A 68,068-nucleotide genomic window follows, 5' to 3' on the forward strand; every position below is an offset into this window, starting at 1 on the left:
CGGGAACGCATAGCCTGCACTGTTCCTCTCGAGTCCATAATTGATGAATTTCACATCGGATTGCATGAGCTTGCTCTTTATCCCCTCTTTGATAAAACGGTCGATTAATGATTGATTGCAGTTGAGAATGCAAATGAGAGATACGCTGGTGACTGTTGCTGAACCTTTTTCTCGCTCCGGCTAGATAATCGGAGAGCAATCGCCCGTAACTTCGGAAGCAATGAGGTACTACCATTGTCCCATGTCTTTGAAACTATGTCGTGACACTCATGATTGAGGTTCCAGAAAGCTTCGTAGTGAAACATTTTTGTACGTCTGACAGATGGGGGACGCGCTTGCAACAGCAAAGGGCAGTGATCCGAGCCCACAGGAGGTAAAGCATAAACTTCTGCAGAAGGGAAAGACGTCAGCCAATCCAGAGAACAAAACGCCCGATCTAACTTCTCCTTTACAAGATCATCCCCTTCACGGTGATTGGACCAGGTAAATTCACAGCCTTTACTGTGTAGTTCTAGAAGGGCACAATCATTAATTAGGTTCCGAAAAGAGGTCATTCTCGAAGTGGATGCAGGTCTCTTACCCATCTTCTCCCAGGGAGAAAGGAAATCATTAAAGTCACCAAGACAGATCCAAGGTAAATGATTGGCAGCATGTATAATTCTGATAGTATCCCAGAACTCTTGACGGAGTTGATATGATGGGGGAGCATGCAAGCAAGTGATATGCATAGAGACAGAAGTTCGAGGATCACAGGCAATGAAATCAACAAACTGATCATCCAAATGAACAAGAGAAACTTCAAAAGTGTCATTCCAAAACAGAGCGAGGCCTCCTTGAAGCCGACGGGGTCCTTCACATAAGAGTGAGTGAAATGTAACTTCCGCTGTATCCTATTCACAAAATTCTGATTATGCTTCGTTTCCATTAAGAACAAAATATCGGGCTTATCACAGCTATCATCGCCTTTAAGGCTTGAATTGTCGGGATTGCCCAATCCCGACAATTCCAAGAGAGAAGATTCATTTGGAACCGGTGGGTTGAGGGCCAGCCGCCAAAGCCCGAAGATCGGAAAAGTTGCCTCAAAATCGGGGCATCCAAAAGAAGGGACTCATCCATACCGTAGATGAAGGAAAGGTCACATCATAAGGTGCATAGCGTTTAGATTTTTTACTAGAGCCCCCAAGAGACAGAGGACGAGTGATCTTAGATCGCTTCGTTGTCTGTTTATCCATTGTACAGGCTGAGTAGCTTTCATCTTGTCTCGCTGTGGACGAGATCCGTAGTAATAACGAGAGAGGGATTGACAACATTCAAGCGCCCGGAAGGTTCGTGTTGTATACCAGATTCAAAGTTACATCCACCTTGGCAGGAATAGATGGAAGAGCGAGGAGTGCAGACTGAAATGGAGGAGGAGTTTCAGGTACTGCTTCGTCCATTGTCTCACTAGGGGATTTAGGTTGATAAAAAGCATCCCAGTATGGACTAAATTGTTTAAGCTCTGCTCTCAGCCAAGGTCCATAGATCATCGTGTCACGACCGTCAAATTGGGATTCATCATAAGGAACCTCGGACATTAGCGACATAATGCCCGAGACGTCCACAAGAGTAATGATAATGTGACAACCGCTCATACCGAAAATCCAACCAGAGAGTTTTTCCTTCAATACTTATGAGTTTGCCATTTTTCAAAGGTGCTTTCAAATCTAATTCAATCCGTATTCTTGCAGAGTTATCAGTTTTCACATCCTGAACTTTGCCTAACCGAGAGACTCTACGCAGAATATGAGGAGAAGTCCACTCCAAAGGTAATCCAACAACATGCACCCAAAACATACACTTACTAAAATCATAATGTTGCAAAGGAGTGATGGGTTGCCATGGGCGAAGATTAACCAAGTGGCCAGAAAACAGCCAAGGGCTCCCATCCAGACACGCCTTCGCTCTAATTCATTTCGAAATTTGATTAAATACAGCTCAGATCTCGGAGTAATCTCTACATGTTCGATTCTCCAGGCTTTCTTCATTGCAACTTGAAATGCTGATATGTTGACAGAAGGATTAGTAAAAACATTACCCACCAAGATAAGACGACAATCGTGCAGTTTGGCCGAGGAAGGAAAATCATCCCACCTCCGGCTCTGACATTCGAGCATAGTTGACCCAGCGACGCATAGAGAAGCAATTCTGAGGTATCGTCCCTTTCATCCATTGATGTAAGAACCGAAGAACACTAGGATAGATTATTTGTAGAAAGTAGGACTGAAACTAAGGATTGCAAGGGTTGCATGTTACAGATCGGCTACATGCAAAGCTGGAAAAATCAGAAGTGAAGAGATAATGAGGAAAAACTCCAGAACGAGAATAAGGTGAGGACTGGAAGTATAGGAAGAAGATGTGCATGCAGAAGAGTGAAAGAAGAACGGATACAATTAAGGTAGAAGTAGCGACGAGCTCCGAAAGTGCAAAAGGAAAGCACAGATCAGACGAAGAACGGTTGAAGATGAAGACATGGCGAATATCTCGACCTAGACGCGAGAGAAAACTCTAACATGGGCGAGAGAAAAAATACATTGCTAGGGTTTAGTGCTTTTTTAATATGATGACTTTGAATTAATCGAGTTTCAACGATCAACTCGAGCTTTATAGTGAGAGATCAAATCAAGCGGGACAATCATAAAACTTGCCCCAAATTGATTTCACTCCGCAACACAGCACAGAGAGAGGAGGGAAGGAGGGAGGAAGAGAGAGGGAGGGAGGGAGGGAGGACACCGCAACTTTGAACAAATCAAAGCTTCAGCAACCGAATCGAGCAAGAACCATATAATTTGCCCCTAAGTTCGCCAGCTCAAACCAAGAACAAAGATCTCAACTGCACCTCTTGGTAATTCATTTATAGAAACCGACATAAAATTGTCTGAAAAAAAGCACAAAGAGCTCATATAATATAAATTCATTTTATACATCCTTGACCTTATAATACACAGCATAATACTTTTTGAAGGTCCTAGGCATATACACCGCAACAAGAAGGCGAACAGATCCGATGATACATGTGATAATTAATCGATCTTCACCAACCTGACACTTTCATTGCGCTTGCATTTTTATTCATGCCCCTACTTCTTATTAGCCCCCGACCTTATTTTATTTAAATAATTATTCCTGGGCCTCGCAAGCGACATATTAAATTTGTGCGGGCCCATGTAATCTACAATCTTACTTGTGCCCGTGCACATATTAGAATATAATGGACTCCTCACTCATCAGCAAAAAATCAATCCCTGACATGGATAATTATGCTGCAATGGAAATGGGCGTGTTCCCCACCCATTAAGACCTAGATGTAGTTAAGCATAAATTTTGTCGTAAACTGTTTTAACAATCTGATAATCAACTTAAAGCATGAAATGGACTTGGTATCATAGCTGCAACCCTTAGTAAACACATGAACATCTGGACAAAAACTGATTTGGACGTGCATCACGCTTCCTTTCTCAGGTCTCCTGATGAAGTTCTGAAATTGGAAAAGCAGTAAATGTCAGCTAACAGTGCAGTGAATCATTTGAAAACACTTTATGGGATGCTAGATGTTCAACTACATCAACTGTTTCTAACATCATACTCAAACAGGAGAGAATCTTATTATATGCTAGAATCAGCACCGATGATTTCACATCCGAATTTGCACTTTACATGTAAAATACAATGAGTCACAAAACTATAGGCCAAAAGTTATTTTGAGATGAGTTCACCTGAAGAATAAAAACTACCTTGAACAGCCAGTTTGACTAATGGTCAATTGAAGAGATTAACTAACGGGAATAAGAACAATGAACAATATAATCAGAACAAAGTAAGAATCAGGACTGAATAGAAAGGATGTTGTCTAACGTCATCTTGAAGACCTTTTCTGGTGTCCTCATTGTGATTGACTTACCATCATACAAGGAAATCTATAGCCATAGGTATATTCATTCTCAGCATGAGCATCATATCATACTGCCACAATGCCCTAGTCTGTCCCATTCCGTTGTTAACAGGCTATAATATTCATATGCAAGGGTCGCACCATGAGTTATATGCAAAAGTAACTCATAATCATTCAATATGTAGTAGAGGTGCATCAAAAGTACGCTTGATGTTCAGAAAAAGCAAGGAATCATATATTCAAAGGTCTTACCTAGTTGTGTAAAGCTATGAGAGGATTCAACAGGAAGAATCAACATGATGATCCAATGAGAAGCTTGAGTAACCCGTGACCTGTGAGGCTTTGGAGCTGAAAACCAAATATCAGCATTCAGTGTATATATAACAGTCGAACAATTCATAGTTTCCACAATGTCATCAACAATAAATGAATGGAAAAGGAAGGGGACAAAAAGGCAAAGAGAAATGATATGCATGTACCCGGGTTCTACAAAAATGGAGAAGCAACATGAACAAAGTTGATTTTATCATTGCGAAGACAAATTATTTTACGGCCATGTTTGAACATAATGAGTTTCCAAAGAGTGCCAATTTGTCTCAGGCTTAAAAACTATGGTCTAATCAGTCTCTTGATATATTTGCTACTGAAGAGCTCAACTTGGAGAATTGCTCGACCCAAAACCATATATGTTTAGTAATTCATGATAGGGATCAAGCAAAAAGATATGTCTCTCTAACTAGTCTAACCAATGGATTATCAATTACTAAGATATTGCACTACATCTATTTCCTTAACCAAGGACATGACATCCCATTTCTCAAATGGCAATCAGTCTAGAGTAAAGCTACATATGATAAAACAGGGCAGCTGAAAAATTTGCCAAAAAAAGGAGTGGGCATCAAAAACTCTACTTTTGGCTTACTAAGTAAATTCTGCACCTTGCTATTAAGAACATGACATCCCATTTGTTGAATGGCAATCTGGCTAAAAATACCCAGTCTAGAGGAAAGCCACAAATGACAGACAGGGCATCCGAAAATTGGCCAATAAATAAAGACTGGGCATCTGAAACTCTAGTTTTTGTTTACAGGGCAAACTCTACGCCCATTCAAAGCAACCATTATATGGCTGATCACCGCTCCACTCAAGCAACTACACTTTTTGTCAGTCCGGATAAGTGTCCTCAGCATCTAAAAATAAGCACCTTATCCTTGATGGAGAAAACTTCTGAATGGATTCTAAACTTCTAAATGGGTTCTTATCCTACCAATAACCCATAGTTCTATGCTTGCAATCATTACAGAACATTCCACTGGGCCAGCTTTATTTACCTGGGATGCACAGATAATTCCCCAGATCAGAGATACAACAACTATTTGAACTCCAGCAAATGTTTTACATATGGACAAGTGTGTGTGTGCGGACGTGCGCGCGCGCGCGAGAGAGAGATTTGTTCAGCAAGATATGCAATCACTGGAAGCGCCAGCAATAGCACTTCCTATAGCTTGTTGAGAGAATTGACTGGAAAGTAGAAAGAGAAAGAGTCTTCCTAAATTCTTCTTAATCGATATGGAAGGGCATGAGTTCTAGGAAAACCATAATATTACATTTTAAAGGAGAGCTTTTTCTAGAAGGTTCTTTCAGGGAGATTGTCACGCCCCGATCCTCGGACGCGCGCACATCCTTCTACTTGGTCGATTTTAGAATGCGATATCCCAGGACTATGTATCGCCGACCCTTTCATTTATATATGCACATGCGGAAGCAATTATAAATCCCCAGACAATAAAGCAATGGGATAGAAAAGCAGGCCATACATTTTTCATACTGAAAATTCACAACTACAACTTTTACATGCAAACAAGGTCGACAATACGGACGGGATCTTAGTCCTCATCCGGGTCGTACTCGGGGTCCTCCTCCACGTACTCCTCTTCGGTTTCCTCATCGGGACCTCCTCATCAGATTCATGCTCCTTAGGCTCCTCATCCAGGTCCCGAAATGGTTATTCAATAACCACCGAGACCACGTCTCAGCAAGTTCTACCCCTAAGACCCGATTAGTAAACTAATACACCTTAGGGCTGCCTACGCACAACATGAATTAGAAGACTTACCTTAGCCTCAGATTCCACCTGCATATTAGTACAGATCGAATAAGCACGCAAGCAATCACATCACAGATCGAAGCATCGATCTAATCGACTTAGTCGATTTCACATCAGGGAGACCACTCACGATCATCTCCCTTTAATCATTCAATTCACGACATCAAACCAAGACAATGAATCACATCAGAACATTCTCAGATCGAATCATCGATCAATCAACCTAGTCGAATCATTTCTAGGTCATTCATCCAACACCAAGCAATTCCTTGGATTTAGTGGCTTTACGGTCCCACCCGACCCTCTCGAGAACTAGTGGCTTTACGGTCCCACCCGACCCTCTCGAGAACTAGTGGCTTTTCGGTCCCACCCGACCCTCTCAAGAACTAGTGGCTTTACGGTCCCACCCGACCCTCTCAAGAACTAGTGGCTTTACGGTCCCACCCGACCCTCTCAAGATGTCATACTATGTCACCGAGCCACGTGCATTCTCCAGGAAGACATACCGAGTCTCCGAGCCACGTGCATTCTCTAAGGCTATCTTTTCGCCAAGATGACATATCAAATCACCGAGCCACATGTCTTTCCCAAGTGATATTCCAATTCACTGGGCCACGTGCATCCTCAAGGTGATTTACCAACTCACTTTCGATACTAACAAACGATATCCGACCAATTCTCAATCACAAGGCCAAAATTGCATTATTTAATAACATACTTAAAAATGCACCATTAAATCAATTCGACACGAATGAAAGCTCAAATAAATAAACGGACTGCTCCACGACAATCAGCACGAAATTCCGATCACCGGCCATCCCAGTTGAATTTTCGGAAAATAAATAATTAAATAATTAATTTCGAAAATTAAATAAATAAATACAATAAATTCAATTTAGCACAATATAAAGCTCAATTAAATAAACGGACTGCGCCACGATCATCAGCATAAAATCCCGGTCACCGGCCATCCCAGTTGAATTTCCGAGAAATAAATAATTAAATAATTAATTTGAAAATTAATATTTAATTCCTAAAAATACCACCTAGGCCCGAATCGCTTAATTAACACCCGATAAGGGACGGGAAAAATCCCAAGAAGCATCCAATAAATACTACAAGCAGTTCTCTATCTAATTACACTAATTACATCACTAATATACAAAGCAATTAACTAATAATCCCTAATCCATTCTAATCTAACAACCTAATTACACTTAATTAACACTAATCAACCTTTAAGTATAATTAGCAAACTAAGAAAGCATTAGTGAGTAAAACTCACTCAAAACGACGGGCTCGACGCGAGGATCGACTTTCCTCAAAGCGGGCCGAGCATCCGGGCTCGGGAAGGCGGCCAAAACGGGCCAAACAGTTGCTGCAAACCCATTTTCTGACTTCTCTGATCGCTGCTGGAAGGGGCAGATCCGGGGCTGATTCGAGCTAGCCAAGGCCGGTGGAGGGCGAGGGACTCGACGGGTCGAAGTGGCGGCGCACGGTGGCAAGAGGCGATGACGGCACTCGCTTCGCTTTCTCTCGGTCTTCCGCTCCCATGGAGGTTTGGAGAAAAGGAAGAAGAAGATGGGGATGGATCCGTCGACGGAGGAGAGAGGGGAGGAAGAAAAATTCAATTTCCCCTCTTCCTCTCACACACTCTCTCTCTTAGGTCATCACACACTTGGCCCACCATGACATCATGTGATGTCACCTTCCACTCACAATTTCTTGTCAATTCTATCCCTTCTAGAAGCCTTTAGATAGGCCAAAATGTGGGGGTATGTGTGGCATACGAATTTGCTAGGTTTTCTTTCCAATTGGGCCTTAATTCCACTTGATTCAATTTAAATTGACTCCCATAATTTCATTTAACACCTCGTCATTCCAATTGGTATTTTTCCTTATCAATATAGCCCACTTGCATTCCAATTTCACAATCCCGGCTTCAATCGAACGAAAATGGCTCTATTTATCCAGTCGAATTAAAACCCGAAAATATGGATGTCACAACTCTTCCCCTCTTATAAAAATTTCGTCCTCGAAATTTAAACTTTTACCAATCCTTATACAAAAGGTGAGGAAATTGTCGTCTCATCGAGTCTCACTTTTTCCCATGCTAATCCTTCGGGCTTGTGATGCTGTCCGACCATTTTGATTAAGGAGATCATCTTGGTACACAAACTCTGCTCTTTCTGAACCAACAACTGAACTGTGTTTCTCATATATGACACTCCATCATTCACATCTGATCTCTTCTTCTCGACTCCCTAATGAACCTTCGAACCTCAACGATTCAAGCTTTCTGACAGTTCTGAGCAGTCTTTACTCGACATTGATCGACAACCGTAAACACCGATTTCTGAGCTGACTTTGGACTTGCGACTTTCTGATTTCTGATCTCCTCCCAACCGACTGAAATCCTGCACACTTTGCTCAGCACTGATTAAAAGGAAACTATCTGACTAATCTGCTGAAACTGGGAACCTCTGGTCAAGATCTAATATAACTCTAGCACTGATCTTGGCAACTGCAATCACTGACTACTGTACTGACTTTGGCCTGTAATCTTTATTCACTTTCTTTTCACCACTGAAATTCTGTACCCTCTTCTATAACACTGCTTAAGAAAGAACCCTCTGAAAACTCTGCCAAACTTGTAATCTCTGATCTAGATTTGAAATATAATTCATCCCCGGCACTCCATGCCTGCGAATCATCTTATGCACATACACTTCGATATATCCACTCTGTGACAAGATAGAATCTTCAATTTCTGAAATCGAACTTAGATTGGCGGTTAATTTCATTCCGACACGCTTTTAGTGTGACCTAGGCTACTGGGTAGTGTTCAGAGCTTTTTAGGACAAATGACCCGTGGTCGATTTTCTTCGAACCACAATGAACCCACTCGACCCATTAGCGACTCTCGATTGTCGTGAAAATCTCAAAGATTCAAATACGGACACAGGGCGCCAAAACGATAGAAACGTCAAATTAGTGTCGGTCGATGAGAATTTTCCAATTTAGTGGAGTCACCCACGATCGGTCATTCATCTCAGTCGAACCGATCTATCTTTGATTTCAAATCGGGTTTTATACTGTGCCGCAATGATCTCTAAAGATGAGCACGGTCGAGAAGTCGACCCATGGTCGAATTCTCAAGTCTATTTGCCTTAAGGTCCTTAATAACTCATGACTAGTCTAGTTATCTCATGAGTGGCCAACTCAGAGAAAAATACTATAATCACGTCGATGAAATGCCCAATTTATCTAATCGAAATCGAGCCCGAAATCTGAATGTTACCCACTCAAAACAAGGTCTATTCGTACTGTACCAAAGTGGACCAACTCCATCTATCGATCAACCACTATTCTCAAATGGTATCAGTAATCCCCTGAATCCTTAGTAAGCCCATCACAATGTTCCATTGTGATATATTTCCATTCCCACTTGGGACTCTCAAGTGATGATAAAAATTCTCCCGGTTCGCATTACCGAGCTTCCACTTACTGATACTTCTGACACTTGCAACCTGCTCAGCGATATCTATCTTCATATCGCCTTACTAATCTAGCCGATGCCGATTTCGATTTACTTGCACCATCTGGTCAAAAGCGCAATACTATAGTGAACTTCGACAAGATCTTTTCCCCGAGTGCTACACTTTGTCAAGTGTATTCAATCACTCATGGAAGCTGAACTTTCCATCCTCGAAATCTTAAAGTCGGGTTCTTTCTTACAGTATCCTCTTATAAGATCTTCTTAACATCTTTGTACGCCAACTAGGCGCCGACTCTAACTTGAACATTTGGTTCAATCTTGAGGGAGGCTATAAAATTCAAAAGGTAGCCTACCTCAAATTTGAAAACCAAACTTCGAAGTCTTTTCAAGTAAAGTCTACACTTTAGCCAGTCTATGCACAACTGAAGACTCTCGGCTCAACACCTTAATGACTCATTTCGTTCCTCCAAGGTGATATCCAATATCACTATTATAGTTCTACCAAAATTCTAGTTCACGACACCGCTTCATATTCCACTTATTGGTCTCAATTGGCGGAACGGTGATACAACAATCTTCTCATGTTGTATCAATGCATACCCATCCTCTACAAGACACATCACTAAAGATTCCATGCTTTCTAGAGTCAAACGAAAAGTTTAGCACAAGTACGATAGTCAGTTCTTATTTAAGCTTTGGAAACTATCCTCGTACTTGTCTATGCTGATGAATTTCTCTTCTTTCTTAAGAGATCAACCTCACGATGATGTTGATGCTGAAAATTCTCTCACGAACATTCTGTTGTAATCTGTCCAATCCACACGGCTTCTGATCTCTGACCTTATTGCCAATCCCGATCCACTAACAACTGATTCGATCTTGATTGGGTCCATGAAGATTCATTTACCTGTAATCACATGACCATTCTTAGGGGCTCTCGTGATCTTCAACACTTAATGAACACCCTAGAATGTCGTTACACCACACGATCACCATTGATCTAGATATTCTTTGAACACTCAGTCTGTCAAATCCATGACAGCGACTGGAGCATTCGTCAAATCAAATGGCTTTACATTATTCTCACAAGGGCTAAATCAAGTGCGAAGTGTTGTCTTCAGTATAACCTCTTTCTTGGTTCTCAACTGAAGATAACCTGTCCTCAAGTCGATCATTAAAGACATCAACACTCTTTATAACAAGTCACCCAATTAAGTTGACAATGGTTGATGCATGATTGCAATGAACCATTTTCATTTCTCTTTCCACAAAACCGATGTTCCTTAAAGCGATGCACTAATATGCATGAATTCCTCATTCATCAATCTTCACATCCGTACCTTCGGTTCTATTAATCCAAAGAACAATAACTGGTGATTCCCCTTTCTTCCACTTATTTCAATAAACTGAAGTTCCCCAAACTTCATCCAAACTCTGCTACGATACTCTGATAGAATTTTCCCCCAAAACATTCTTCCTCCGTCTAATGCCGAGTCGGTTTCATTTCGGGTCTTCTCATCATACCGGATACCGAATTCATCCAGGTTTTCTTCTACAATTTCGACACCTATCCGGTGAGTCTTCTACCTCTTGTCAAGTGCTAGGATGCACTATTTCTTGTACCAAAGACCTATCCGGAATTTCCACAGTGCGTTCTATGGCGCACTTCTCCTGAACTGTTCTACCAACAGTGACAGCAGTAACTGTTGTCAAGATTCCATCTTCTTATGCGGATACACCATAAATCACTGTCCGTACTGGCGACACTTACCACAATTTCCTGTCCTCAAAATACACGAGACTGATTCATACCATCTTCCATAGAACAACACGTTCCATTAATCTGAATGCTGACCTGACTATGCCACATTTCCTATTGGGTGGAATAGAATATCATTCTCTCAACATCAGTCTTTACCCTGACCAAATTCCCAATCTGCTTGCACTGAATCTTGACTCAGATATCGAAAGATATTCTCTGATCAACCTTCCAAGTTGGACCTCAACAAAGGTAGCAACAACAACAACTTGATCCCGATCTTACCGGCTCATTCAGATCCCAAGAAACACTTGCATCAAATCAATCTTATCGGGCTTAGGATCAATCAACGATGCTACACTAGTGCCAACTGCGGTGGCACTCTTACGCTCAAGGGCGAGTCAACACTCGCCTTCCGAATCCACAACGATTAAAAGCAATCGATTCACACATGACAAACAATTCTACCAATCAACTATCAAACACATGCACCAGTCATGAATTTAAAGGCCTTTCCTACTACTATCCCATAGGTCATCGCACCTTATCACTCCAATACCTAACCATTGCTCTGATACCACAAAAAGGGGATGTCACGCCCCGATCCTCGGACGCGCGCACATCCTTCTACTTGGTCGATTTTAGAATGCGATATCCCAGGACTATGTATCGCCGACCCTTTCATTTATATATGCACATGCGGAAGCAATTATAAATCCCCAGACAATAAAGCAATGGGATAGAAAAGCAGGCCATACATTTTTCATACTGAAAATTCACAACTACAACTTTTTACATGCAAACAAGGTCGACAATCTTGGACGGGATCTTAGTCCTCATCCGGGTCGTACTCGGGGTCCTCCTCCACGTACTCCTCTTCGGTTTCCTCATCGGGACCTCCTCATCGATTCATGCTCCTTAGGCTCCTCATCCAGGTCCTGAAATGGTTATTCAATAACCACTGAGACCACGTCTCAGCAAGTTCTACCCCCTAAGACCCGATTAGTAAACTAATACACCTTAGGGCTGCCTACGCACAACATGAATTAGAAGACTTACCTTAGCCTCGAGATTCCACCCGCATATTAGTACGAGATCGAATAAGCACGCAAGCAATCACATCACGATCGAAGCATCGATCTAATCGACTTAGTCGATTTCACATCGGTGAGACCACTCACGATCATCTCCCTTTAATCATTCAATTCACGACATCAAACCAAGACAATGAATCACATCAGAACATTCTCAGATCGAATCATCGATCAATCAACCTAGTCGAATCATTTCTAGGTCATTCATCCAACACCAAGCAATTCCTTGGATTTAGTGGCTTTACGGTCCCACCCGACCCTCTCGAGAACTAGTGGCTTTACGGTCCCACCCGACCCTCTCGAGAACTAGTGGCTTTTCGGTCCCACCCGACCCTCTCAAGAACTAGTGGCTTTACGGTCCCACCCGACCCTCTCAAGAACTAGTGGCTTTACGGTCCCACCCGACCCTCTCAAGATGTCATACTATGTCACCGAGCCACGTGCATTCTCCGGGAAGACATACCGAGTCTCCGAGCCACGTGCATTCTCTAAGGCTATCTTTTCGCCAAGATGACATATCAAATCACCGAGCCACATGTCTTTCCCAAGTGATATTCCAATTCATCGGGCCACGTGCATCCTCAAGGTGATTTACCAACTCACTTTCGATACTAACAAACGATATCCGACCAATTCTCAATCACAAGGCCAAAATTGCATTATTTAATAACATACTTAAAAATGCACCATTAAATCAATTCGACACGAATGAAAGCTCAAATAAATAAACGGACTGCTCCACGACAATCAGCACGAAATTCCGATCACCGGCCATCCCAGTTGAATTTTCGGAAAATAAATAATTAAATAATTAATTTCGAAAATTAAATAAATAAATACAATAAATTCAATTTAGCACAATATAAAGCTCAATTAAATAAACGGACTGCGCCACGATCATCAGCATAAAATCCCGGTCTTTGGCCATCCCGGTTGAATTTCCGAGAAATAAATAATTAAATAATTAATTTCGAAAATTAATATTTAATTCCTAAAAATACCACCTAGGCCCGAATCGCTTAATTAACACCCGATAAGGGACGGGAAAAATCCCAAGAAGCATCCAATAAATACTACAAGCAGTTCTCTATCTAATTACACTAATTACATCACTAATATACAAAGCAATTAACTAATAATCCCTAATCCATTCTAATCTAACAACCTAATTACACTTAATTAACACTAATCAACCTTTAAGTATAATTAGCAAACTAAGAAAGCATTAGTGAGTAAAACTCACTCAAAACGACGGGCTCGACGCGAGGATCGACTTTCCTCAAAGCGGGCCGAGCATCCGGCTCGGGAAGGCGGCCAAAACGGGCCAAACATTCTTTGCAAACCCATTTTCGACTTCTCCGATCGCTGCTGGAAGGGGCGGATCCGTGGCTGATTCGAGCTAGCCAAGGCCGGTGGAGGGCGAGGGGACTCCGACGGGTCGAAGTGGCGGCGCACGGTGGCAAGAGGCGATGACGGCAGCTGCTTCTGCTTCTCTGGTCTTCCGCTCCCATGGAGGTTTGGAGAAAAGGAAGAAGAAGATGGGGATGGATCCGTCGACGGAGGAGAGAGGGAGGAAGAAAATTCAATTTCCCCTCTTCCTCTCACACTTTCTCTCTCTTAGGTCATCACACACTTGGCCCACCACTACCTCATGTGATGTCACCTTCCACTCACAATTTCTTGTCAATTCTATCCCTTCTAGAAGCCTTTAGATAGGCCAAAATGTGGGGGTATGTGTGGCATACGAATTTGCTAGGTTTTCTTTCCAATTGGGCCTTAATTCCACTTGATTCAATTTAAATTGACTCCCATAATTTCATTTAACACCTCGTCATTCCAATTGGTATTTTTCCTTATCAATATAGCCCACTTGCATTCCAATTTCACAATCCCTGGCTTCAACTGAACGAAAATGGCTCTATTTATCCAGTCGAATTAAAACCCGAAAATATGGATGTCACAGAGATGTTGCTAGAAGGCACAATGCTCAACTTCATTAATTGGTAAACTTTGGTTCAAAAAGTAGAATTAGTCTATTATGCTCATGAAAGCCTCTTAAAAAGTGTATTTAAGCGTGGGTCGATTGAAATAAGAACTATCATTTCCCTCATGTTATCTAATGTAAAAAAGGTGCTAACGTAGTATTGTAACATTCTTTCTAAATGCAGTTCAACTGCTTGAAGTGGTTGATTGCTGTTCATACCATTAGGGTCTCCTCTTTCATAAGAATCTCACAGAAGAGGAATTGCTTGTGATGCCGATATACTTCCACAACATCTGAAACCCTTTAATCCAGAATCCTCATTACTTGAAAGAGAAATAAGAAAACAGTTGGAACAGTCATCAATCGACACACACTTGATAGGGGAAACAGAGATGGAATTTCTGTGGAAACCAGCCAATATTTCCAATGATCCTACATTTTTACCCAGTTCATAAGCTTAAAACCAGAGACAGATTATATTTGCAAACAATGTCCAAATATCATGCGAGCAATATTTATCAGACCAATTGACAAAGCACTTTGCAAAAGAAGGTACTATCTATGCAAAAACAAGTTCCCCAATAAAAGAATATGTTTAGTTGAGAAAGCTTACATTTTGGTCCAAAGACATCAATTTGCAGAAATGTCTCGTACTCCAGGAAATAGGTTTTCACGGAAGCAAATTATCTCTAAAGTGCACCATTTGATTCAATTGACACTAACTAGTCTCTATTAAGTGACATTCACCTTGGCAATATTCTTGCATCAAATTTAAGAGGAATGTGTTTGGGGTAACAATGGCTTAAATTTTTTTACTTTAACAATGCCTTTGGTCATTCTATTTTCTCTTTGGCATAAAACCTAATGTCATTCGAGAAAAAACAACATTCTGTAACCGGATGATTCTTAGAGGCTCTTAATTCAGACAGGCAACTTCGCTTCAGAGAGATCTTGGCACCAGCAATCTGATTGAGAGAAGATTTGTGGATGACTTGTATACTAGTATTGTCTAGGATGGGTTTCAATCAGCTACATCTTCCAAACGTTGCATAGGAACCATGCTCACCGTTAGGACAAAAGTCTCATTCTCGCTATCATAAATCTATGCAATACCAAGGGCTAGTTTCTAAGCTCCGAGCAAGGAAATGAGCAAGGTGGTCCTTTATCAGCGAGACATGTCCTCTTGCTTGATGTTGTACTCAGAAAGGCAATGAGCTAGTTCATGTTTCCCACAATACTTTTGACTCATAAGCAGATTAATAAGCGAAGCATAAATATAAATCTTAAGCTCTAAAAGTCAAAGTTTTCATGGTTTGTTTCTTAACCTAAATTTTTTTGTTTAGGTGCATTTTTCATACATCTCTCTTGATTCTTCTCACTATAAGCTCGTTCTTTAAAACTAATATGTAAACAGAAAGACAATGTCCATAATCTAGATTAGCTGCTTCATGTACTGCTCAAATCGCAATGAAACAGATCCTTTTTAAACTTTTTGTCAACAGCATTTGAGCAAAAAATTGAGGAGTTTGAACAAGCTTAGGAAACATAAAATGTTAGATCATGGCAGCATCAGACAGATGAAAAATCATATTAAAAACACAAGCAATATGCCACGATTTAGCAAGAAGATGCTCTCATTTATGCAAGAAGAGACAATTGCAACTAATAAACAAGAAAAGACATTTCTTTATCAGGTACAGTGCCCAGGGCATATCAGAAAGCATTACTTCCTCATAGATAAAATAGCATTTTTCACTGAATATGATAACATTAAAGACATCAAATAATCTCACAGCAGTGAAAAAAAGAAGAAGAGATGAAGAAACAGTGGGGAAAGGGATAAGGATAAAACAAACCAATGTTAGCTTAACTTGTAGCACTTCCAGGACTGTAAATTTCTTTAGGGCAAATAAAAAGAATATGAAAATGTCTATTAAGTCACAAAGAATTTAAGAAAAAGGAAACAAAGTGGTAAAATAAAGAATAATTATAAACTTGACTTCTTGATGCTTCTAGAAACACCACTTTCTTCCATTTAGACGAAGGAAACCACTGAAAATATGGAAAATTAGTTCCATAAACCTCCATTTATTTTAATGGTTATATGTTACAATATTCAACACGTGACAACATACACAATCGCTATGAACCCACATCCATCAATTATCAACATAAGGAATCAGAAACCTCTAGTAAGCTTTATTTGTCAATTGTCATATGGCACAATTTCAAAGTAAAGCTATGTAGATACAACACCAGCAGCAAAAGCAAGTTCAGGAACTGACCTAACACATGCCTCGAGCTACTTGAATGCAAAGACAATGTTGAGCCACAGCCTCCAACTTTATCATTTGCACAAACATAATATACTTCCTTTATACCTAAAAAGGGCAAGAGTCATCCAATCATTTATAAATAATTTTTTTTGGCAGAGTTCAGTTTTATTTCAGTATGATCAAGATATATACCAATGATCGATAATGCTGCTGCACACATTATGCACGGTTCACGTGTCATGTAAAGGGAGCATGCTGAAAACTTCTCTGCAACTTCTGCAGCCGTAAATCTAGTCCTCTGCCACTGTACAAGAAGAACATCAAGAGCTTCCATCTCTGCATGTCTGGTTGCCTATGAAAGCACAAGGAGAAAAACAAAGCAAGCATATAAAAACTTAGGAGCTTTGTCAGAGAGACAGTTGCTCATAGGGTAGTTTCAACATAAATCTTGGAAATGCAATTCTTGAGAAATGTGTTTTCTCCATTAAGTTAACTGATTAAGAGTACATATAAGATTGATCAAGGCATAAGAGGCTTCTCATTGAATCAGCCACCTCCAACTTTTCTGACAGTATTTTTAACTATAACCCTGTAGCAAGGTGCCTTTGTTTTTTTATTAAGCTCCACAAGATACTAACGGGTCTTTGGTTTTTGGCATCAACTATCCATTACTATCCATATATTCATCTACAGTGATGTCACCTCATGACTATAAATGATTACAGAAATATTTGATTAGATAAGAGATGATCTCAACCAGAACTAGGCTTAAACTAGTTGTGTAAATGGCCATTGTATGAAGAACCCTGCCCAAGGCGCAGATTCTGACATCTTAAAAGGCAATAAAATGGTTGCAATGCATTTTTACACCATATAACTATAACAAAAGTCTAGCTACATACGGCCTAACAATGTTAGGAACTTCACACTAGCATATAAAGACCGCAATATGGTTACGAGACATAGCACAACGGCAAATGAAAAAAATAAAACATTGTGCATAATAAAGCAAGATTATTGTTATTGTTAGATGTAGCCATACTTTATGAAGGGTAATGGGAACAAAAGCCCTTACAACCTAACAATGCATGGAATATTCGACTTATTAACAGATTTGCTCAGATATATTATTTTATTATCTAATAAATACATATTAAGGGAGAAACAAAAAATGATTGACAATCAACTACAAGTGGATAATTTGAGGGTATCAATTTGGAACAATAACAAAGTGCTGTTGGCCAAAATCTATATAAAAGGGTGGAGAAGTAATGATAAACATACATTCTGTGTCTTGTTAGTCTGGTTTCTTCCTGCCGCAATAACATTCCCATCCTCAACAATCACACAGCTGCTCAATCAAAGAGTCCAATCTGAAATAATTAAGACTGAAGTACTAATCATCTTAATTAGAAAAAAAAAAAAAAGTAACATATATGCGATGCACCTGGTTACTGAAAACTAGTATCTTACCCAACTGGAACCTCAAGGCTGTCCAATGCAAGCTTTGCCTTATATAAGAAAAGAAATAGATCTTGTTACTTGTTAGGAGAAAAAAAATATGAGAATGAGAGTCAAAATTCTCTCATGCATGCTTGCATACATAAAAGGCAAATTCAAGAGGAAATTGGCATCACGTTCTTTGGCAGTAAAAAGGTTCTAGTATCATTATGCAGCTACCAATGGAATAAATGCATGTCTCACCACATACTCATCCTGTAATACAGATGCAAATCCCACCTAACAGTTAAACTGATACGGCTCAAACAACAGCACAGCAAAAATGAGAACTAATTGAGAAACTACATGTTGCTCAGTTCAGTGTGTCTTATCATGGGTACCTCAGAGGCTTTTCTTTCGTTAATGAGGTTTCACTCAAACATTCAAGAAGCTTCCTGGAGTTTTAGCTTCTGGGTCATTTTCCTTTACAAATGCTATGGCATATGGGGATAAAGAGAGATCCCTAAAACTATTGTGAAGCCCTCACAAATCAGAATTGACAATCAGCATCTTGGGATTTTGTCTCTATTCCACTGAATAACTTATTTAAACTCTTGTGTTTCTCGAGATTTTTTTCTTTTTCCATATCCACACCACAGTGCCAAATAAAATAACCACCCAACCAGTTATCCATGGGTACAACCGATGTTCACATTATTGTCGCGCTCCAAGGAAATTTGGTTTTAAATTCTCCCTAGGTGCTAAAGTCAAAAGGTGGTAAAAGGATTCCACGGTCAAGCAAACACCTTTCCCAGTGGCTTGCCATCTCATTGCATCTTCTTCATTCCTCTCTGGTTTTGTCTCTTCAAAAGCCTTATGAAACTTAACACAGAGTCCTATCCCAGTGATTGGAGCTTCTGACAATTTAATTGTCCTGGCAAACCTATCACCCACTGCACATCTTTATAATAGGCACATACTACACATCCACATTTACTAGACAACTCAAAAGCACCCAAATCCATCCCTCCCTCCCTCTCAACCTACAGCACACATATTGACTCTGTTTTTTGCCTGAAAAGGGGACTAAACCACCCCATGTACACCCAACTTCCCTTTGTTGCACTCTGCCTTGCTTGTTTTTCCTTTAAACCTAGACTTCACCCACTTATTTCAATAAATTACCACCTATGAAAAGAGAGAAAGAAAACCTATACCTTCTAGGGATTGTTGCTGATTTTGCTACGTGAAATGTCGATTACCAATGGATGCACTACCAAGCATCCACAGACAAAAATTGATCTGGACAAGAATCGAGCTTTTCTCTCAGGCACCTTGAGGAAATTCTGTGATTAGAAAGCAGTAAATAGCACACATATTGTCAGCCAGAGTGCACAGAATCTTTAAAGCCACTTTATGGAATGCTAGATATTTATCTACATTTTCTTACAACAAAATGGAATGCCGACCATCGTAAGTAACATTCACATAGATCTCTATACTAAAGGGCTGTTTGAACATGCTATGATTATGAAATGCTTTAACATCTTGTGACAAAATAATTAATTATTTCTGACATCACACATAAATAGGAGAGTGTCGTATTGTGCTAATCAGTACTAGTGGTGTCATATCCAGATTTGTGCTACACATGTAGAATCCAAAGGGTTGGAACATTATAGATCAAGCTTTATTTTGCAATGAGTTCACCTCAAGAATGGGAACTACCTTGAACTGCAAGTTTGACTTAGGTTATAGTCAAATGAAGAAAATCTTTAAAGCCACTTTATGGCATGCTAGATATTTATCTACATTTTCTTACCACAAAATGGAATGCCGACCGTCATAAGTAACATTCACATAGATCTCTATACTAAAGGACTGATTGAACATACTATGACCATTGTACGAAGAAATGTGCTTAAAGAATTGGTTCTTACATCTTAAAAGGCAATACGATGCTCACAATACATTTTTATACCAAGAAAAGAAATACCAAAGTTAGCTAAATACGTCCTAAGAAAACAGTGTCAGGAACTTCACAAAAGCAGATAAATACCATAATATGGCTCTAGACAGAGCAAGATGGTAAATGAAAAATGCAACACATTGTGTATAATAAATCAAGAACATTGCTATTGTTGGCTTTAGTCATATCTTATGAAAGAATAATGTGAAAAAAAAAAAAACCCCTTTACAGCCTAAGTATGCATGGAAAATTCCACTATTAACAGATTTGTTAAGATATTCTACTGTATGATCTATTGAATAAATAATTAAGGGAGAAACATAAAATGATTAGCAATGATCTACTGAGCGTATAAATGAAGGGTATCAATTTAGAACACTAACAATGTACTTTGACCAAAATTTATGGAAGGAGGTGGAGAAGCAATGACAAACACATACATTTCATGGCTTATAAATCTGGTTTCTTCCTGTCGCAATAACACTCCCATCCTCAAAAATCACACAGCTGATCAATCAAAATATACTATAAATAAGTAAAGTAGACTGTAAAACCATTCACTAATTTAGACTAAAATACTAATCATCTTAATTAGAAAACAAGGTAACATATCTGAAATCACCTAGTAACTGAAAATCAGTTTCTTAGCCAACTAGAACTTCAAGGCTGTCCAAAGCAAGCTTTGCCTTTCATAAGAAAAGCAAATAGGTCCGGTTACTACTTAGAAGAAGAAAACATGACGATAAGAGTCAGAAATCCTCTCATGCATGCACGCATGCATACATGCAATTCAAGAGGAAATCAGCATTAAGTTGCTACCGGTAGAAATACTCAGCATGTCTCATAGCTACGGGTAGAATGAATGCATGCCTCATAGCTATATGATCAAGATCTTGCAGGTCCAAGCAATGGTTATTACCACATTCTCATCCTGTAATTCAGATGTGAATCCCACCTAACTGTTGAACTGATATGGCTCTAAAGCATAAACAACAACTAATTTGAGAAACTACATGTTGTTCATTCCAGTGTGTCCTATCATTGGCACCTCAAAAGCTCATCATTCATTAATCAGGTTTCACTAACATTCAAGAAGCTTCCGGGAGCTTTAGCTTCTAGGTCAATTTCCTCCATAAGAGCTATGGCACATAACCATAAAAGGAGAACGTTAAACGGTTGCAAAGGCCTTAGAAATCAGAATTGATAATCAGCTTCCTGTGCTTTTTTGTCTCTATCTACTGAATAACTTATGTAAACTCTGTGCTGCTTATGATTTTGTTTCTTTTTCATACCCACAGTCCACAGGGAGAAAAAAAATAACCACCTAACTAGTTATCCATGGATGCGACTGATGTCCATATTACTCTCATGCTCCAAGTAAATTTGGTTTCAATTCTCCACAAATGCCAAAGTCAACAAGTGGTAAAAGCCATCTAGCAACCTTTCCTGGTGGCTTGCCATCTCACTGCATCTTCTTCATTCTAGAAGGGTTTTGCCTCTTCAAGCGCTGCATAAAACATAGAGACAGAGCCCTATCCCAGCAATCGAAGTTTCTCACGATTAAATATTTCTAGAAAACCTTTCGCCTGCTGCACATCTGTAGGAATTGTTCATGTTACACATCCACATTTCCTAGACACCTCAAAAGCACCCCCCAACCCTGACCCTGACCCCTACCCCATTGTGGCTGGTTGTCCGCAGCAATGCCTGGTTTCGCATAAGGGAGTCCCAACCTATAGCACCCGAATTGGCTCAGTTTTCGCCTGAAAAGCGGACTGAATTGAACCACATACAAGCTACTTCCCATTGTTTCACTCTCCCTCGCTCGTTTTTCCATTGAACCTAGACTTCACCTACTTTGAATAAATTGCCACTTATCAAAGGAAAGAAAGAAAAGCTATACCTCTTACTGGGGATTGTTGTTGATTTTGCAGCGTGTAACGTCGATTGCCAGTGAATTCACTACCAACCATCCACAGACCAAACTTACGAAGAAACACCTCATTCAACGTCTCTCGAACAAATCCACGGACGCATTCTTCGAGTTCCCGCGCAATTGCAGCACCGCAAAAATCGAATTCAAAATCGAGCTGATCTATAGCAATCTGAATGAAGCCCAGAACCTCAGGAGAGAATCGTTCAACCCAAGCTGCTGCTTCATCAGTTTCCATGGCTTCGGTCGGCGGTGGTAGTCCGTTGCCTCCGCTCGCCGGTCTCCGCCGCCGTCGCCGGCGATTCGCTAGGGACTGTTTCAGGAAGACTTACTTCTTCTGTTCGTCGATTCCGTTGACAGGTGGGGGTCTTGAATTCGCGAGCTCGGCGGCGTCGGATGGAAGATGATGATCGGTCGCGATGCTGAAAGTGGCGTCGGTGGAGAAAATGAGGATTTAGCAAAACAAAGAAAAGAGACAAAGAGAAGAGAAGAGAAGAGAACGAGAAGAGCCCACAAAATAAAATAAAATGAGGGAGGTTGCTTACCAACGAATTGCTTCCTAAGCAAGTTTCTCGATCATTCTCTCGCTCCATCGGTCAAACTGGCAGTCAACAGTCATGATTCGCTTGCTCTGAGTAGAATGGATCACGGCTTCTTTTCGGTACTGACGGATTATATTTCGCAATTCTCCTTTGATAATCTTGCAAGTGTTTCTGTCTATTTGTTTCGATGGAACCATCTTCGTACATAAATAAACTCTTGATCCCCGAATATGTTGATTTACGATCAATCTCGTAGAGTAAAGCTGGATGGATTAGCTGATTATCTTGAAACATAACTTTTAGGTTGTCCTCTAGTTGCTCACATAATATTCGAAATCCCCACTTTTTCACGTATTTACCGGATACTTTGTGAGGCCAAATTTTACATGACTTCTGTCAATTTGACCGAAATCGACTACCCCCACAACTTTGAGTGTGTGACATAAAACAGGTGGATATGATCCAACTCCAACGGTTGAACATCAACGGAAAATTTTTGCCGTATTTTACCATTAACATGGGCAGCAAATTCATATGAGTTTTCCCCCTTAGAATAATGCTTGTTGATAGCGACACATAAAGCAAATCCAAAACACTTGTCATACAAGTCTTTTGAAGTCATGAAAGATATGGACTCCTTTTCAATAGGGTGAACCCACTCTGGCATCTCTTCTCGAAGAAGAAAAATAAAGGAGTCTGTAAACTGAAATAAAGATAAATCATTAGAAAGTACCCAAGTTGTTATTAGTACCCACACCCAAATAGAAAAATTCAATTTGAATTTTGTAAGTAATCCTACAGAGTTCCACTTGGACTCAGAACTCTATAAATGAGTAGAGATCCATTGATCCTTGCTTGCATTAGTATACAAGCCTCGTGTGATCGAAATCATTCCCATAAAATACGGTAGCCAACTCCATTACATGCATACACATGCGGAACACTTTATATTTGTTTGATTTTCTTAAGCCTCCAATCTTGCATTTTCTATTATTGCAATATCCAACCACGCATTGAGTCCCGCATATAGTCCACATTGATATGCATGTGTGCGTGTGCACGTGTATGCGTGAGAGAGAGAATCTAACCTTGTGATATGAATAAATATCAGCCATGGTCAACCCTTTGCGAACAAAATCATGAATTGAAGTTAAATCTCCATAATTTTGCAAAGGTTTGCAATTATCCGCCCGAAAAGCACACAAAAATGGTGGAAACTCAGGAATCTCCTGTAATTGATGGCAATTATGAACGAACAAACTGAACAAATGATGGCGTTTATTGATGGATGTAGGAAGGCTGGTAAGATTGTTCCCCGACAGAATTAATGTTGTCAAGAATGGAGAACATGAAAGATTCTCAAGAAAGTCTACTTCAGACAAATTACATCCCCAAAGGTTTAACCGATGTAAATTTGAAAGTTGGGTCGTCATGCAAGGATTAGTTAAATCCTCGTACTTTGGAAACCCGATTAAATTTGTGCAAAAATCAAGAGCCAAGTCTTTAAGGTTTTGTAATGTGTAAATGCTAGACGGAAGGCTCATCAAGTTCTTGCAATGACTTAAGTACATACACTCCAAAGAGACAAGATTTTCTATTGATGCAGGAAGTCCTTTAATAGGGGTTCCTTCTAAAAAAAGCTTTTTTAGGGCTTCAAGTTTATGTGGAATATCGGGGAACCTTTCAAACTTTGTGCAATTTTTAAGATTGAGAACTTGAAGATTTTTTGACTGGACCTCATTTGGAAAAACACTAAGTTCAGAGCACCCCTCTAAATTCAGCACTTGTAACTTGTTGTGATATGCGATGGACTTGTGAGCTTCCACCAAGTCTTTGCAATTACGGAGATCCAATTCCTCGAGATTTGGAGTACACGAGAGGTCGGGCATGTGAACCAACGACTTGCAGTAACTGAAATTAATGTACTTCAAATTTTGGAAGTCCTGCAAAAACAATGAAAAACAATGGAAACAACTTTGGACAAACATTCTGAAAAGAACACAAAAGGGTTGCTTGTATGATGATGTCACTTCCTTACATATAAATCGTGGGATTCCCATTTGAGAATAGGTTGCCACTTAAGCATATCTGTTATTGATCTTTCAAAAAATTATTATATTTTAGGTTGTCAATTGTACATATTGAGCGATTTGTTCATTTAATATAGAGGTGATTTGCTGTAGAGTCCACAAATAGGCCTACGCCAGTTGTTGTGCATGGACTGGAGAGTCAAACTTGCGAAATGATGGTAATTCAATATTGAATGTCATACACATTGTCCCTACTTTTATCATATTGATGATTAATGATATCATAATTTATTTGTAGGGGCTATAAAATTGGCTATACAACACATGGGGACGAATGGTTTCACAGGGAAAGGATGTGTCGTGATTACATATCCTTGACTGTTATATAATATACATTGGCCAGGTGGATATCTCATAATTACATATCCTAGGGCCACAAAACTCTTCATGTGGAAGGAAGCAAGGAGCGTCAGTAGATCAAACAACTTGAAACCTACTATTTAGGTTACTAAGTAATTTCTTTTTTTGCACAGTCCGAATAAAATTTATTAATCTATAAATTAACGTTTCATTTTTTTCTTGTAAATTATATGTTGTATTGAGAATTGACTCATCACTTTCAAACTTGACCAGTAATTACAAATCTCTGATATATATAAATAAGCATGTATATATTTCAGCAAAGCTTGCATGAAGTGGTGTCGCATGGCACACGCATGACTAAGCTATACCCAGCAATTTGGTTTCCATCATCACTTTAGCAAATCAGAGATAACTTACCATTTTATATTTTAGACAAGAGTTGAATAATATATAGGTACACAACGTAATTTTTTTTTTAAAATTCTCCAATAATATAGAACTCTTGACTCTCTCTCTCTCTCTCTCTCTCTCTCTCTCTCTATCTCTCTCGCGCATTCTCCATTGGGTCTTCCCCTTTTCTTTTTAAATTACTCGTCACAGTTCCTCTAATTATATCACACATGTCTAGTCCTCCCCTTTTTTTAATAATCTAGAGTCACAGCGTAAAGACTCGATTACTTAAAAGCCGTATGAAGACCCTGCTAGCCCTTGAGCTGGTTAAGTCCGTGCCATTTGACCTATGTAGGTTCATCACTTGTCGAGTTCTTTCATAAATTATTTCGGAACAATTCTTTCTTATGCCCAGACTATGAAATGCAGTAAAGAGTTACGCCAGTATAGATATAGAAAATAAAATATCCTTATATACCAAAGTGACCTGTTTAGAAACTGTTACATGAGAAATTGTTATCCCTTTTTTTCCCAAATCAAAAAAAAAAAAAAAATTGTAATATTCTATGGTTAATTCAATTTTGTCCTTTCACACCAAGCATTCATTTGGATGATATATTTATATCCATATTTTATATATCCAAAAACTTGTCAGGGAATATATGGAATATTCGAAAGGGTTAATACCTTGAAAAACCTCAAACTGGTACACTTGTGACAAATTTACCCCAAACTATTTTTTTGACCATGAAAAACCCAAAATTGGTAAACTTGTGACAAATTTACCTCAACTGATTATAAAAAACCATATACTGGTACATTTATGACAAATTTACCCCAAACTAATTTATCCGACCGCAAAAAACCCTAAATTGGTAAATTTTTGATAAATATACCCTATGCTAAATTAGATTAATACCACAAAAAAATCATAAAAATTGTAAACTGTGATAAACGGAGCGTAAAATCCTAAATTGATATACCGGTTAATTGTCACGTGTCATTTAACTTAATAATTTGTAAATAAAATTTAACGAAAACCAACATAGGGTAAATTTGTCACAAGTGTACCAGTTTGGGGTAAATTTGTCAAATGTATACCAGTTTAGGGTTTTTGATGGTCAAAAAAATAGTTTGGGGTAAATTTGTCACAAGTGTACCAGTTTGGGGTTTTTTTTAGGGTATTAACCCTATTCGAAATCCTATTCTATCTTCATTTTTCCCAATCTTGTCATATGCAGCGAAAATGTCTATACAACTAAAGGCAACTTTGAGATTAAAACTACGTTTAGTATGATTTTTTCCCTTAAAGAACATACTAGGAGGGGGCACCTCAAGTGTCTTTATCAACCCTAAAAAGAGTACATATATTTTACTTGACAATACTCATAATTAAATTTATCGCTCGTTTACACAATCTTAACAATTGTATTTGCGTGTATAGAAATAATTGTGCGCATATTGAACTTTGTTGGTTTAACTTCTACTCACTCTTTTAGCTTTTCTATATATATATACACACCACGTGAAAGAATTAGATAATATATAGGTACACAGCATAAAAAATTTCACACTTAAAATTGTGTAGACAATTATTAAAAAAATTAGAATTAATATAATTGAAAATCTCAAATCTATACATAGATTTTCTCTCAATTAATTTTCATTTCATAAAAATCCTCAACCGGTACCATTATGACACAGTTACCTCAAACTAATTTTCTTCTAACAAAAGAATCCTAAATTGGTACTCCTCACCCATAACTACCATCCATTACCAAACGAAAATTAGTTTGGGACAAACCTGTGCTGTATGTCATGCATGTAACAATCACAAAATTCAAGTGAAGTATCATGTCATGAGCATGCAAATGTGGGCCACATGACAAAATTATGACATGCATCATGCCTTGTGACAATCATAGAAGCACGGTAAAGTGCAACGTGGTGAGTGCAGATGCAAACCACATGACAAAACTATTCCACATGTCATGTGATGTGACAATCACAAAAGCAAAGTGAAGTGCCACCGTGACAAGCGTGAGAATGAAGACTACTAATTCTGGCTTCAATTGTATATCATAGATGAATGGGGTACGTAAACACAATCACAATGTAATTGTGTAAAAATTACAAGTTTTCTGTTAAATAAAAAAGTTTATATGTAAACAACCGACACCAATTTGCATTTTAAAGATCTTAACTAGGCACATTTGATCTGATTTTGAAATATATCTATGTCAATTGTAAGAGATATTATTTAAGGTAAAGATGATCTCCTACTTTAAAAGATTTCAATCTTTTGCTCTTTTATATTCCTTCCATCAATTATCCTCACTTACTTATTCTACAGATATTAAAACATGGACAGGTATATGAAATTGATTATATTATTTTTATCTCTCACATTTTTCAATATTAAAATTTGACTTTTAAATGATGCGATGACCTTTATAAATAAATTTCAAATCTTGAAATATCTTTCTATTTCCAAGTATTGTAGAAAGCTTCTTTGTATTGCATATTTTATTAACAGGTTTCCATTGAGATTTCTAATAAAGTTTTTTGCTTAATTTTTCAAATGCCAATTTTGCTGCACATGAAATATTTGTAAAGCAAGAAGCTAGCGTCATTTTGAAAGAAATTAGAGAAGTGGTTTCTAAAACATAGGAACACCCCTTCCTTTAGTGTAGTAGTACATATAATAGATATACATATGAAAATGAAGTAGATAATAAAAAGGTCTATAGGTAAATCTCACCTTAAATCGTTTTACGACTCCTGCGATATTGCCTTCACTTATATTAAGTCCCACTAATTTCTTTGGACCAGAGGAAAATTCTGGAATTTGGTGAGCACATCCAGTCCACTCAACCCATCTAAGCTCATTAGGAAGACATATAGGACCTTGGAAAGAATCACGAACATTGTGCAAGATGAGCAATCTCAACCTTCTCATTTTCGTAAAAGCATAAGGACTAATACACATCTCTATTGGCTTAGATGGCTTGAACACTATGGCTTTGACAGCACAAGTTCCCTGTATATACAAGACTATTTAGGTTATTCATGATTAGTAACTAGAGCAAAAAAGAAGAAGATAAAAAGCAGAATTTTGATGGTGTTTGCTAGTCTTACCATGTTGCTTGATAGAACATCGACAACATCATCATACTGCCATAATCTACTGCGTCTCCCAGGATCATCACTTTCTTGGTTCACAATATCCATACCCATCATTTGAATCAAGTCATGCATTTGTATGTTCCCTGACTCAATTTTTATTAGAGACCTCTCCATGAGAATTTGTAATCCTATTATTGCCTTAAGATCACAACTGTCAAGAACTTTCTTTACATACTCACTATTCCACCCCTTAAAGAGGCAGGCAATGTGGAGAAAGATCTCTTTCTCTTTTGGCTCTAGTCCATCGTAACTTATTTTGAGCACATCATTGATGCCTTTTTTAGGAGCTGTAGAAATATCATCTAGTGCACTTTCCCATTCATATTCTCTTCTACCACGTAAGAAGGAACATAGCACCTCAAGTGCTAAAGGAAGGCCTTTAGCATGATTTAGAACTCTATCCACTAGACCTGTCTTGATCGTAAAGTTTTGGTGTGTCGGAAAAGCATGCTTACTTAATAGCTCTCGAGCATCATTGTCATTCAGCTCTCTAACTTTGTACACATGATCTTGATCTATTCCGAGATAAGTTAGCAAATGGTTATCTCTTGTAGTAACAATGATCCTACTCCCATTACGAAACCACTTACCTTCTCCAACTAAAGGATGTAGTTGGCACAAATCATTCACATCATCAAGGATGAGGAGAACTTTTTTGTGACAAAGTCTTTCTTGTATTAGATTAATACCTCTATCGACACTAGACACTACTAATCTTTCTTTTAGTGCTAATATCTCAAATAGTAATTTTTCTTGCAAAGTAACTAAATCCTTACAATCTTTTGAAACTTCTCGAACATTCACCAAAAAACATGAATTCTCGAATTGATTGAAAATATCATTATAAACGGCTTTGGCCAAAGTCGTCTTTCCTATGCCTCCCTGTCCCCATAGTCCCACCATGAGAACATCATCATTGGACTCAAGGTTTAACATTGATTTCAACGTAACCACGTGGGAATCTATCCCAACCGGATGTATAGCAACATGCAAAAGTGTTTGGTTTAAGCGAATGGAGATTTCTTTCACAATTTTTTGTATAAGCTCTGCCTCATCTCTGCACACAAAAGAAAAAAAAAAGACAAGTTGTGGCATCGTATTAGCAATTTGAATAAGCAAATAACAAGCAATTACTAGCCAACAATGATAAAAGCAGAGTGCATCACATTTTCACACAACCACAGCCAAAACAAAATGTGTTCCCACTAAGTCGAATTAAAACTCAAAAAAGAGCTCCCCACCAAGCAAAATAAGTTCAGGTTTCAACTTTTAGTCATCCACTCGTGTTCTTTTGATATACACAACGATTTATTTATTTTTCTTGTCAAACTGTTATATGTGATTTATTTATACGCTTAAACAAGGAAAGTTATTCTGGACTTTGAACGATGGTTGAGATTTTGATACAAAAACTATTAAAATACCCTAAAGCATGTTGTCATTTGCCTTACATTGCTTGTACATACTAATTATCCTATATCAAGTGTTGTGAATTTTATCATTCCTTCCAAATAAATGGGGTAAGTACAATAACATATAATATTTTGTCCATTGATTGATCAAGTTTTGGCATTTTGTATTACTCAAATAAGTCAGTAAAATTTTCAGGCGATGAAGTCCTATAGTCAATTTTTTTTTACAGGAAAAAGCCATGTGTCTATTATGTGGTTAGCTACATGTGATGTTTCAAACTTAAAATGGCGTCAGTAATAAGTTTGTGACTCAATTGACCGAAATTGAAAATTTGTAGAACTCAAAACGAAACCTGAAGAACTCAAATAGCCCATAAACAAAACGTTTAGTACTTTTCTAGGAGGGCGACAAGGATCCAAAAGAAAGAGCAATGAATATTACCCGGATGAAACAACGCTTATCAAAAGCCAAAAGGCAGAATTCTATTGTTTCATGCATACATATATATATATTTGTGATAGCGAATTTCAGTAAGTGTTCATCAGTATCGCAAGCTGTCAGTGGCAAAAAGATTAGTGGCTTTTCCTTTCCCATAACTTATTAGTACCTTACCAATGATTTTATAAAATCACCAATCTTTTTTATAATTAGTAAATAACTAATTTTTTATACTAGCTTGCCAAAATTCATTTGCATAACTCACATCTTCCAACTTACTAACTTTTATATGAAATTACCAACATAAATTAGAGTGACTTATCAATAATCGTTATATTAACTAATTATCTACGAGTTTTCGGTTATTAGCTCTGAATTGAGCGCCTTTTTTAAAAAAAAAAAAATTTACTATCTTCTTTATTGAGCTACAAACTCTCATTCAAATTACTTTTACCAACTTCTCTACAATTAAGATACCAATTAACTTAGGGTTATCAATTCTTGTTTGAGTTATCAACTTTTCTTATCTTTCACCAAATTTTATTTTTCCTTCTTATCTAAGTCTTAGATTTACTAACTCTTACATGAAATTCGTAACTTTAACTTAAGCCACTTAAGAATTTCAGGAATGCTTAGATGAAGCATCCATATATATATACACACACTTACACTCATATGTGTAGATTTTTTTATTTTTTATTTACAAACAATATCTATACTTACATGCAATATAGCTTCTTATGCAAAATATGGACTCCACTCTACATACCCATCTTTCAAAGGCCATCCGGACAAGTAACTAGCATCAGAAAGAGCTTTCTCCCATCTTTTCACTTCTTTTGAATCCTTCCCGTACTTGGACTCATGCTTAACCAAAGCATCTCTATAGCTCCCTCTTGGTGTTCTCAATTCTCCGGGTTCCACTTTGTAAAACAAAGGAAAGACCATGAGATCTCTTTCTTTCTTACAATCAATGATTTTCACCAACTCTTCCAAACACCACCATGAGGAAGCATAATCCTTGGAGAAAACGATTATCGCGATCTGTGATTCATCGATTGCCTTCATAAGTGTCGGAACTATTTGCTCTCCTTTCCCGAGCTCCTCGCTATCAACATAAGTGTAGATTCCTTTCTGATCAAGAGCTCTGTAGAGATGACCAAGGAAGTTATTCCGAACGTCCTCGCCTCTGAAACTCAAGAACACATGATATTTCATTTTGGATTTCAATGAAGAAGCCATTAGGTGATGGAGTTCAACAACCAACAACAAGCGTTAGCTTAAGATTTGGTAAAGTATTTTCAGGCAGTTCGGTTCCTATTCGATCTTCTTGTTCACTTATTCTTATACTAGAGGACGGAGGCACATGACTTTTTGAGGGCAAGTCAACGAAAAATAATATTCTCGTTAAAAAAACAAAAAATAATATTATAAATTTGGAAAATGATGGTGCTTAAGATGGAGAAAGATATCTAATAGGTGTGAACGCAGTGACTATTTTTCTCGAAGATTGCATATCATGGGTTATTCGGATTGGCTGAGTGACATGAGTTTGTTCGTTGGATATTGTATTTATTAACAAATCGTCAACAAATTTGGCAGGTCAACAAGCCAAATGGCCGACAAGGTACAGAATATTACAGATCGCTACCGCTCTACTAGACTCAATTATTGCACAAATCGACAAACAACTTCAGAGTGGTAACTTTTGAGGATCACTCATAAAGAGACCTTGCTGGCTACCACGGAATCACATCCACGTCCTCCGAGTGGCTATTTCTTCTTTGCTAGTAGCAATTAAACACGACCCCTCACAAGAGATATCATTGAACGAAAAATTAAATATATCAGCAAAGATTAATATTAAATTTATTATTAAAATTAGAACCTTGGAAATGGTGCTTAAGTGTAGACCACCATATCTAATAGCTATGAACCCATCACCTTATTTTCACTGGAGATCGGATACCACGGCATTATTCGAATTATCTTCTTTGACAAGAGTTTATTTGTTTTTATATTAAATTTATTGTGAAATTGTTGATGCACTTAACCAATCAACAAAAGTAATTTCAATTAAAGTATCAAATTTGAGCAAATGGCTTTCATCTATTTAGTCTTCGTTTTTTTTTTTTTTTGAAGTATTTCATGTCATTGGGTTAGCTTTTATCATATGCTCAATATTGAGAAAAAAATTATGGCTACCTTTAAATGGCAATCCCAACCTCCAAGTGGTCGTTTCTTCTTTGATTTCTTTTCTTAAAACTATCTATAATAATTTAACACATGAGTACTCAAAAGGCACATAATCTATACATACAACTACGTATATAATTGGTCTAGTCCTATTTCATTATTTTTATAACTTAGGGGCACAATAACAAAAGCCCAACTACCCCGGAAGCTTATAGAACACCTTGCAAGTCTCATTAGCAAATTAAAGTCTATATCACCGCGTATTGCTATACCTACCGTTACCCCGGTAGCTGCAACCCCCTTGTTTCCCCCGAAGATTTTCTTCCTTGGAGGAAGGGAATACGGGAACACGGGGTCTCTCACCCCTGGACGGTTCTCCCGCCTATTCCCTTGAGCAGTTTTAAGGCCTGCTTAGGTCTAATATGCCCCATATATGTGAGAATCGATGAATTGCAGAAAATATATAACTACATGGCAACATATATACAACATGACAAACTATACGTATTTTCTAACATCCACCTCAAACACAAGATAGTTGTAGGGAAGTCAACTGAAGTTTGGATTATCCTATGAGAGAGGCCTAGATGAGGGATTTGCAGTCTTAAAAAAGGAAGCAATATGTATTCCCATATTGCACGTGATCAAGCAAACAAGTTGTGTTCAAGCCTTGTGAAAATTTTAGGCTTTAGGCATATTAAAAATATATGATATAATAAAAAAATTTCTGTAAATCTCATTAATGTTGTATTTGTATGTGGTGTATAAATAGTTTATATTTGCTTTATCACATAACTCAAATCTTTTGGAGATTAAAATTCCAAATAATTGAAGTACCATGGACTCATATAGAAATTGGTACAGCCAAATTGTTAAGCATCCATAATGTCTTATGCTGAATTATGTGAATCAACACTGTTGACGATGCGTAGTTTTTACTACCATTTATATTTAAATTCTCCATTCTCAATCATATAAATGTAACGGGCAAGGGGATAAATCAGACTTGGATAGGGTGACACGTATCGATATTTCCTAAATGGATGTACTGTTTCAACCAATTTATAAAATTAATGAGCCAGCAATAGCTCATCCACAATTGCTTGTTTTTTCGTGAGAAAATGTAAGATGCTTTCGAAGCATCAACCACCTGCTGCGATTATTTGGTTTATTTCCGCATGCATTTCCCCGCTGTAATTATTCTGTCTTCAATCTTCTTCACTTCGAGTCCTAGGTGCTTTTCACGACCAAAAATCCAATCTTGGAGGCTGTTACTCGCGTCTAATAAGTAAGAAATTATGAAATAAAAAATATACATGATAAACTAAATGTAAATCAGAAAAGTTGAAGAGATTCTTATGAAGTCCACTGTTTTTAATAGTTCATATTCAATTTAGTTTATACACTAAGTTCACTCAATAATTTTTCTAGATAGATAACTGTGCCACTACTTCTTAACTATCCTTTTGACTATTCAACGGAAATATTACTACTTATCTAATCTCGATCTGCTAAATCTCCTCCATTGAAAGGATGGATATTGCATAAGACCACCTTATCTAATGTATACAATCCAATCATCCTTTGTACACTGGATTCATTAAATGAATTTGTGAAATGAGAGGTATCAACATAATGTTGCAAGTGGATAAGACTTTTAGCCATGTTCCTAATCCCTCAATTGTAGATGATCCTGTGGGCAAAGGATGAGTTCTAAATCTCGCGATCCATTTGTAGGTGTAAGAGGACTTTGCTTAGCAAAGTACCACAAAAGTTAAACTTTACGCGTGGAATAACTTCTCATTATAAATTCTCAACCTCAAATTTCATGTAGTCAAATCCAAGTCAAGTTAGAACATTTTGAGTTTACTATCAATCCCACCATGCACTAAACAAAGGTTTCTTCACCATGAGCCAAGGTGTCTTCCTTTTCTCTTAGCATCAAAAGAAAACAAGAGTGACGACTTTTAAGTCAAATCTATGAAATTTTTACCATGAGACAACGCATCTTCTTTTTCTCTTAGCACCAAAAGAAAACAAGAGTGATGACTTTTAAGTAAAGTCTATGAAATTTTTTCCTAAATGGACCATGAGACAAGGCATCTTCTTTTTCTCTTAGCATCAAAAGAAAACAAGAGTGACGACTTTTAAGTCAAGTCTATGAATTTTTTTCCAAAGTGGACCATGAGACCATGCATCTTCATTTTCTCTTAGCACCGAAAGAAAAAAGAGTGACGACTTTTAAGTCAAGCCCATGAAATTTCTTTTCCAAAGTGAACCATGAGACAAAGCATTTTGTTTTTCTCTTAGCACCAAAAGAAAACAAGGATGATGACTTTTAAGTAAAATCTATGAAATTTTTTCTGAAGTGGGCCATGAGACAAGGCATCTTTTTTTCTCTTAGCATCAAAAGAAAACAAGAGTGACGACCTTTAAGTCCAGTCTATGAATTTTTTTCAAAGTAGACCATGAGACAAGGCATCTTCTTTTTCTCTTAACACCAAAAGGAAAAAAAGAGTGCCGATTTTAAGTCAAGTTCTCTTAGCACCAAAAGAAAACAAGAGTGATGGCTTTTAAGTCAAGTCTATGAAATTTTTTCCAAAGTGGATCGTGAGACAAGGCATCTTCTTTTTCTCTTAATACCAAAACAAAACAAGAGTGACAGCTTTTAAGTCAAGTCTATAAAAATTTTCCAAAGTGGAGGAAAAAAGTTTCCAGCTTTATGACATGGGCTACTTCTAACTTGTTTCTTCCTTATACATGGCGATACACCATCCACTGATTTTAATACACCGTCATGTTCAACATGAAATTTCTCATTATTCACTATAAAATGCCCTAAACCAATTATTTGATAGTTAATTTCACAAAGGAAGAACTATAGCTTTAGTCTCTCTGATAGTAATGTGTCAAACTCTCACCCGTCACCTTGCATTGAACTCCTTAACATTGCCCGAATCTCCTTTCACAAGTTCTATACAATATTCATCCGGATAATTGAATTAATACTTACCCTCTCTAGCTAAAAGAATTACTTGTGAACCTCAAGATAAGGTCATCTATAATGACCGGTTTCGGTTGACTGGTATTGTGAGTAAAACTTATCCTCTCTTGCGAAAAGAATCACATGAGAACTTTGGGATAAGCTCCTCTAAAATCATCGTTCTCTCCCCCCTCCCAAAACCATAAATGGAAGCCGTCGTATAAATTCTCTTGGCAAAAGAATTGCATGCGAGCCTCGGACCAAGTCCTCTACAATCACAGGTCTCTCCCCCTCCTAAAACCATATTTGGAAATCATTGTATGAATCAAGTCATCTTGAATTTTAATTATCATGAAGAAATGAGAACAAAAAAATGAGACTGCAAGTTTATAAAATATTTTACAAAATCAACCTATCGACAATTTATTTTTGGATCATAATACCTCTTTCTTAAGTTAGTGATGTAACTATGAGGCCACTTGTGTAAATCTTTTTTAACACTGACAATGTATGCTATAATTTATAAAAGAAAATTGTAAAAATGCATATTATTGTTGAATCCAAGTCAAGTTCGAACATTTTGAGCGTACAGTCAGTCTCGTTGCCCACTTAACAAGGCTTCCTTCACATGAGACAGGGCATCTTCTTTTTCTTTTAGCACCAAGGAAAAAAAGAAGAAGAGTGAAAACCTTTAAGTCACCTATGAAATTTTTCCAAAGCGGAGGGAAAAAGTTCCCAGCTTTACTAGTTAGTGGAACGATACTTTTAGATAGTCATAAAGATTGTGAACGACCAAAAGATGACTAGGCGACAATGCTTCCAGATTTGTTGCAGTGAAAAAATTAGGCTAACAATGGTAAGAAAAAGCATTAACGCCAAGCATGGAGGCCTTCGGTTACTTTTGCATTCTTTTGTAAGGGTGTAAAATTTTCTCAACGGGTACAAGTATTTCTCTCTTTGCAACTATTATTAAAGGCACCTCATTTTTTTTACCAATGTTTGACCATGCAAACCTGTTCTCGGATAGCACTTGCTCCATTGGAAAATTTTTGGTTTCCAATGTGTCGAAGCCTTGAGTGTTGAAAAACAAAAATCATTGAAATTACGATGATTGGTGTAACTAGGTTGTGCTCAGAAAGAACAATGACACCAATTTGCCCACATTGGATGGCCGGATCACACATATCGCAACTTTTAACTACTGCCAACCAATCTTGAGGGCGTCGAGAAAATTGCGATTTTCCAAATTAACTCATGAATTCAGGTATATTTAGTCACAACTAATATTTTGAGAATTAGGTCAATCAGAATTTCAACAAGAAAGATGTTGTGACTTTCCACCATGACCATTCCGATCAATTTGCAGAAATCGAGGTGAGGACACCTGGAGTGCCATAACTTGGCACGCCGGGACACTTAAGTGCCATAACTTTAAAATGGTACACTTAAGTGCCATCATCGGAGCAAAATGGGACACTTAAGTGCCACTCCGGCGAAAATCCGGCCAAATGGCTGACATGGCAATTTTCCGGCGAGTTTGGTCCAAAACGGCGTCGTTTTGCACGCTGACGTGGCGGAGAAAACGCAAAAACGACGCCGTTTCGTGTCTACGTGTAAATAATAATATAAAAATTAATTAAATTATAAAGTATTCAAAAAATTAAAAAAAAAAAAAGAAAATTTAAAAAATTTAAAAATTAAGAAAAATTTAAAAAATTAAGAAAAATTTAAAAGTTTTGAAAAATTAAGAAAATTAAAAAAAAAAAAGGGGGAGGTCGAACGGGCGGCTGAGGGCTGAGCCCTCGCTGCCGCCGCCTCCCGCCGTCGCCGGGATGGGCCGGCGACGGAGGGGGAGGGTCGGCCGGGGGTCGCCGGCCCCGGCCGGCCGACGGCGAGGGCTTGCAGCCCTCGTCGGATCGCAGCGAGGGCCGCGACCCTCGCCCCAGATCAGGCGAGGGCTCGCGGGCCCTCGCCACCGATCGGCCGGCCTCGCCGGCCCCCGGCCGTGGCCCTGCGACCCCGGCCGACCCTCCCCACTCCATCGCCGGCCCTTCCCGGCGGCGGGAGGCGGCGGGCCCGCGAGCCCTCACCGGATCTGGGCGAGGGTCGCGGCCCGCGCCCTACCGCGACCCTCGCCCGGATCCGGCGAGGGCTCGCGGGCCCTCGCCGCCTCCCCGCCGCTGCCGGGAAGGGTCGGCGGGTCGCCGAGCCCGGCCGGGGGGCGGCGAGGCCGGCCGACCGGCGGCGAGGGCTGTGAGCCCTCGCCGTCGGTCGGTCGGGGCCGGCGACCCCGGCCGACCCTTCCCGGCGACGGCGGGGGAGGCGGCGGCGCGAGGGCTCGCCCTCGGCCGCCCATTCGACCTCCCCCACCCCCTTCTTTTTTTTTAATTTTTTTTTAAATTTTCTTATTTTTTAAAAATTTTTAAAATTTTGTAAAATTAAAATTTTTAAAATTTTCTTTTTTTTTTAAATTTTTAAATTTTTTTAAAATTAAAATTTTTAAAATTTTCTTTTTTTTTTTTTATTTTTTTAATTTTTATGCTGATTTGGAGCTCGGCGAGCCACGTAGGCAAAAAATAATAAAAAAAATTGCCACGTAGGATTTCCGGCAAGGGTCGCGGAGGTGGCATAAGTGTCCCACTCGAAAAAAAAAGTGGCACTTAAGTGTACCGTTTGGAAGTTATGGCACTTAAGTGTCCCGGCGTGCCAAGTTATGGCACTTGCGGCGTACTTCGCCGCAGAAATCCATAATCCCAGTACTTTTACAATTATTGAACTGAAGGGAAATGAGGGGTCAAAGTTCGGACAAAAGTTAAAATAAGTAATTTTTCTGAGTGGTCAAAGTTCAGACAGATATAAAAATAAAATAAGTGATTTTTCAAAAAAAAAGAGAGGCAAAATTTGATCCAGGTGGTGGCACTCCTAACGAGCAAATGCCGCATAGCGTTTGCAGCGCCAGGCCAAGGGCCCTGTACAATATCCCCATGACGGTGTGCAGTGGCCCAATCCCGAGGTCCCTTGCGCATCATTTTCCTCGCTTGCTTCCGATTTTTCCATTTAAATAGGGGGTCAAATGCTCATTTTAACCAACCAAAAAAAAAAATGCCCATTTTAACAGGGTAAATTATATTAATAAAACTCCTTATGTATTTTGAAGATATATATACACACATGTGTGTGCACGCAAACAAATTATTCTCTACATGAACAAGTTTATATGCAGATAGTGTTAACACAATGATGTCTATGCTATTTAAGAATATTCTTAGTTTGCATATAGATAACAAGATATTGAGTGGAAAGTTGTTAGACTTGAAAGAACCTTTGGATTTTGGTGAACAAGCGAAGGACATTAAATCATCGAGATTCTTGGACGGACCAAATAAATGGATAACGACTTCAATAATATGAGTACATCAATATACTTGGAAGGACTTAAATATAGAAGATGAATAGATTGAGATTATGTGAAGTCACCAAGTTTGGACGTATTGCATTGTAAAGGAAGATTGCATTATCGATGGAGTAGACAGTACTTCAAGTACCTGGAAACAAAAAACCAGCTCTAAAGTGATTTAATTCAAATTCTAATTATTTTAGGCATCAAAATCCACAAAGAGATGTAGAGGAAAAATCTGATGGAGATTAATATTTTTGACTAAGTAGAGGGATGTCATTTAAAACTTTGTAGAGATAATTTGATTTGTTTTGAGCAAGATTTATTAATTAGCTCCATGTAAATTTTCTTAGTTAAGAAGAACCCTCCTAAAGGGCTAGAAAGCCAGATGAAGGCTATTGTGCCCTATGCTGGGGTAGGCACACACTAGGCCTTGGTTAGCAATAAGTGGGTATTGCAAAACCCCGACCTGTCTCCGGCTAAGGGGCCATTGGCCCCTATGAGTCTATGACCATATATAAAGTTTTCATAAGCTCGTGACTCGAAATGGATTTTAAAAAATTGGGCCAAGAGATGGTTGTAGTGGAAAGTTATGAAATTTTCACTGTTAAAAATCTGCTTGACGTGATTCTTGGGGCTTCGAAAAATTTGACTTGATATATAAAATGAAATTAATCAATCAGGTCAAATTACTAAATTCTTGACACCTCATGATTGAATAACTGTCATTAAAAGTTGCAATATCTTGAAAATTGACTATTCAACTTCAACAAATTGGATATTTTTGGAAAACTGTTAACAAGTACAATCTAATTATATCATTGGATTGAATTTTTAAGGAATTAATATTCTCAGTCAATTTTTGTCAAACCTTTTGCTAAAAAATTAGGTGTTTACAAGAATTTTGATTATAATGGAAAAATATTTGAAAACTAGGTTTTAAAAAAACAGATTCCATATCTCGATCATTTGCGACATAGATTGAATTGTATTTGCTTATGGGGACTCATCCATGTTATGTCGTGAAGCTTATGCCATGAATCGGACATTTAAATATTGATTTATGTTAGTTCGTATCATCTATGCTACATGTAGGACCAACACATGTCATTTTGCATTTTTTAAGCCATGAATAATTCGGACACGTTCATACCATTCACGAAATTAGCTAGTTGCACGTCATACATCGAAAATGGTATTTCACCTGGAAAAGTGAATAGTATCGCAACAGCCTATTGCATAGACATCCAATCAGAATTTAGGAAAAAGAAGAACGGTGACCACAGGCAACAGAATTTATATTGAAAGCGAATTTAAAAAAGAGAAAATCTTCTAGCCCAATCCACTGCTCCTCTAATTAAGAGATGCAATCCTCCATTTTGCACATTATCAAAGGGTCGCAAGGGTAAGAAGAAGGTTAATATAAAAGGAGCACAAAGACCATTTAGTTCGGTAGTTTGATTAGATTCACTTTTGTTATTAAAACGGTATGCATTGGACTCATGCACACTATTACGATTGAATGCGATGCTGTTGTTTGAATCGTACGCAACATATTCATGCATGTTGCTCTGATTGGAGTGAATTCATCTTTGCAATTGAGTTGTGTATGTTGGATTCACGATTGACATTCAAACATTTTCTTCGAATCTGCTTTCATTCATTTAACACGGCATCACATTTAGGCCCCTATTTTCTCGCTGCTTTGATTCGGATTGATTCATGCTCTTTTGATACATTGGACTCATATGGAGCATTTTTCTGTTTCTTTTTCTGAAAGAACATGGATCACACACCATGATCAGTCAAGCCCTTATTCGACTCCATGATGCGGCAATTTCACCCGAGATCGAGTTATAGAGTTTTTAATGTTTGAAACAAAAAGAAAAAAGAAAACTATATATGTATTTACTTTAAGAAATCTCATGATATGAGGATTTAATGAAGGAATGTGCTATCGGAAGGTGATGTGGAATATGCTTACTCTTTCCTCCGTGTAATTAAGTCAAGTCTTAAACTTTTGGCTGTCGCTTTATAGTCTAGTTAGCATTTTAGTTCGCAATCAAATTATAATTCTTTTGCTGAAACCACGAGGGACATGCTATAGTGATTAAGTCATATGTTTTATCAATATTTTGGTTTCGTGTATATGGAATTGGAGGACATAAGACTAATTGAAGGATTTCAGATACTTTATGCTAAAGATCAATGACACGCCATGAGGCTACGATCCGAAGCTTGATGCTTACGTTAGTGCAAAATTATAGCTTTAGTATTTTGTTCTTTCATAATTACACGGGTTCCACTAGAAAAGATTGACTGGCAAATTGCTGTATCAATTTCGATTCAATCTTAAACACCTTCTTTCACGTTCAAGTCACGGTTGAGCGTGATTCAATCTTCGATCAGTTTAGAGGTGATTCTCCAAGTTCAACCTTCAAAACCCTCACGAAGAAGAAGCTGACCAAGGAGAAATCTGATTCCGCAATCAACGACAACAAAATCCCACGAAGAAGCTGACCAATACCCTAAACCAGCTTTAGATGTTGGGTATCTTGTCGGCATATTTTAGATGATAAATTGCGCGGGCATGTGAACCCCTCTTCTTTAACACTGTTCATGTTCAGTGGTAAAGCCATTTGACCCAAGGTGGCAATCAATATGAATTATGAAAGGACGTGCGGATCCCTGGAGTGCAATAACTTGGCACAAATGGATATTTAAGTGTCATAACTTACGAAATGTATACTTAAGTACCAAAATCGGAGTAAAATAGATCACTTGAGTGCCAATTCGGCCAAAGTCCGGCCAAAACGCCGACGTGACATTTTTCCAACGAGCGAGCCCAAAATGATGCCGTTTACATGCTAATGTGGCCAAATAATGAAAACGATGTCGTTTTGGGCTGACGTAGTAAAAAAATAATATAAAAATTTATTAATTTAAATTTAATTTTAGTTAAAATATTAAAAATTTTAAATTTTAAAATAAAAAATTTAAAAATTTAAAAAAATTTTAAAAAAAAGGAAAGGTGGGGAGGCAGGCGGGGATTAGCCCTCGGTCGCGCCGCTACGCCGGGAAGGGCCAGCGATGGCCGAGGGAGGGTTGCAGCCCTTGCCCGGCCAGGTGAGGGCTGTTGACCCTCGCCGAATATAGGCAAGGGTCGCGACCCTCCCCCAGATCGTGGCCGGTGGCGAGGGGCTCGCAGCCCTCACCTAGATCGGGCAAGGGTCGGGCGGGCCGCCGACCCTCGTCGAATCCGGGCGAGGGCTACGACCCTCGCCCCAATGGGGTAAGGGCTCGTGAGCCCTCGCCACCAATCGACGGGGTCATTGGCCCTTGGCTAGGGCCCGACAACCCCGGCCAACCCTCCCCCGCCGTTGTTGATCCTTGGCTAGGGCTGGCGACCCCGGCCGACCCTCCCCGCGTCGCCGACCTTTTCCGATGGCGGCGGGGTGGCGGCGGCAACGGTTGAGGGCGATCCTGTTTGCCTCCCCCTTTCCTTTTTTTCTTTTAAATTATTTTATTTTTTAATTTTTTAATTATTATTTTTTAATATTTTAACTAAATTTAATTTTAAATTTATTATTTTTAAATATTTAAACTAATTTTAATTTTAATTTTAATTTAATTAATTTTTATATTTTTTTACCATGTAAGCACAAAACGACGCCGTTTTTGCATTATTTGGCCACGTCAACGTGCAAAACGACGTCGTTTTGGGCTGGCTTCGCCGGAAAAATGCCACGTTGGCGTTTTGGCCGGAGTGGCACTTAAGTGATCCATTTTTCTTCGAATGTGGCACTTAAGTGTACATTTCAGAAAGTTATGGCACTTAAGCTGTCACTTTGTGCCAAGTTATGGCATTTGAAACGTTCTTTTGTCATATGAAAGTATATGTTACTTTTTGAGTCTAACTTAAAAAATATTTGTTGTCATGCTATTCTGGTTTCTAATTTTAAATTTGTTGACATCTTTTAAAATGCTGATTTATATTGTACCTTTTGAATTGCGGTTGGATGCATACCAAGGAGGATAGTATCATGTCCAACTGGAAATCCAAAAACTCATGGTATGAATAAATTTCTCTCTAAAGGTGACGTGGAATTTTGTAAATTCCATGTCAGTGTTCATATTCCAGCTATATATTGAGAACTTAATTAGACCACATAATTTTTATTAATCTATCAAATCCAAAAACGTTTCTAATAAGGGGCCGTAGTACTTTTGAAAATGCGGAGGTTTTAGAGTAACTTTAATGAAATTGTGGGGGTGTCCTAGTAATTTACCGTATAATCAATATCGCTAGAGGAAAATAGATTTTAATTCAGTTTTTTTTACGAGAACTTCGTAATAGCTCCTTAAACATTGGAATTTAAAGAAATAGTATTAATTTTTTTTTTGGGGGGCGAGCTTTATGGATTTATATGTAAACATACTTTTCCCTAATTGGGACATAATTGCAATTTCAAGAAGTTGGGGGGCTAGGAGTAAACTGGCCCATGCCGGGCATAAGGTTTCTGTCTTTTTCCCCCCTTTATTTTTGAATTAGTGAATAATGTTTTTGTTTTGACTTTATATATTCATCTTGTTGTTATTACACAGCAATGCGATTCTCATATTTCTAGGGAAAAAGAAACTCTGTATCCTAGTTTTCCGCATCTAGAGGAACAAAATAATCAAGGATGGGGCCATGCCCCTGCTTATAAGAACACTAGACATTTTCTATAACGTGGGACTAATCCATGAATTTACATCTTGATATTATATCTCTAGTCTTTCTGTGCAATAAAGCAAACCCAATGATTTCTACATGGCAATATATCTCTAATCTCTATACACAATAAAGTCGTTATTTAAGGGACGTTGGTAATTTAGGTTGCTTGAAAATTCAAGGTGACATTATTTTAAGAATAGGTTACACGACTTGACTCATTGGAGGCACACGTGCACTTAAAATATGTGTAGCACGCGGTCGATTGAGGCAATAAATTGCCCTAAATTGATAAATAGGGGTTAGTTTGGTTTCTAAACAAAATTGAAACCCCTAAAATTATGCTGCAACTCAACTTGCAGGTCACGAGGCAAGGTCCTCAACGAAGGATAGCTTGTGGATGCGGTCGCTGTGGGATGGAAGGCGGAGGACGTATGGGTCAATGGAACGTCGAGGCTTTTTTTTTTTTTTTTTGGCAATTGAGTCCACATCAGCCACCAATATTTTCCGTCCATGATTCTATTTGTAAAACATGTCCAAATACCATGCAAGAGGTAATCTAGCAGACTAATTGACAAAATGCTTTGCAAAAGGTACCATCCAAGCAAAAACAAGTTTGCAGAGAAAGTAATATGCTTAACTTAGGAAGTTTACATTTGGGTCCTAAGCATATCAACTTTAAGACATGTCTGTACTGCAGAAAACAGATATTGAGGCAAGCAAATTAACTCTGAAGTGTACCATTTAAATCAATTGACAGTAACTAGGCTATACACCTTGGCAAACTTCTTGCATCAGATTAAAAGAGATGTGCTTGGGTTGGCGATGGCTTAAACCTAGTGTCCTAGGAGATCAAACAACATGCCGTAAACAGGGCATACTTCAAGGCTTTTAATACGGATGGGCAAGTTCTCTCATAGAGTTATCGGCACTCTGGTGATCTGATTGAGAGAAGATTTATGGATGACATGTATACTAAGACTGTTAACAACAGTCTTATTCTCTCTATCAAGAAAATATGCAATAATTAGGGCTGGTTTTTGAGTTTCACAAGGTGGAAATTGAACATGGTGGTCCTATATCTGCAAGGAGCATCCCCTTGCTTGATGTCGTATTCAGAAAGGCAATGAGCTACTTCATGTTTTCCACAACACTTTTGACTTATAATCAGATTATTAAGAGCAACATACTTGAGCCTCTTCTTCTAAAACTAATAATTCCACAGAAAGACATCATCTGTAATCTAGATTAGCTACTCCATGCACTGCTCCAATCACAATTAAACAGATCTATTTCACTAAGTTTTTAACTTTACGTCACCAAAGTCTGAGTAAAAGATTGATGAGTTCTGAACAAGCTTAGGAAACATGAACGTCAGATCATGGCAGCGTCAGACAGATGAAAAATCATACTGGAAACACATGCCGTACACCACAATTTAGCAAGCACAAGTACTCATTTATGCAAGAAGAGACAATCGCAACTAATAAACAAGAAAAGAGATTTCTTTACTGAGTACATTGCCCATGGCACATCAGAAATTTCTCATAGTTAAATTATCACATTTCTTTTAAGAAGCTATGCTTGTTAAATATTGGAAACGCATGCCATACACCTCAATCTAGCAAGCACAAGCCCTCATGTATCCAAGAAGAGACAATTGCAACTAATAAACAAGAAAAGAGATTTCTTATCGAGTACATTGCCCATGGCATAGCAGAAAGCATAAATTCCTCATAGTTAAAGAATCATAATTCTTCAGATGCTAAATTTACCGTTTTAAGAACATTAGAGACATCAAAGAATCTCGCTGGAATGAAAAAAAGCAAGGAAGAAGGGATGAAACAGGGGGGAATGGGAAAAGGAAAGAAAAAAACTAAGGTTACCTTGTAGTACTTCCCAAAAATGTTAATTTTTTAGGGAAAATTTAAAAGATAAGCAAATTTCTAATAAGTCACATTGATTTTAAAAATAAAAGAAAACAAAGCAGGGAAAGGAAGAAATAATTTTAAGTTAACTTCTTGACACTTCCGGAAACTCGAGTTATCTAGATTTGGACTTGGAAAAGAACATAAAAGGTGGAAAATTAGTTCCAAAATTAGTTCCATAAGCATCCATTTAATTTCATAGTTATGTGTTGCAATATTCAAAGTGTGACAACAAACAGAATTACTACGAAACCACATCCATCATTAATCAACAATAGAAGTCATATAAACCTCCAGTAAACTTTAGTTGTCAATTGACAGATGTCACAATTTGAAAGTGGGGCCAAATAGATATGAAATTATTAACAAAAGCAAGTTCCAAAACTGACCTATTGCATACCTCAGAGCTACATGAATAAAATGACAGTATTGAGCCACAGCCTCCAAATTTATCATTTGTACAGCCATAATATACTTCCTTCATACCTAAAAATGGCTTAGAGCCATCTAATCACATTTGAATTAACAAACTTGACGAAATTTTAGTTTTATTTCAATATGACCAACAGATGTACCAATTATTGATTTTGCTGCTGCACACATTATGCAGGATTCACATGTCACATAAAGGGAGCATGCTGAAAACTTCTCTGCAACTTCTGCAGACGAAAATCCAATCCTCTCTTCAATAAAAACATCAAGAGCTTCCGTCTCTCCATGCCTTGTTGCCTAGGAAAGCGCAAGGAGAAATAAAGAAAGCATATCAAACATAGGAGCTTTGTTAGAGAGAAAGCTGCTCTTAGTAGGAAATACATTTCATGAAAAATTTTAGACCTTTCTTCAAATACCCACAACACTGAGAGTCTAACAGAGGATCTTATACATGAAGCATGGACAATTCTCTTTGCTACTTACCATTAGGTATTCTAATTTCTAGTACTGAAGTGCAATATTCTTTGAAAGTTTATGTGAAATTTGTACTTATCTTCCCTATACTGGAGATTTTGTGAAGTCTCTTAACTCACTTCCTATAACTTCAGAATTTTGCATCTCTCACTACACCTTTTTAACCAAGAGAGGTGAAGCCACCATAACAACTTGTTCTCGTGTAATGTAAAGCAATAAATAAACACCCAGAATAATCTATAAAATTATAATCTGTTTAGGCGATCAACTGCTCACTAACATATTCAAGCAAGCAATACAGCACAATTTATAAGCACTCAACAGTCTGATGCAGCAGCTTGCAACAGCTTTATTTCTATCCAAAAAAATAAATATCATTCCTCTATTCTCTCTATCCTCATTAAAGCTTTTTCTTTGACTGTTCTCAGTCCAAAATTCAGACAGAGCACAATGGAAAACAAGAATCGTGAAACACTGTGCATAATAAAGTAAAATTCTTGCTATTGTTAGTCATAGTCATATTTTATGAAAGAACAATGGGAACAGAACCATTTACAGCCTAATAATGCATAGAAAACTCCGCATTTAAAAATATTTGTTCAGATATACCATTTTATCATATATTAAACATATATTAAGGCAGAAACACAAAAAAGATCAACAATAACTACAAGTGAATAATTTGAGAGTATCAATTCATAACAACAACAAAGTACTGTTGACCAAAAATTTTAGAAAGGGGTGGAGAAGCAATGATAGACATACATTTCCTGTCTCATTAGTACTGATTCTTCTTGTTGCATGAGGTGCACTTCCTCAACAATCAAACAGCTGTTCAATCAAGGTATAATATAAATATAATGTACAATGTGAAATCATTCACCAATTAAGACTGAAGATACTAATCATCTAAATTAGAAAATTAGGTAACATATCTTAAATGCACCTGGTTACTGAAATCGATTTCTTACCCAACTGGAACTTCAAGGCTGTCCAAAGCAACCTTTGCCTTATTCATTAAGCCTTATTCATTAAATAAAAAAGAAAAAAGAAAAAAGCAAATAGGTCTAGTTACTTGTTAGCAGAATAAAAATATGGGTATAATAGTCAGAATTTCTCTCATACATGATACAGGCAATTCAAGTGGAAATCAGCATCAACTTGCCAGCAATAGAAATATTTATATATCAATATGCAACTACTAAACGAATGAACCCATATCTTGTAGCTATAAGATCAAGATCTTGCAGGTCCTGTATAGTATGCTGGTCACATACTTCCAAGTAATGATTATTAATACATACTCATTTTGTAGTACATATGCGAATCCCACCTAACACTGAAACTGATATGGCTCTACCAACACTAAAGAAAAAAACAATGACTAATTTGACAAACTACATGTTGCTTATTCCAATGTGTCTTATTATTGGTACCTCAGAAGTTTATCTTTCATTAATCAAGTATCACTCAAACGTTCAAGAAGCATCCAGGAGTTTTAGCTTCTCAGTCATTTTCCTTCGTGAAAGCTATGGCACGTATGGATAAAAAGAGAAACCTAAACTGTTACGAAGGCCTCATAATTCAGAATAGAAGGCCAGCTTCTTGTGCTTTTGTCTCTAATCTACTGAATAACTTATGTAACCTCCGTGTTTCTCATTTCTTTTTCATGTCCACAGTCCACAGGGCAAAGGAAAATAACCACCTAACCAGTTATCCATGGGAACAACCAATGTTCACATTACTCTCACACTCCAAGTAAATTTGGTTTTCAATTCTCTCTAGTGATTAAAGGACTTGAGTGTCAAGTGACCTTTCCTAGTGGCTTGCCATCTCTCTGCCCCTTCTTCACTTCTCTATGGTTTTGCCTATTCAAGCGCCCCATAAAACATAGAGACAGAGCCCTGTATCCCAGTGATCGAAGTTTCTGAGAATTCAATTCTCCTGTCAAACCGATCACCCACTGCACATCTGTATGATGAGTACATACTGCACATCCGCATTTCCTAGACACCTCAAAATCACCCAAATCTATCCATCCCTTCCAACTTACAGTGCCCGGATTGGCTCATTTTTTTAGCCTGAAACGGGGACTGAACCAACCCATGTACAACCTACTCCCCATTATTTTCCTCTCCCTCACTTGTTTTTCCTTCGAACCTCAGCATAGAATCAGTTTTTTTAACCTGTGAATTCACTACCAAGCATCCCCAGACAGAACTCACCAAGAAACACTGATTCAGCGTCTGTCAAACAAATTCAACGACACATCCTTCAAGTTCCCGCGCAATTGCAGCACCAAACGAATCGAACTCAAAATCCAGCTCAAGTATTAAATCATCTTAATAAAATTCGGATGCGCCGGGCGTTACCTAATCTATAGCAAGCTGCACGAAGCCCAGAACGAACCTCAGCAGAGAATCGTTCACCCGAAGCAATGGAATTCCATGGCTTCGTTTGGCGGTGGCAGTCCGTTGCCTCCGCTGGCCGTCGGGTTCGCTAGGGACTCCGTTTCAGTAAGAGGAACTTCTTCTTCCTCTGTTCGTCACCTCCGATGGCAGGTGGCGATCTTCCATTTCGTCACAGCTCACTGGTGTCGTATCGATGGGGTTGGAAGTTTGGCTATGGTGGAGGAAAAGGAAGGAGCTTCCTAACAAACGAGAAAATCAAAGAAAAAGAAGAAATAAAAAAAAAAAAAGGAAGGAGCTTACCGACAACGGGAAAATAAAAAGAAGAAGAAGAAGAAATTGAAGGTTAAAAGCGGACGAAAAAGTACATAATTAGACGGTTTGATGTATAGATGGAAGGTTTATTGTCGAGAAAGATGAAAATGATCGATTTTGATACGTTCCTTTTATTTCACGGTAAATTCGACATTTTTTTTTATATAATTTTCAAAAAGCCGTTTTTCCAAAACAAAGACAATATAGCAAGAATAACTATACGCTCAAGGCTGCAGATAATTTGTTATGAAACACATGTTCGAATCTATTTATAATAATAATAGAGGGAAGGGAGAGCAATTGGGATCGCTCCATGGTTCCGTATCCGAGTACGAAAATGGTGAATAAGTGTGAATAAAAGTGGATACACTGAAAGTTGGAATTAATTAGAAAGGGAATGAATCGAAACGAAAAATCATGGAAATGAAAGCGCAAGATTGAAAGTGCATGGAAAGAGAGTAAAATTGGAAACAAAGATAAAGAATGTGCCATGCCCCAAATCTCAAGCACGTGCCCATCCTTCGGTGGTTGATGAAATATGCAACATCCCAGGACGCGTCGTCGACCCATTCATTTTCTTGCACATGTGAAAGCGAATTAAAAACCCGTGACAGCAAACAATATGGGATAGGTAAGTAGGACAATCACATCAAACCAAGCACCTTTATACACAAAGGTTTTACAAAAGATCAGCTTTCAAAAAGGAACAATCCTACGACCTACTAGTCAAACATGTTTACCGATCTTTAATGTCACGCCTCGATCCTCAGGCATGCGCACATCCCTTACCTTTGGTCGATTTTAAAATGCGATATCCTAGTACTATATATCACCGACCCTTTCATTTTCATATGCACATGCGGAAGCAATTAAAAATCCCTAGACAATAAAACATTGGGATAGAATAGTAGGACTAAATTTCAAACTCTTAAAAACCTTCACTCTTATATACAAGGTGAACTATTTGATTCAATTCACAACAAGCCAGTTTAAAAACAAGGTCTACAAGTAGAAGTGGGGTTCTACAAGCTACGGATCCTCGTCCCCCTCTTCATCATCCTCCACACTCCAACTGAAGCCTTCAACAGACTGCATCGGACTTTCGAGATCTTCAAAATCCAAGTCTACTGCATCTAGGGACCTGAAATGGTTATTCAATAACCAATGAGACTACGTTTCAGCAAGTTCTACCCCCTAAGACCCGATTAGTAAATTAATACACCTTAGGGTTGCCTATGCACAACATGAGTCAGGAGACTTAACTTGTCCTCAGATTTCACCTGCATATTAACACAGATCAAATATGCACCCAAGCAATCACATCACTGATCGAAGCATCGATCAAATCGACCTAGTCGATTACACGCCAACAAGACCACTCACGGTCACTTCCATTCAATCGATCAATTCACAACATCAAATCACACTCAGATTGAATCATCGATCAATCGACTTGGTCGATTACATGTCAGTTGGATTATTTCTAGGTCATTCACTCCATCCCATATAACCTCCAATAGTATACTTAGTCATAGAGCTCCATTAATACTCTCGGGCATCGTTTTCGCCAAGGTGACATAAGTAACAAATGGTCTACGTGCGTTTTTTAAGGCGCCATTTTCGTACAGTGATATTCCTCATTATCGAACCACGCCCGTCATAGGTCACAAATCATTGACATTCTACACGCGTTTTTTAAGGCGCCGTTTTCGCACAGTAATATTTTTAATCACTGAACCACGCCTACCATAAGTCATAGACAGTCTACATGCGTTCTTTAAGGCACTATTTTCTCATAGTGATGTACTTTATCACCGAACCACGCCTGTCTATACTTCGTACTTGATCGGTCTCAGCCAATAGAATTCTCAGTTAGCTCTCACCACTCTCTCCACTAACAAGGCATTACAATTGCTAACTAGCCATACCCGGCCATCTACCAATCAATAATTCAATTTCACTCAATTTCAATCAATTTAGGATAAATCCCTAAAATATCACAATTTATTTAATTTCGTACAACGTAGAGCTCAAATAAATAAACGGACTGCGCCACGACAATCAGCACAAAATTCCGGTTGTTGGTCACCTCAGCATTAATTTCTGAAAAATAAATAAATAATTAATTAATTTCGAAAATTAATTAATAAATATTAAAAATTCAATTTACCTCAAAATATATCCCGATTAAATAAACAGACTTCACCACGGTCATCAGCATAATATTCCGGTCACTGGCCATCCCAATTGAATTTTCGAAAAATAAACAATTAATTAATTTAATTTCGAAAAATAAATAAATAAACACAATAATTCCAATTTAGCACAATATGAAGCTCAATTAAAGAAACGGCTTGTGCCACGATCATCAACATAAAATCTCGGTCATTGGCCATCCCAGTTGAATTTTTAGAAAATAAATAATTAAATAATTAATTTCGAAAATTAATATTTAATTTCTAAAAACACCATTTATGCCCGAATTGCCAAATTAAAGCCTGATAAGGGTCGGGAAAAATCCCAAGAGGCATCCAATAAATACTATAGGCAATTCTCTATCTAAGTACACTAATCAAACAACTAATATGCAATGAAATTAACTAATAATCACTAATCAATTCTAATGTAACCCCCTAATTACACTTAATTAACACTAATGAACATTTAAGTATAATTAGCAAACTAAGAAGGCATTAGTGAGTAAAACTCACTCAAAACGACGGGCTCGACATGAGGATCGACTTTCCTCAAAGCGGGCCGAGCATCTGGGCTCGGAAAGACGGCCAAAACTGGCCAAACGTTTGTTGCAATACCCATTTTTCTTCTCTATGCCCGCTGCTGGTTGGGGGCAAAGGAGGATTGATCCGGAGCCAGGTTGGGTCGGAAATGGACCGATGTCACGCCCCAACCCTCAGGCACGCACACATCCCTTACTTTTGGTCGATTTTAAAATGCGATATCCCAGGACTATGTATCGCCGACCCTTTCATTTCTGTATGCATATGCGGAAGCAGTTATAATTCCCCAGACAATAAAGCAATGGGATAGAAAAGCAGGCCATATATTTTCCTTACTAAAAATTCACAACTATACCTTTTTACATGCATCTCATAGTATTCTACAATACTATATATATGCAACTCTGGTCTAACGTCTATTCACATACAAACAAGGTCTGACAAGACAGGATAGGATCTCAGTCCTCATCCGGGTCGTACTCGATGTCATACTCGGGGTCCTCCTCCACGTACTCCTCTTTGGGTTCCTCAACAGGATCTCTCATCGATTCATGCTCCTTAGGCTCCTCATCCAGGTCCTGAAATGGTTATTCAATAACCACTAAGACAACGTCTTAGCAAGTTCTACCTCCTAAGACCCGATTAGTAAACTAATACACCTTAGGGCTGCCTACGCACAACATGAGTCAGAGGACTTACCTTAGCCTCAGATTCCACCTGCATATTAGTACAAATTAAATAGGCACACAAACGATCACATCACAGATCGAAGCATCGATCTAATCGACTTAGTCGATTACACGCCAACAAGACCATTCACGGTCCTTTCCACTCAATCAATCAATTCACAACATCAACCCAAGGCAATGAATCACATCAAGTCACACTCAGATCGAATCATCAATCAATCGACCTAGTCAATTACATGTCATCCAAATTAAGTCTTGATCAACCCTTTATCATACCGTACTATCTCAAGATGATCTATAGGATTATCGAGCCGGTATATCATACCGTACTGTCTCAAGATAATCTGTAGAGTCACCGAGCCGGTAGATCATACCGTCCTGTCTCAAGATGCTCCGTGGAGTCATCAAGCCGGTATACACACAATTTATCATACCGTCCTGTCTCCAGATGCTCCGTAGAGTCATCGAGCTGGTATACACACAATTTATCATACCGTACTGTCTCTAGATGCTCCGTAGAGTCATCGAGCCGGTATGCACACAATTTATCATACCGTCCTGTCTCAAGATGCTCCGTAGAGTCATCGAGCCGGTAGATCATATCATTCCAAGCAAATAATCAAATAACCAGTTTTTCTCATTTCCGATAAAATGCCATGAGTGGGTACTTGATTGGCCTTAGCCAAAACATAATAATTTCCTTTTTATAAATTCCACCATTTTCTGTAGCCCACTCAGATCCTTTTGGCATTATCAACCAAAGCCCAGTTCTTTTTCAATTAATAACCAAAGATTATTCAATTAAAGAATAATTCATTCTTTCACAAATAATTCAATTCAGCATGAAATATGGCTCAATTAAATAAACGGACTGCGCCACGACAATCAGCATAAAATTTTGGTCACTGGCCATCCAAGTTGAATTTTCGGAAAATAAATGATTAATTTAATTTAATTCGAAAAATAAATAAATAAACACAATAATTCCAATTTAGCACAATATGAAGCTCAATTAAATAAACGGTCTGCGCCACCATCATCAGCATAAAATCCCGGTCACTGGCCATCCCGGTTGAATTTCCGGAAAATAAATAATTAAATAAAAAAATTTCGATATTAAATAAATAAATACAATAAATTCAATTTAGCACAATATAAAAATCAATTAAATAAACGGACTGCGCCATGATCATCAGCATAAAATCCCGGTCACTGGCCATCCTGGGTTGAATTTCCGGAAATAAATAATTAAATAAATAATTTTGAAAATTAATATTTAATTCCTAAAAATACCACCTAGGCTCGAATCGCTTAATTAACACCCGATAAGGGATGGGAAAAATCCCAAGAAGCATCCAATAAATACTATAGGCAATTCTCTATCTAATTACACTAATCACACAACTAATATGCAAACCAATTAACTAATAATCACTAATCACTTCTAATCTAACAACCTAATTACACTTAATTAACACTAATCAACCTTTAAGTATAATTAGCGAACTAAGAAGGCATTAGTGAGTAAAACTCACTTGGCAAAGCGAAGACCGGAACACCGCGACGACGACGCAACGGCGGCCGAATTCCAAAATTTCGGCGGCGTCGAAGCACACTCGGGCCGGGCCAAGAAACTTAGCAAGCCCGCAGAAACTTCTGGGCTTGGGCCTGTTGAAATTCTTGGGCTGGCTTGAAGGAAGATGGGCCGAAACTAAAATGCAGGAGCAGATGGGCTGAAGATACGGCCCAAAGAAGCTGCTGGCCGTGGGCTGAATTCAATTGGGTCTGCTGAATCGGGCCCAAATCGCTGGGGATTGGGCTGGAAATGCTCTTGCAGATGGGCTGAAGGCGCGCGGACGAAGAAGCAGCTTACTGGCGTCGATCTTCTGCTCGTGAAGCCGAACTGGCCGATTCGGTCAACACCCGACCGAAGGGCAGCAAGATTGACTTGCTTTGTGGAGGCGAGAGGAAAAATTGGTGGGGCAGGTGTTGGCGTCCAGCTGCTGGAGGAGATACGAAGCTGCTGCAGTTTCTTCGTGCGTTACTCGGTTGAAGACACATGCAGCTCCAGCTTTGCTAACTTCGTGAGACCTTGCTGCTGGCAACAGGAACAAGTGGAGATGCTGGCAGCTGGCGTCGAGCAGGGGAATTGGACGCTGAAGGAGAGAGAACAGTTGCTGGCGGTGGAATTCGGGCGTGGGGTCACGTGAGCTTCGGTCAACAAAAGCCTTGGTGAGAGATGTGGCTTCTGCTGGTGACTTCGCTGGCAGTTCGGTGAAGAATCCGATGGAACGGTCTTCGCTGGCGGGGAAGAACGCGCAGCACGGAGTCAACAATCGGCAGAGGAAATTGCAAATTGACTGAGGAAGCATGAACGTGGAGAAGCAGCTGTTGGTAGAGCTTCGGTGGATTGAAGCCGCATGGGCTTCGGTGGTCAACAATCGGTGAAGACAGCTCCTTTCATTGACCGACACAAGTGGAGGCGTGGACGTGTGGCGCTGCAAGGGGCCTCAGCTTTCAAGGGAAGGAGCTGCCGGTTTGTCAATGAAAAATGAAAATGAGGCCAGAACAGAGACGAGGAAGTCGAGAGAGGGAGAAGGGAGATGGACGGTGGTGTCAGGGTGAGGAAGAGAAGAGATAGAGATGAGGAAGAGGTGGGGGCCTCTTGGCTTGATATTTCCTTCACAAAATATCTCCAAGACTTAGGCCAGCCATTTATAATCCCTTGGTATCAATAGTCACCAAAACACATCCCTACTTCTTTTTTGGTCCATTTGGCTAGGGAGGGAGGGACACACGAAATTGCAAGTATAAGCGCACCATTGGTTACTCAATCTTACTCCGTTTATCCTCATTTAATCTCCATAATTTAAATTGACGCCTCTATACTTCAATTGACATTTTTCCTCACTCATGCACCCATCATGCATCTCAATTTCATAATCCCCGGCTTCAACTAAACGAAAATGGCCCTATTTATCCAGTCGAATTTAGAACCCGAAAATCTGGATGTCACAACCGAGGGGCTGAACAAGACCTAGGCGGGGCTTCACGGTGGCTAGAGGTGGTCGGGCGGCGGCTTGAGGTGGCCGAATGAGACCGACCAAAGGTGGCAGGAGCTGGACAGCTCAATTGGACGAGGCGGATGGCGTTCGAGCGGACAAGAGGGAGACGAACGGTAGCATGGCGGCGAACGGCGGAGGGCGATGGCATCGCGTGCGGTCACTGGCTGCTCCGGCATCCTCAGATCTGTTGGGTCTTCGAGTAGCCACTGAAAAAGAAGGAAAAGAAGAGACCGGTGGCAGCGGAAAGGGGAGAGGCGGAGGGCGCGTAGTAAGGCGCGGCCGGTCGCGGAGCAGCAGCTGCGGCTCTAGCTTGTCGAAAGCCCAACCCAACTTGGGTCCAGCCTAAAAGCAAGAAATCCTCGGTTGAGCTGAGATTTGTTGGGCCAAGTCTAAGGCCTGATCCAAGCACACCATTGTTGTCAAAAGCCCGATTTAGGCCACTGTCGCGTCGCCGTCACGATGTCCCAGTTCCCGTTTTTATTCAAGTGAGTTTTAGTCACTAATACTTTCTTAGTTTGCTAATTATGCTTAAGGGTTTGGTTAAATTTAATTAAGCGCAATTAGGTGGTTAGATTAGATTAGAACAATTAATTGGTGACTTACCGATGTATGTTAGGTGGTTAGATTTAGTCGGTAGCAAATAGAAAGGTGCTATTATTTATCGAACAAGTCTCGATAATTTTCTAGGCCCATTTCGACGTCCAATTCAGCATTACGAGCCTAAATTTGATTTATTTATATTTAATAATTATTTTGCGAAATTAATTAATTGATTATTTATTTTCCGGAAATTCAACCGGGATGGTCGGTGACCGGAATTTCGTGCTGATTGTCATGGTGCAGTCCGTTTATTTATTTGAGCTTTATTTGGTGCTAAAGTAATTTATGAGTGATTTTAGGATTCATTCCAAAATCGGATCTTGAAAGGGTCAGGTGGGACCGTAAAACCATCAGATTTTGAAAGGGTCGGGTGGGACCGTAAAGCCATCAGATTTTGAAAGGGTCGGGTGGGACCGTAAAGCCATCAGATTTTAAAAGGATCGGGTGGGACTGTAAAGTCATCAGATTTTAAAAGGATCGGGTGAGACCGTAAAGCCATCGGATCTTGAAATGGTCGGGTGGGACCGTAAAGCCATCGGATCTTGAAAGGGTCGAGTGGGATCTTAAAGCTACTAAATCTAAGAAAGTTGCTTAGTAGGGCTGTGATTACCACCTATAAATAAGCTATGTCGCAAGAACCGTGATTGATAATTGGGAGTTGAGTTGGAATAGTAGAAATGACCGGAAGTGGTCTTGTGAATATGAAATCGACTAGGTCAATTGATTCATATATCAATCTATGATGTGATTGTTTGGGTGCCTGTTGAACTATGCTAACATGCAGGTGGAATCTGAGCCAAGGTAAGTCCTTTGACCCGTGTGTGCATAGGCAGACTGGATAGCATATTAGTTTACTAATCGAGTCTTAGGGGGTAGAACTTGCTGAGACATAGTCTCATCCCGGTTGTGGGATAATATTTCAGGCCCCTAGATCACGTGAGGATGAGCCGACATCTGGAGCCAAGGATGACCTTAAAGAAGATGATGAAGAGTTTAAAAGAAACAAGCTGAGTGGAGAAGAATCGAAGGAGAATTAGTTTGATCTTGACTACGATCTGGATGAGGACTGAGATCCCATCCCCTTTTGTGAACCCTGTATATATGTGGATAGACTAAGAAGTTGTGAATAGTTTTGTGAAGCTCTTCGAATTATGCTCTGTATAAAAGTATGGTTGTGGATTTCAATATGAAAAATATGGCATTGCTTTTCTTTCCCATCGTTTTATTGTCTGGGGATTTATAATTACTTCCGCATGCGTATGAAAAATGAAAGGGTCAATGTCATATAGTCCTGGGATATCGCACTTTAAAATCGACCAAGTAGAAGGATGGGCGTGTCCCCGAGGATCGAGGCATGACATGAGCGGCTTGAAGCAGTGAGGAGAGATGGCAGTGGTTGCAACGGCCTAAGTGGGCCATGACGGTGGCAAATAGTGGTTGGACGGCGATGGCGAGGCCCTGATAGCAACCGGGGGGCTCGAGGGACGGCGAGGAAGCTCGGAATGAGCGGTTGGGCACGACAGAGGCACGAGTTGGCGGGGCGACGCACGACAGGCTTGGGCGGCACGAGCGGTGACTCTGGTGGTCAGGAGGCTGGTCGACGACAAGAGGGTCCTCTCTGGTTTCTCTCTGCAATTTTGAGCTTCTTAGAGTCTCAACAATGGATAAAGCAGCTTACTTGGAGAAGAAGAGGCCAGCTGAAGATGGAGGGTCCCATTTTGCCTCCAAAGTCCACACTTCTATCCAATTCTCCCTTGGCAAAGCCCCACCACAATTGGCTGTCATCCAAGGCCAATTTACAACCCTTAAACTTCCCTTAGAAGCTTCTTTCGATGCCTCAAATGTTGCACACCAAGGGACTTACGAATTTTGGACCACTTCCCTCCAAATCCATTTCAATTGAACCTAAATTGATGCCCATAATTTCAACCAAGATGCCATTGTCCCTCTTAGGATTTTTCCTCGTCAATTGAACTAACTTGAATCCCAAAAACGCTACCAAAAACGTCGCTCTGATTTTCCTAGTAAAAAACGGCCTTACTTTGAATTTTTGCCAAAAATCCCGGTTTGCAAAAAAATCTTCAAAGGATGAGTGGACGTTCTTAAAATGAATCGTGACATGATAGAACTTTCAATTTATGAAATCGGATTCAAATTTGCGGTTAATTATGATTTAGCGTGATTTTAGTGTGACCTAACCTATCGGGTAGCTTTTAGGAATTTTTAGTGCAATTGACCCATGGTCGATTATTTTCGAGCCACATTGTGCATCTTTGACTCATTGGCAACTCTCGGTTTTTGTGAAAATCTTAAGATTTCAAATACGGCCACATGGTACAAAAATGACAGAAAAATCGGTCTAGTGTCATTCGACAGAAATTTTGCAATCAGGTGCAATCACCCACACACTAATCACATACCTCTATTGAATTGACCTATCTCTGGTCTCTAATCAATTGTTGACAGTACCGTAATGACCTTTGCAGATTAACACTATCGAGAGTTAATTCCTAGTCGAAATCTCAAGTCTATTGCATTTAGATTCCTCAACAACTTCACCTGATAGACTAGTTATCTTATGAGTGGCCAACTTAGGGAAAAGAACTATAGGCGCGTCGATGAAAAACCCAAATTATTCAATTGAAAATAGAACCTAAAAATCAGGATGTCACAACACTTTTCCTCTTATAAAAATTTCGTTCTCGAAATTTAAACCATTTCAAATCTTTAAACAAATAGGTGGGGGTATTGTCGTCTCATTGAATCTTCACTTTCTCAAGTTGTTCCTTGTGCCGTGGTGTTCCTAGACCACTTTAACTAACGGGATTGTCTTGATGCGTAGAACCTGTTCCTTACGGTCTACAATCTGAACCAGTCTCTCCATGTACGACACCCTGTCATCCATGTCTAAGTCTTCAAAATTTAGCACGTGGGTCAGGTCAAGCTCATACTTCCTCAACATCAACATGTGAGAGATGTCATGCACTTGCGCTAATCTCGGTAGCAAAGCAAGACAGTACGCTAGAATCCTTATCATTTCCAAAATCTTGAAGGGACCTACGTGTCTTAGACTCAGCTTCCTTTTCTTGTTGAAGCACAAAATATCCCTCATCAGTGACACCTTTAGAAAGACATGCTCACCAACTTGGAATTCCAATGGTTTTTGACGCTTATCAGCGTAACTTTTATGATAGCTCTGAGCTGTCTTTAATATGTTTCTGATGACTGCAACTGCATCCACTGACTGCTGAACCAACTTTGGGCCTGTGATTTTTCATTCTTTGACCTCATGCTAACACATTGGCTTTCTGCACGCTCTGGGATACAACGCTCTAAAAGGTGCTATCTGATTACTCTGCTGGTAGCTATTGTTGTAGGCGAACTCGACAAGATGAAGTTGTTCCTCCCAGCTTCCCTTAAAATCCAACACGCAAGCTCGCAACATGTCCTCGATGGTTTTAATTGTCCTCCTAGACTAATCATCCGTCTGAGGATGGTAGGCCGTACTGTACTGTAGCTTCATTCCTAAAGTAGCCTGCAAACTCTTCCAAAAGGTAGCAGTAAATCCCGGGTCTCTATTTGATGTAATCATCACCAGCACTCCATGCAGACGAACAATTTGACGTATGCACAATTCCACATGCCTATCTAAATTAAGGTCATTTCGTACGGCAATGAAGTGAGCTGACTTTGTCAGTCTGTCGACCACTACCCAAATGGAATCATTTCCTTTCTAATTCCTTGGTAAGTCAGACACTTGGCGACATGCTTAGCGATACCCACCTTCATATCGGACCACCAATAGTGTTGACGCAAATTCTAATACATCTTCGTACTACCAGGATGAATGTCGTAACTGCTACAATGAGCTTTTAATAAGATCTCTTCCTTAAGCTCTGCATCATTAGGTACACACAATTGCCCTTGGAACCTTAATGTTCCATCTTCAGAAATCTAAAAGTCAGCTTTTCTATTTTCGGTATTGTTGACACCTAAATTTTGGCGATCTAGTTTATTTATTGCATAGGAAATTATGGGTTAATTTTATAAATTGCATAGCATATAGATTTATGTTGCATTTATTTTGTTATTTGCATTTTTTGTATTTTATTAGATCGGTGGCGGATGAGTTCGAATTAGATGGATCATGCCCACGAAGCAAGTAGGTTGGCCCGATCTTGTGTTTTTTTAATAATTAAAAATTATCTCGCGGGAATATAAAATTTTAAAATTTTTTCCGAGATATGAATTTTGAATAGGGTGGATGGGTAAGAGAATATTGCGATTTGGTTTTGAAAGATTTGGATTTAGAGAAAAATTTCATCTTAATCTCGAATCTTTATTAGTATGGGATGAATTTTGTGAAAAAATTGCAGATTTGGATTCGAATAAGAAATTAAAATCCTAGTCCTTCACCTATAAAAGCGGGTATATGTAGGTTTTGGGGGATTCTTCTTTTCACTCGGTTTTGGAAGAAAAGGAAAAAGTAAAAAATTTTGCTTCCTTCACCGAAAAGTGAAAAGAGAGATTGGCCATCTGTGGGTTTTGAGGAGAGAAGAAACACCAAAGTAAAAAGCAAAAAGCAGAGAGAGACAGAGACGTGTGAAAGGAGGAAAAGCAGTTCACTATTCATCTTCTCCTTCCCCCCTGCGTTCGCTATCTGCATCTGCCTTTTAGAGCTTGCCCCGTCGCCCATCCGACCGCCGTGACCTTCGATCAGCGACCCAGGTTGCAAGCCAGGCGGACCCGCGCTGCTCGATCCAACCCGCCGCTGTTGCTCCGCCCGAAGCCAGGCAGACCCGTGCTGCTCGCTCCCCCGACGTCCTGCCGACCCGCGCCGCTCGCCGCCCCGAAGCCAGCCATGACCGCCGCGCCGCCCCAAGTCCCCGACGCCTGAGTCTTCCTCCGCCCGAGCCCACCATGCCGTGCCGAGCTCTACCCTTGCTCCGCCCACGTTCACCCGCCCGAGCGCTGCCGGTTGCCATCGGCAAAGTCGACGCCGGTGGCTGTCCACCCTCACGTGATCCATGCTCCGTTGCTCCGCGCTCCGCATCCCTCTGCTGCCGCTAGTTCACTGGCTCACCTCTGCTAGAGTTCCCTTGCCAGACTAATCAACCGGCTTCCCTTGGAGAACCACGGTTACACGTGGGAAAGGAAATAAGAAAAAAGAAAAAAAAAGAAAAAAAAGGAATTAGGTAGATTTTTTGTTATTATTGCTTATCCAATTATAGTTTGTTTTTTTTTCCCTTTATATCTGGTTTTGTTTAGTGGGATTGTTTCTCTTAAATGTTTGATTGAGATTCCAACATGAAAGTGTCCTCAAATTAAGGATTGACAGTCCGATTTTCGCGCCCGAAATCTGACTCGCAATCTCTTGCAAAAATCGACAATCCGATCTCATGCTCCAGATTCGATTCGCAATTTAATTTTTAAATTGGTCAACCCAATCTCATGCGCGAGATATGGTTCGCCAATGTTTGGATATCAATCTTATCTTGCTTGATTTGCTGTTTTGAGTCAATTTTGTTTTTGTAAAAGAAAAATCAAAAAAAAAAAAAATTGAATTAGAATTAGGTTTGTTTTAGAATATTTCTAGGCTTAGGTTATCTTGCATGTTTAGGATTGCAATCTTATTTCGAATTTTTAAATAAATAAAAATGCGTTCATTTAGGATGTTAGTTTTCTTTAATTTAAATGGCACGTTTAATTATTTGGCAATTTTAAATTTCGAATTTTACAAAGAAAAGTACAAGAAAAATCATCATGAATGTATCATGTAGAATTAGGGCATTCCTGGCACATCATTGCATATTAGATTGATTGCATGTTTAAGTTTTATTTAGATAGATCCTTTTAGATAGATTGCATTTTAGGTTAGAGATTACTTGGTTAAGATAAGATTCTAGTTTAAATTAGGATTTGGCTTAACCTGATTCCTAATACAAATTGAATAGAATCTTAATCTAGCTAGATAATCTTTGCATTTTTCTAATTTCGAATTTCATGGAAAAGACAAAAAAATTGCCTTAGAATTAATCAATTTCATTCTTTAGGATAGATTGCATTTTATTTATGTCATATAGTTTAAGTCATGTTGCCATGCCATATCATTACATGTTAGATTAGTAACATTGCATTACATGTAGATTAGATTATCATTAAAAAAAAGCGAAAACAAAAATTGAGTAATTGCGTGTTAATTAGAAATCATATCTAGGATTGTCGATGTGAATTATGATTTAACATTGCATATGCTTTCGTTGCTATGAGGTAAGTTTTGCAATTTATTTATTTGCTTTTCGGGATGTTAAATTGATGGTACGTGCACCCGCATGGTCACCTCACATGTTAGGGAATTAAAATCAATTCAAGTTGATTGCCAAACATTTTTTCAAAATAAAAGAGAAAGGTACCGAAAGGGCGTTAGAGAAATCTAAAGTAATCAAGTCCCCATATTCAAAATCTCTAGTTCGTAGATGTAAAATAATTCTCCCATTATTTTACTTAGGTGTCTAATTGACCTACCATAAACTGATTAGTGGCGACTCCTAGATAAAATCCATTTACATGTTAAGAAATTTGAACCTAAGTCGTGAATTGATATAGGCTTGGGAGAGCCTAAGTTAAGTCTAGGCTTAACAATCAATTAGCCAAACCCTAGATGGTACAATCGAAAATTTGGTCGTGACAGGTATCTACTTGCAGGATTTTCTGAATTTCTGGGTCTGTCGGCTGAAGCGTCTTGATTCTGATATGCACTTTCGGTTCAATTTTAAGAGTGGCCATAATATTCAAAAGGTGGCCTACCTCAAATTTGAAAATCGAATCTCGAGCTCTCTCTAGTAAAATCCATTCCTTTAGTACCATCCGTGCTACTAAAGATTTCTGACTCAACGCGTTTGCAACTTTATTAGCCTTTCTAGGGTGATACTGAATATCACAATTATAGCCCTTCAGAAGTTCCATCTAGCGACGCTGTCTAATATTCAACTCCTTCTGAGAGAATAGATATTTGAGACTTTGATGGTTAGTGAAGATCTAAAATCTTTCTCCACACAAATAATGTCTCCAAATCTTTAGAACGAAAATGATTGTTGCAAGTTTTAAGTCATGCATCGAATAATTTAGCCCATGAGGTCTCAACTAACGGGACACGTATGCAACAACCTTGCCATGCTGCATTAACATGCAACCCAATCCTTTAAACGACGCGTCACTATAGATCTCGTATCCTCTAGGATCAAATGAAATCGTCAACATAGGTGTGGTAGTTAGCTTTTGTTTAAGCTCATGGAAATTACACTTGCACTTGTCTGTCCACATGAATTTTTCTTCCTTTTTCAATAGTCGAGTCAACGACGAAGCTATTGTTGAAAACCCTTCCACGAACCTTCTGTAATATTCTGCTAAACCCAAGAAACTTCTTATCTCTGTCACGGTAGTCGGTCTTGGCCAGTTGATCACCGCTTCAATCTTGGTTAGGTCCACAGAGATTCATTCATTTGAAATCATGTGACCTAGGAATGCTACACGAGTCAACCAAAACTCTCATTTGTTGAACTTAGCGTACAATTCATGATTCCTCAGTGTCTGAAGCACCAATCTCAAATGCCTTTCATGCTCCTCAAGACTTCTTGAGTACACCAAGATATCATCAATCAATACGATCACAAATTGATCCAAATACTCTTTAAACACCCGGTTCATCATATCCATAAAAGTAGCTGGGGCGTTTGTCAAACCAAACGGCATTACAGTGAACTCATAATAACCGTATCGAGTACGAAACACTAACTTCGGTATATCCTCCTTCCTGATCCTTAGCTGATGATATGTTGTCCTCAAGTCTATCTTAGAAAATATCAACACTCCTTGTAACTGATCAAACAAGTTATCGATCCTCAGGAGTGGATACTTGTTCTTGATCGTCACTTGATTGAGTTGAGGATAGTCGATGCACAGGCAAAACAAACCATCTTTCTTCTTCACGAACAGAACTGGTGGTCCCTAAGGCGATGCACTAGGACATATGAATCTCTTATCCATCAACTCCTGCATCTGAACCTTCAGTTCTTTCAACTCAGACAATGCCATCTGGTAAGAAGCCTTAGAGATTGGCTCTATCTCAGGTGCTAACTCGATCACGAACTTTATCTCTCTGGCGGCAAGCTTAGCAATTCCTTCGGAAACACATCTGTAAATTCTTGCACTACAACGATATCTTCAATCTTCAGCTTCTTAACTATCGTATCCACGATAGTCACTAAGTAACCTTGACAACCCCCGTCTAACAAACGGGTTGCCTCAAACAATGAGATTAAGGTAATCGAGGGTCATCATCGATTCCCAATAAACTCAAAACTTTCACCCAATAATGGGTCAAACTGAATCGCTTTACGATAGCAGTCCATCTTAGCTCGTTGCTTAGTGAGCCAGTCCATGCCAATTATTACGTCAAAGTCATACATGGCTAGGACTATCAAATCTATTATCCCCTCTGGCTCACCAATCACTAACTTGCAACCAATACAATCCATAGTAGACAACACCTTAGCCTTTAGCGATGTAGATATACTAATCATTGACTCCAACATTTCAAGACTCAATCCTATCAACTTAACAAATTGCTCAACTATAAATGAATGAGTTGCACCAGGGTCAAATAAAGCATAAGTAACGTGGTCGTTTAGGGAAATAGTACTTGTAACCACATCAGGCAAGTCCTTAGCCTGTCCTCTAGTGATGGCGTACGTCCTTCCTTGAGTTGGAGGTGCATTCGGGGGCGCGTATCCTCGATTTTGACCCATCGGTGGTGGTGGCGGTGGCAACTATTGTGGTCCCATCGGTCTTTTAGGATAGTTTCTTGCTATGTAACCCTACTGGCCACACTCATAACAAGCACTCAGCCTAAAATGGCACGGGGGTAATCTGTGTCGCCTTCCGCAGAAGCGACACACACCATTCTATCTAGGCGCTTGGCACTGACTTTTCTATCCCATCATTCCTGTTGGGTGGAACATGGTACATTTTTCCTATCATAGGTTTCTTCCCAAACCTATAGCCATCCCTATTTGAACCAAACTGTGACCCAGGTATAACGGCTTGTTCGTTCTAATCTCTCCCTATCAGTTGGGCATGTTCATACAAATCGTTGTAGTTCTTCAAGCTGAATAGAACTAGCGGACTCCTCAATTTCGGCCTGAGCCCGTCTCTGAACCTTTTAGCTCGGTCTACCGAATCCTCGATTAGTTTAGGGGCGTACTACGATAATTCAATGAACTTCGCCTCGTATTGATCTACTGTCATTAGACCTTGACAAAGGCGTTGGAATTCTACCATCTTTAGTTCCCTAGCACTGTCAGAAAAGTACTTGCTGTTGAATACTTCAACAAAAGCGTTCCACTCCGGAGCCACACATTCTGGGAACACTACTCCTCTGGTGGCTCTCCACCAAGCACTTGCGTTACCCTGCAGCTGGTATACTACAAGGACGACCTTCACCTCCTCTGTGCACCTCAGCAGTGCAAATGCCTTTTCCAAGTCCTTAATCTAAAGGGCTGTAGCTTCGAGATCTCCTACGCTAGTGAACCTCAACGGGTTCAACTTCAGAAATTGCTCGATGAGCTTATGCATTGGTCTCTCTCTCTCAACAAGCACGTTCCCAAGTGGAACTTCGATAGGTGCGGCAACAGCAGCAGCAGCATTGGCGGTAGTAGTGGCGGCTGCAATAGCGGTGGTAGTGGCAGCTTGATTTTGGGCCTACTACCCGACCACATTCCCAAGTGTCTCTAGCGCCTGCATGATCCCATTGAACCTTGGATCATTAGGTGCTGTTACCCTAGTACCGACTGGAGGTGATGCTACACCATTAGCGTTAGCCTGAGTTGGTGCTCTATCACGACCCCCTCAAGTACCAACCCTAATCGGCGTCCTACCTCGAGTCACTAGTCCAATGGTTCTCTTCCTAGGAGTCCTTTGCTCATGATCACTCATTATGCAAATTCTATACAGAAACCTGCTTTTCGATTGCACACAAAATCAGAAGTTGAGCGATCACATCAAACAATTTACCAATTAACTATCACTGACATTAGCATAAGATAGAGGCATTTCCTACTAACTATCCCATAAACCATCGCACCTTATCACTCCAACTATCGACTAGCTTTGATACAACTTTGGGCAAGGATGTTAGTCCTCGAACCTCGAGCGTGTGCCCATCCCTTGGTGGTCGATGAAATATGCGACGTCCCAGGACACGTCATCGACCTATTCATTTTATTACACATGCGGAAGCGAATTAAAAACTCCCGACAGCAAACAACATGGGATAAGGAAGCAGGACAATCACATCAAACCAAACACCTTTATACACAAACTAAGTTTATATACAAAGGTTTACAAAAGATCATCTTTTAAAAAGGAACTGTTCTACAACCTACTAGTCGAATACGTTCACTAATCCTTCATATTCCACAGGCTTCGGAGGCACCGGGTCCTCTATAGCTCCATCAGGAGGGTCAACTGCACCCTTGCCAAAAGTGGCATCGACAACCATTGAGGGGATTTCAAAACCCTGGATGGGACCCACCCGATATCTATTGAGTCCATGGCGGAACCATGCCCTGAATTGATGAGGTACCCTCTTAGGTAGGCCCTCATCGACCTAGATGGTGGTCACGATCAACTCATAAACCCAACTACTATCAGGGATCCGAACATCTATTCCTCGCTCAGTAATAGCCCGCGGCTATCCAAAACGTTCCGAAGGAACTACCATCTAAGGACCTGAAAATATTGAGCCAACGACGGGGTGAGACAATGTCTTAGCAAGTTCACCTCCTAAACTCCGACTAGGAAGGAAATACGCCTAGGGCGTCTTAATCACACAGCCACATAATCACAGAGATTTACCTCGTCTCAGATCCTTCTTGCATGTCAGCACAATTATATGTGCTTTTCATCGACATGCCTATAGTTTTTTTCTCTGATTTGGTCACTCATGAGATAACTAGCTTATCAAGTGAAGTCGTTAAGGAATCTAAACGCAATAGACTTGAGCATTCGACCAGCAATCGACTGCTTGACTGTACTAATCTAGAAGGGTCATTATGGCAGAGATCGTTTAGAGACTGGAGCTAGGTCGACTCAACAAAGGGATGTGATTAAGTGTGGGTGATTCCACCTAATTGCACAATTCTTGTCGATCGGTACTAAATCGATTTCTTTGTTGTTTTGGTATCCTATGTCCGTATTTGAAACCTCGAGATTTCCATGACAACTGAGAGTCACAAATGTGTCGAAGATGTACGTGTGGCTAAAAAATGATCGACCTCGGGTCAATTGCACGTAGAATTCCTAAAAGCTACCCGATAGATTAGGACTCGCTAAAATCATGCCAGATTGAAATTAATCATGAAATTGAACCTGATTTCAGAAATTGGAAATTCTGTCGTGTCACAAATCATTTTAGGAACGTTGACTCATCATCTGAAGATTTTTTTGCAAACCGAGATTTTTGGTGAAAAATCCAAAGTAAGGGTATTTTGGTTCGAGAAATTCGTGAGACCGTTTTTAAGCGCGCCCATGGCCATTAAGTTGGTTCAATTGATGAGAAAAAATCATGGATTAAGAATGGGCACCTTGGTTGATTTGTTTGGACTTCAATTGGATGGAATTGAAGTAGAAATGAAGAGGAATTGAAGGAATTTGAGAAACAAATGCACAAAATTCTATGCCATGGGGGGAGGAACATTTGGACCACTTGGGTGGTGTGTT

At 39.2% G+C, this 68,068-nt stretch overlaps 3 protein-coding genes and 3 long non-coding RNA genes across 12 annotated transcripts; 1 reads left to right on the top strand and 5 right to left on the bottom strand.

Annotated features, from left to right (window-relative positions):
• Positions 1-206: 206 nt before the first annotated feature.
• LOC120293478 lies at positions 207-787 on the top strand. Its single transcript, XR_005551286.1, has 3 exons — positions 207-225; positions 323-483; positions 572-787. It is a non-coding gene; the product is annotated as an uncharacterized LOC120293478 (long non-coding RNA).
• A 2,076-nt stretch (positions 788-2,863) lies between these two features.
• Positions 2,864-14,712, bottom strand: LOC104444957. 2 transcript variants are annotated; one of them, XR_005551278.1, is made up of 3 exons: positions 14,591-14,712; positions 4,181-4,276; positions 2,864-3,514 (listed from the first exon to the last, which is right to left on the bottom strand). It is a non-coding gene; the product is annotated as an uncharacterized LOC104444957 (long non-coding RNA). The 2 variants fall into 2 exon arrangements; XR_005551277.1 differs by lacking the exon at positions 14,591-14,712 and having other exon boundaries at positions 4,181-4,487.
• A 1,858-nt stretch (positions 14,713-16,570) lies between these two features.
• On the bottom strand, positions 16,571-18,252 carry LOC120293881 (tRNA-specific adenosine deaminase TAD2-like). Its single transcript, XM_039313666.1, has 5 exons — positions 18,243-18,252; positions 18,121-18,181; positions 17,932-17,998; positions 16,840-16,999; positions 16,571-16,752 (listed from the first exon to the last, which is right to left on the bottom strand). The coding sequence occupies exons 1-5, from the start codon at positions 18,250-18,252 to the stop codon at positions 16,571-16,573; spliced, it is 480 nt and encodes a 159-aa protein (XP_039169600.1).
• Positions 18,253-18,295: 43 nt separating this feature from the next.
• Positions 18,296-22,460, bottom strand: LOC104446632. 6 transcript variants are annotated; one of them, XR_005551264.1, is made up of 4 exons: positions 21,960-22,460; positions 21,498-21,653; positions 20,497-20,773; positions 18,296-19,433 (listed from the first exon to the last, which is right to left on the bottom strand). XR_005551264.1 is itself a non-coding variant. In XM_039312833.1 (2 exons), the coding sequence occupies exons 1-2, from the start codon at positions 22,225-22,227 to the stop codon at positions 19,414-19,416; spliced, it is 288 nt and encodes a 95-aa protein (XP_039168767.1). In that variant the 5' UTR covers positions 22,228-22,443; the 3' UTR covers positions 18,296-19,413. The 6 variants fall into 6 exon arrangements, 1 of the variants encoding a protein (XP_039168767.1); XR_005551267.1 differs by lacking the exon at positions 21,498-21,653 and having other exon boundaries at positions 20,497-20,563; positions 20,679-20,773; positions 22,047-22,458; XR_005551265.1 differs by lacking the exon at positions 21,498-21,653 and having other exon boundaries at positions 20,497-20,563; positions 20,679-20,773; positions 21,960-22,452.
• An 833-nt stretch (positions 22,461-23,293) lies between these two features.
• On the bottom strand, positions 23,294-31,593 carry LOC104444727 (disease resistance protein RUN1). The gene is made up of 4 exons (XM_039313667.1): positions 31,121-31,593; positions 28,453-29,557; positions 28,076-28,354; positions 23,294-24,474 (listed from the first exon to the last, which is right to left on the bottom strand). Exons 1-4 carry the CDS (start codon positions 31,591-31,593, stop codon positions 23,392-23,394), a joined length of 2,940 nt encoding a protein of 979 aa, XP_039169601.1. The 3' UTR covers positions 23,294-23,391.
• A 14,240-nt stretch (positions 31,594-45,833) lies between these two features.
• Positions 45,834-49,155, bottom strand: LOC120293477. The gene is made up of 2 exons (XR_005551281.1): positions 48,848-49,155; positions 45,834-46,298 (listed from the first exon to the last, which is right to left on the bottom strand). It is a non-coding gene; the product is annotated as an uncharacterized LOC120293477 (long non-coding RNA).
• Positions 49,156-68,068: the final 18,913 nt, after the last annotated feature.

Source organism: Eucalyptus grandis, chromosome 5 (genome assembly GCF_016545825.1).
Source record: "Eucalyptus grandis isolate ANBG69807.140 chromosome 5, ASM1654582v1, whole genome shotgun sequence".
In the NCBI taxonomy this organism is placed as follows: domain Eukaryota; kingdom Viridiplantae; phylum Streptophyta; class Magnoliopsida; order Myrtales; family Myrtaceae; genus Eucalyptus; species Eucalyptus grandis.

What these genes read in the sequence shown, in the direction of transcription:
- LOC120293881 (XM_039313666.1), bottom strand. An exon ending in AGCCTTGAGGTTCCAGTTGG is followed by an intron (nt 17,999 to 18,120) that starts GTAAGATACTAG and finishes TTGATTGAGCAG; the next exon opens with CTGTGTGATTGTTGAGGATG. An exon ending in AGACTAACAAGACACAGAAT is followed by an intron (nt 17,000 to 17,931) that starts GTATGTTTATCA and finishes GTGCTTTCATAG; the next exon opens with GCAACCAGACATGCAGAGAT.
- LOC104446632 (XM_039312833.1), bottom strand. Translation starts at nt 22,227, where the DNA reads ATGGAAACTGATGAAGCAGCAGCTTGGGTTGAACGATTCTCTCCTGAG. An exon ending in ACAACAATCCCCAGTAAGAG is followed by an intron (nt 19,434 to 21,959) that starts GTATAGCTTTTC and finishes TTCTAATCACAG; the next exon opens with AATTTCCTCAAGGTGCCTGA.
- LOC104444727 (XM_039313667.1), bottom strand. Translation starts at nt 31,593, where the DNA reads ATGGCTTCTTCATTGAAATCCAAAATGAAATATCATGTGTTCTTGAGT. An exon ending in GGATGGCCTTTGAAAGATGG is followed by an intron (nt 29,558 to 31,120) that starts GTATGTAGAGTG and finishes TTTTGTGTGCAG; the next exon opens with AGATGAGGCAGAGCTTATAC. An exon ending in GAGTCGTAAAACGATTTAAG is followed by an intron (nt 24,475 to 28,075) that starts GTGAGATTTACC and finishes TTGTTTTTGCAG; the next exon opens with GACTTCCAAAATTTGAAGTA.